Genomic DNA, 72,089 nt, shown 5'->3' on the forward strand with positions numbered 1-72,089 from the left:
CGATCAAATGAAAAGATACCAAAAAATACGGTGCGAGTAACTACTCGAAATAACTGTGAATCAGTTAATAGATGGTCACAAAAGGGTCTGAAATTTAACCACTAATTTTTTTTTTACCCAAAAAAAATACACGTAAAGAAGCAATCAGTATAATCAAGCATCTCGGCATGTGAAGCTAAGCAATTGCACCATGATGCAGTAGTGAAAAATCGAAGAATATAATTCTGTCTCATGCAGAACATGTTGGAATAAACTTGAATAAATCCCATGGAACCGTCATGCCGAATCATCAAGAATATTGTGGATAAATATAAATCGGAAGCGTACCTAACTCCGGTGGAATTGATATGAAACGATCATGGATCTTCCCGATCATCATGTACATTCGAACCCGAGAACCCTTTAGACTTCTCTTCGTTTTCTTTATGTCGATGGAATACATAGAGAATCGGAATTCGTACATGCGACCCGGGGACCATGACCAATATATATAGATAACCTAATGGGCTATCTTGTGTAATTTTATTTTAGCCCATCACTATAATAAAATTACCCTAATGTCTCTACACATTAAAGGCCCACACCCTATTAGACACATTAAGGCCCAATTCAGATAAACTTTAGTCGATCACTTTAACGGGCTTAACTTTACGTGACAGTCTTGCAACACATAATATTTCACATATAAGTCCAACGTTGGATTAATGTTCCAACAATCTCCCACTTGGACTATGTGTGTAACTTTATAATTATAGGTTGCATAAATAAATTTTGAGCTCAACTTTGCTGTCATTACTGAAGTGTGTCTATAACCAATCTCGTCCATCAATCATGCTAACACTGAATCAAAGGGGCCTTCGTTCACATTAGTCGTAACGGGACCCAACAATGGTCACAATATCAACACAATTGAATGACATAGATTATGATGTGGATGTGTAGCATGGAAATGTCATGCAATGTGACCTTAACATACCTATTTCCAATTGGTCCTCCTTAATGAGATCAAACCTTAACAAATCAGAGTGTGAATAAATCAAAAACTTTATTTCTGCAGAAACTATCCTAAGAGTATCCTTAATCCGAATTAACCCAAAAATTGTGTCTACGCCAAAAGAACACATTTATTATAAACTCCCACTAAAACCGAATATCCTTAATTAATATGACACCCATACGAGCAATATGCTCATGAGACCTTTTGGGTGACATCCTTAGTGTGCACACATAATGGAGTTTATATCGACGTATTCTATAGACACCTTTCCACTCTGTATATTACAAAATAAGATGCTTTTATAAACTGATTACCGTAGTTAAAAAAGAGTTTTAGGTGTTGGCTAAACACTCGTACTTAAATTCTCTTTTAATTAGGTATACATTAAATGGATCTATAATGTACAAGCATCATACAAACTCGAAATCAAAAAAAACAAATGATCTCCCAAATGAACTGATTTCGATAAATGAGCATAAATGACCTTATGTTCTCTATAATTACTGTATAATCCTTTTGTTTCTATTCAAAGATCCACTTCAAAGGATTATTTATATACCTGCCTAACTTTATGTACGATTTAGCCGAATGCGTACATACCGAAGTGTGCATATAATTTCCCAAAGCTGGCAGCAAGGGAACCTTTTGCATTCTTCTTTACCGTAAGATCTTTATTGGGCATTGAGTGAGATGAGTATGATTATCTCCCACGTATCACATGGTATATACAAACATTAACTTTATTTACCTCACAAATATGAGATAATCATTATGAGTTGTAACACCGTTTAGGGAATCCTAAAACTCTAGAACAGAGTGTATTGAGTGAAACTCTAGGTGATTAGACTTTAGTTATAACTTTTTCAACATTGCCTATTGAAATTCAAACGGTCTCAAATATACATTTGTGACCAAATGATTTCACACTTTTGACAATTGATAAGATCCCAAATGTCATTATCATCTTAAGTTTAACTCAATTTAATATTGTATTCTCTTAAGGTTGTTGAGTTTACCTTTAAGGAGCAATTCCCTCTATGTGGGAGAAGAAAATATTTTTTATTATTGTCTATAGCAACAAAATGAGAAAAATAAATTCTCTCTTTCATACAACAATGAGTATAACCCTTTCTCCCCCCTTAAACTCAATATCCTTAAGAGATTTTATACATCCCGTCTTAAAAACCATATGTTGCAGTCTTTAGTGCTTCTCTTAAGATTAGAAGCAAAACCTTACTTGTCATTTGACATACTTTGGAGACTCATATCTTTAAATAACAGATAAAGCGGACATGATTCTGTTACTTTTGGAAAATCTATTATGATGTCTCTACTGCAACAATGTGTCATTCTATGAGATAATAGCCAACTGAGTACTTTTAGTCTTTTCTCACTTATGTCATTTTATTTCTACACAGTCAAATAAGAGCTGACAAAGAATTCATTTATCCTTTAGGTTTTGAAACAAACCTTATGTTGACTATAGATGTAGAAAGAAAAATCAAACCATATGCACTTTAAAGTTAATAAATCGTAACTTTAGTGCTTAAGCCGAAAGTGAGATTAAACTAATACTGAATGTACTCCTTTATATTTCTTTTCTTTTATTAATAATGAAACAAGATTAGTCACAAATATATATGATTCAAACTTGTCATTTTAATAATAAAAAGTGCCTTAAGAAACATTCCAGTACTTGCCCTATCAATCTTGATGCCCCTAAAGATTTTTTAAATAGTGCTCCAATTGATCTTAATACTTATAATTAGAACGATCATATTCTTTAAGTCCCTTTTACCTTAACCTTAAGGAAACTTTTAATTCCGAAAAAACTAGTTGGTCGTTCTATTTAAAAGGAAAAATCAAGATCTATGCACCCTAAATAATAAGTAAATTATGCTATAAAGCACAAGAACCAAAATTAACATTGACAGATAACGCAGAAGCGGAAGCATGAACTAAATAGAGAACATAAACAAGAAGACATGCTCACAACTACTATTATGTCATAAAAATATCAAATAGAATCTATGTATGTATGACATAATTAAACGGAATTGGGTTCATTTATCATAAAATACCTAGCCCAATGTTAACTTGACGTTATGGACGACTCGTTAACTTTTAAGCGGGAACTTTTTATAAATAAATATTAACGGTAAACTATCGTGTCAAACAATAAATCTACCTTAGGGCCAATTTACAGTTCACATGAAATTCTAATAACCGTCACATATTTATTATATATCAACCACAAATTCAAATAAAGGTATATTCCATCTCAAGATATCGGGCACTCCATTAATAACTTATCTTTGGACAATGATATTAACTTGTAAGTGATATCTTGGTGTAGTAATCAAACACTGACAATAAGAGCACATCAAATAATAATTCTACCTTAGGGCCAAACTATTATTCACATGCAAAACACAAAATAATCGCCACGCGTTTACCACCACAATGTACACATGCAATTCTGCAAAGTATTGGCCTTCCTTAGGGCCGACACAATACCCACATTATTACATGCACAAAACCTTTTGTATTTTAAAATAAATTAAGTTTCACAGGAGAGCTCACTTAGGCGAGATGCTGCTTCTCTTAATTCATATCAAAATACATAAACCAAACCAATATTTGAATTTTAACTGAATGTAAGCCAATAGACTTTCTCTAAAATTTCTTTAGCCAAAGGCCTAATTAAATTACCTTATGAACCCAAATCCCACGTTATTTAGATTTAAAGTCAAAATAAAGTCGACTAGAAATCTTCACTTTATAACCCAAAGATGAGCCTAAACCATAAATCATAAAATTCATATTTATTTGAATTTGAGCTTAAAGTACAAAAAAGAGCTCACAAATTCAACCTTATTAGATTTAAAGCCAACAATAAATTTCGGACAAATAAATCCAAATTCTTATGAATTTTCACAAAACAATGAAGACTCAAATTTATAATAAAGTCACGAGTCTACGTGCCAAATATCGATTGAGTTATACATGATAACTCATACATATATGGACCAACAAACGATTAAACTTTAATGAGTCAAAACCTTTTGAATTATAACAATTCATATCCATAATTTGACTAATTAATCCAAATTTCAATCCAAAAAGACCCGAACTTTAGAAATTTAAAATTCCCCAAAATAAAATCCCTCCGAAAACTAAATTGAAATTCAAAATTGAATCTCACTTTATTGACCAAACAAGTTCTTAAAGAGAATTAAAAAAATAATTCACTTATTCGTTTGATTCTTCATAAAAACATAAATTTCAAGTGGCCCTAAAACCTTTTGTAAAAACTTAAAATCAATTTCTTTTTTTTTTTTTTTTTTATTCCTTAAAAAATTGCCTTCGCCCCAAAACCAGAAGATCTTTCAACTTAAAGGACTGAATTGAAATTTCAAAAGAAAAGTCTTTTGAGTGAAAAAGGACCTTAGATTCAGAAATACTTAATTTGGGGGTTAAAATATATTTTCTGAATGTAAATCACAGTTTTGAGAGAAACTTTAAAGCTGGGGACTGAAATGCACTTTTCGGAAGCTTTAGGCCCAAAATCAGATTTTCATTTATTACATATCACCCCGGCCCAAAATCAGGAATAACTTAAATTTGGAGACCAAATTAAAATTTCAGAGAATTTCAATTATAACCTCAGGGGGCCAAATTTTAATTTCATAAACCATAAATTCCTTGACCTAATCCAAATCCACAAAGCGGCCGTGCAAATTAGCAGAACATAAATGGGGGACTTAATAGCAATTTTAATGAACCTTAACCTGGTAAATTGCAATTTCCCAAAAACTTAATCAACCTAATTTTGCTTCTTCAGCAAACAAACCGCCGTCACACACCTTCTGCCATCAAAACCGCCGCTAGACCACCATATCACCCCGTCTCGCCTGAACTATTGCCGGAAGAGCAAAATTACTGTTGTGACCTCGCATCATCGCGTATCTAGAACCCGTCGCGAAGAGGAGCGCGGTTACTATCCCCTCCGTCGGCGTCATAGCAGGGCTGCAGTATGTGGGTTTGATGGTGGTGGGCAGCGTGGCCATATAACATATACCAGTTGGCTGCCGCCCCTTATTGCGAGGTGTTGAGTTTTGACAGAAAAAAAAAACTGATCGACCGCCGCACCAGTCCTTGATCCTTAATTTTCAGATTTGATTCCTTTAACCTTAATTCTTATTCTTAATGAATGAATCCTTAAAACTTTAATCCGAATTTTCAAATTCAGGCAACAATTGTGCAATTCACTTAATATGAATAAAATATCATATATATTCATGAAACCCTAATTCAGAAAAGCTAATACCTAATACAAGGCAACAGGTTTCATAATATTAATATAAACATATCTGATTCGAGATTAAAACCTAATTGCAGAACGTACTGAATATCATATAAATATCTGGCCGAAACTTTGAAAATTAAATTCATGAAAAACATAGATTTCTCGTAATAACAACTTGACGAGAATTGTTAAAATTCTCGATGATTCAAAACATGGTGGCTCTGATACCACTTGTTGGAATAAACTTGAATAAATCCCATGGAACCGTCATGCCGAATCATCAAGAATATTGTGGATAAATATAAATCGGAAGCGTACCTTACTCCGGTGGAATTGATATGAAACGATCATGGATCTTCCCGATCATCATGTACATCCGAACCCGAGAACCCTTTAGACTTCTCTTCGTTTTCTTTATGTCGATGGAATACATAGAGAATCGGAATTCGTACATGCGACCCGGGGACCATGACCAATATATATAGATAACCTAATGGGCTATCTTGTGTAATTTTATTTTAGCCCATCACTATAATAAAATTACCCTAATGTCTCTACACATTAAAGGCCCACACCCTATTAGACACATTAAGGCCCAATTCAGATAAACTTTAGTCGATCACTTTAACGGGCTTAACTTTACGTGACAGTCTTGCAACACATAATATTTCACATATAAGTCCAACGTTGGATTAATGTTCCAACAGAACATACATAGAAAATTAACGGAGCTACTCACTAATCCACACATGATACGAAAAAAAGAAAAACCAAAAAAGATGCCACTAAATTTTGTTACCTCTGTTCTCCCAGTCAAGATGGATTTTCTGGCAAATAGCTCAGCTAAAATGCATCCGGCGCTCCAGAAGTCAACACCTACACCATACTCAGTCGCACCAAAAAATGCATCCGGCGTTTTCGTCTTTTCGCTCTTCGCCGTTTTTACTACTTTCTCTCTCTCCTGATTGATGGCACAGATAAATCTCTCTCTCTCTCTCCTCCATTAGCTTTCTGCCTCCCTACTACGAGTTCACCAACACACCCCATTTCGCTGAAACAGAAAACCTCATTTCTCACAACATAATACTCTATTGCACCACATCCAAAACCCCACCAAAGTATCACAAATCCTATAAACAAATCGAGATTCTACAACGTACGAAAGAATCGAACTCCCACAGCAGATCAATCAACTATAACTTAGTCAATTTGCACCTGAATAGATTCAATAGCAAGGAACAAAAAATTCAAATTCAAGCAAATAACTCAAATGTACTGGGCGAGGTCAACAATTGTACGCGAAGGGAAGAGGTGAATTTCGGACCACAACGTTCTGGGACTCGGTGGTGAAAACTAAATCAAAATGAAAAGAAATTAATTTCTGGGAATTGGCAGATGGAAACGAAACCTTGTCATTTCAGGAATTAATGGCACAAAGAAAAATGGGAAAGAAATGTTGGAACTATTTCACTGGCTCACATGTGACGTAAATGTGTATGGGCTATCTAAAAGAAAATCCAAATTAATTGTGATCTGACAAAGATTATTTTATTGGACTTATGGTATTAAACCATAATATCACCATATTCTATTAACAAACTCACCATGTCCATAAAAAACAAACACCAGATTATCATACTTACAGTGTGGAACGATGCAACACTGTTACATTACTTATTTCATTCCCTACTCCTTTTATCTACACCAATGCACCATACATGTACATTACCTCGTTCCCAGTTATTCTACAAATTACATTCAAAATTTTATAGCATTTACTTATTTAAATTTCATAAAAAACAAATTCCGACACTACCCAATTTAATATTCACCAAATAAGAGGCTTCCCACGAGCATTTTTTTTTTGCCTTACGATATTAAACCTGTAACCTATACACAAGGACGAGTCAGCACAACCAATCTCGCTGATATAACTTTGTCTCCTTTATAACAGATGTTCTAGCTCTGGTGGTAATCCCAAAAACACCTCACTCTTTCGCATCATCATCGGCCACACAAATATTCTATAAAGAATACGGCATATTGAACAAGGAATACGCAATTTTACACTATACCTATCAACTTAATATATGGACCAAATATAACTACTGTATTAGTCTAACAAAATACAACCTCGACGTATCAACATTATAGGAAGCTATTGATTATCTTGAGACTTTGGAACAGTGTTGTAAAGTTAGAGGGCACAATTATTGATAACTGTAGAGAAGACTTTCCTGTTATAATGGCAACGGACTTGGTCACCTGATGATATATTTCTATCAACTCCTGGTTCATCATTGCACCTCTCTTATTTTTACACTTATTCAATACACTAATGTCAGCTAACTAAAGTTTGTCTTATACATTTATCACAGGCTAAATTCTTTCTATACTATTTTAATACCATTATTTTTTCACGCAGTTCCCTTAACTCAACGCGATCAACAATCATTACAATCAATCCACAGACTATTGAGGCGCAACTGCTGAAAATATGGTACTTATGTCACCATGTTTGCTCGATCAACAAATGTATTAATATTTTTATTTTAATGCAGGAGACAAAATAACCTATCTTTCATTAATGAAGCCATGCAAATGCAGATTAATAACATCCCTTCTATCCTAACCATGCAGCCTACCAACAAAGTCTTTATAAAACATAAGAATATCAATTAAATTAAATTTGTTATTCAAAAGCCAATTAATTTCTTGTAGCACTAAATATATGCAGCAGGACAAATATACTGTAGAGGTAACCGCTCGACTGATACCAGGTCTGCTTCTATATAGCGTGGAAGAGATGCCACTTTGAGATCGGGGTTACGCACAATCACAACAACGCATATACAAAGTGCAAAAAATGCAGATATAAGGAAGCAAGATATGTACTCTACACAATTTATTCTTACCGTACAGAATATTTTATTCCCTTATTAATGTCATATGTTTAATAGAGAAAAATTGGTTATCCAAATTTACGACCATACTGGATCTTTGGACGTTACAAACTACGGAGGCGAAGCCAGAAATATCATGAACATTGATTCAAACATGCGCATGACAGTAAAATCATCCATACGTAGAATCATTTATCAATATATGTTTATAAAGTTACATAACCCGACAATCCCAGGGTATGAGCTGCCTAACAAACATATAAATAAACATATAAATAAACTGCTCCAGAACAACTCTTTTGCATGCAAATAAAAAGAAACATATGCAACGTTGATAATACTATATACAACCAATATGCCGTAACAAATCTTCACCGCATGCCATTATGTACCTATCTAGAACCGCATTCTCCTCTTCCTAATCAGTATCATCCATCGCAACAATGAGTCCCGCAATGATCATGTACGAACATTCTATCCTTTACATATCATAGAATACTAGCTTGTATAACATTAGCTCAATATCATTAATAAATGTAATTTTTGGTGCTTTACCTTTTTACATATCAATATTATCTCTTATTTCATAACCCGTCTCACCATATACAATGCTCTGTTTTAATTCACGTGTCCTCTTCTCCTCGTCCCACCGCTGCTCTTTTTCCCACTCACAAAAACTAGCTCGCGCCGTCTACTTGCCCTGCAGCCCATTACTTTCCGGCCTCCCACTAAACCGCTCCACTTTGCTCGTTGACGTTCTCAACGGCTCCAATCAAGGCTCACCGTTTGTTTGTGCTTTGTGAGCTTCATTGGCTGGAAAATTAAGCTTATGTGCCAGTTGTTTGCATTCATCCTAATTAATTGGTGTGGCTCACTATGTTTTGCTTTTGCAGGCTCTATAATCCCTTTTTCATACTAAGCACTTTGCTTGTTTAATAATTATGATGTGCAACTATTTTTGCATATGGGAAACAGGCAGCGGGAACACATATGCGGTGACTGGAATTAGTGAATATGCAATATAAGATATATTTACACAAGGTAAGGTGAAATGCTATGTAAATTATACTACTTGTTTTTTTAATTATAATAACTAAATGAATTGAACTTTCTCGGCTCCAAAAATATATTTTCTCTTTAAATTTTCTGCTATATTTTATTTCAATGATGTTACCAGGAGATGGCTAAATGCTTCTTCACAACGCAACCGAGGTTAGTCTATGGGAAAGATGGACCGTTAATTCTTTTCATTTTCTAAATAACTATCGTGTCTTCTTCTATATATGTTTCCTTTGACGGTGAGGTATGAAGTTTTCTTACAAGAGTGTAAACACTCTTCTGAGAGTGGGATCTAGGCTGTCTCTGCACACATAAATTGACAAATTGAACCAACCTAGATCCCGTGTACTTGTGGATATTAATATTGGTAAGAAACTTGTATATCTAATTAAATAAGGAAAATGGTGATAATCGATCACCAACTGAAGAATAATTGGCAGTAGATGCTTTCTTTCATTGTGATGGCAATGTGAATTCCCGAGTTTATGGTTCAGTTCTTCCAGTCGAAAGATCACAGCTACACTAAACCCTAATTGGTAAAGGGAGTTAGTTGTTTTTACTAATTTCTCTTTGCATCTTAGGCGACATCTTGAACTTAATTCAAAATGCCTAAACCTTTGATTGAAGGAGTTTTTATATGGCATACGTGTGCATCTTTTATGTTGCAAACTCTGTTTTATATCATCAAATATGATCAAGAGATAGTCGTTGGAAGTTTTAGGCAACAACTACCAAGGTTAGTTGAGGACTCATATATAAATTTTAACAATCTTTTTGCATGCTCTATTGTTTCATCATGCGTACACTGGTTTTTGTTTTAATGAGTTTTGTCCAAAAAAAAAAAAAAGAAACGGGGTACAAATATTATGTAATAGATGGAAGAATAGTTCACTTATACTATCATAGCTTCAACTTAACAAGTTTCTATACAATTGTGTTTTTTGGTTTCTTTTCCAATTAATTGGAGGCTGTCCCAACCTTTTCATCCTTCTTTGTTTGGTCGGCTGATTTTCTTCTCCTTTTTTTCTTTTTGTATCCACAATTGTGCCTCTTTGTATCCCTTCTCTATACTATATATATATATATATATATATATATATATATATATATATATATATATATATATATATATATATATATATATATATATATATATATATATCTCAATTCATCTCAAAAACCCTCTCGGCTCGAATTTTCATCTTTCAACAAAATCCGAATTGTCCAATATTTATTAGTTTACTGTTATTTTGGGGTTTAAGAAACATAGAAAGTCTGAATGTGAATGCAGCAATGTGATCAAACAAACAAGAATTGTAATATAAGGTCTTAATATTCTATTGCATATAATATGTTTCCTACAACTTTAATGATTTTATTTTCTTTCAAAAAGTTATTTCTTGAATAATCTACATATATATAATATTATTATATGAAATTATTACAGAGGAATAATGCTTAGCTCGAAGCTAATACCAAAAGGAAAGTCAGAATGCCTAGCACAAGCTAATTGCATAAGGAGAGGAACAACGCTGAACTCAAAGCTAATGCCAAAACGAAAGTGATAGTGCTTAGCTCAAAGCTAATGCCAAAAGGAAAGTAAGAATGCTTGTCGAAAGCTAATTCCATAAGAAGAGGAAAAATGTTTCTTAGATCAATGCTAATGCCAATAGGAAAGTAATAATGCTTAGCTCGAGCTAATGCCAAACATAAAGTAAGAGTGCTTAGCACAAGCTAATTCCATAAGAAGAGTAATAATGCTTAGCGCGAAGATAATGCTAAATGGAAAGTAAGAACGTCATAAAAACCAAAACGTTGTTCACTAACCATGGCCGAGATGAAGATCTAAGTTTCAACACAAGCATACATCTTTTACGAAACAGATTGAAACGATGAAGTTGAAAATTTGTTTATCCACAACCTCGCAAAACAATGCAGAAACGGTAATTTTGTATTTCAAATGTTTAATTTGTGCATTTCTGATCGGAAGGGACGCAATTAATGGTTTCAAGTTTAGTTATCATATGTGTTTGCAAACAATGGACAAAATTGAGACTAATTTCAAAATATTTCAATGGCTACTCTCAATGCCCGGTGTACACGACTGTCGAGGTTTGATCTTTCTTGATAAAGATTGCCTTCATCCCCATTTATTATTAAGTATTGTTCTATATATATTGCAAATGAACACAAAACTAATATATTGTATTGTGTTTGCGGACTAATGTATTCATTTTAGCGTATTGTTGTCATATTTGGCGACCAAAGTGGGAAGAATTGCAAATGATATGTATATGAGTATATCCCAAAATTACAAATGGATGGGCAGTGAAGTTGTACTAAAAGGTCAATCTATAATATTTTATCAATATTTGTCAACACACTAGTTTAGCAATAGTGTTATTTGTAAGGAACATGGTAATTTTTGAAGTTGCAATTGGTTTCGAAAGGAATGTTACAATAGTAAATTAGGACTTAATGTTTAACCATCGCATGCTATGTGTAATGAAAATAGTAAGACCTCGTTTGGTTGGCAAGATAAGATTAACCAAGATAAGATAATTGTTCTTATAGAATAATAGGCATATTTTTTTTATAAGATGGTTGTTATCAAATATTGAATTTTTTAACTCCCCAGTATTTAATAGAGTTTGGTCTTTGATTACCTTAACATCAACCCAATTACATGCAAATGACTGATTTACCCTTTTTATTGTATATAGCTTTTTTTTTCTTCTTTTTAATTTTTATATTTTTATATTTTTATATTTTTATATTTTTACTTTTTTTTCAGAAAAATATTCGAATCTTTTGTCTTCTTTTTGTTTTTCCTATTTTTTTTCGAAATTTGTTTAGAAAAAATAACATTTCTTTAAGAAAATTAGATTCTATATTTTTTTTTTCAAATTATTTTTAGATTTTTCTATTTATTATTTTTAGATTTTTTTCAGATTTTTTTTTCGAAAAAAATTCAGAAAAAAAATATAATTTTTATTTATTTCGAAAAAAATATTGTATTTTGATTTTGTTTTCGATTTTTTTTTAATTTTTCTTTATATTTTTCCAAAAATAATTAATTTTCAAAAAAAAATTATTTTTATTTGTTTTATTTTTTTCGAAAAAAAAATACTTTTCGAATTTTTTTTTCGAATAACAAATTCGGAAAAAAAAATATTTTTTTTAATTTTTATTTTTTAAAATTTTTATTTTTTTTAATTTTTTTCGAGTTTATTTTTTTTTATATTATTTTTTTTAAATACTTGAATATGTCATTTTTGTAAAGAGATGAAAACTAGAAGGACAGTTTTGTCATTAACCAATTTAATCATAACACAATAATTTTATTGGATCTCTCAATGTCCAATTAGTTATCTCCCAATTAGTGATAGGCCATGACAAAACAATTTTGGCGGGTCGACCCGGAAAATAGTAAGACTAACCAAACATCAAACTAAACCTTTCTATTTAGTTAATCTTGGCTAATCTTGGCGACCCAACGGGGCCTAATATTATAAAGGTGCAATCGATTTTTGAAGGGAATATCACAGTAACAAAGAAGAACTTAATGTTTCAACGTCATATAAAATAAAATATAAAGTTCGATCACTAAATAAATAGGGTAAATAGCAAACAGACTCGTGAAAAGGGCACTTAATTAAAAAATGGACATTCAAATTTTTTGTCTTCCAAATAAATTCAACTCATTCAAACTTATTCGCAAATAAGGAAAACCATTTTATATATACCAAAATTACCCCCAATTTATTGAAACCCTAATTCAACTCCAATTTCATGATTTACGCCCCAATTTAGCCCAATTTCACCAACTAACCAATTTTGACCCTTATTCTAATTTTGACCCGCCACCGCCGGAGACCGCCGGTCAGCCGCCGTTGACTTTTTACCTTTTTTTTTTTATTTTTGAAAACTTTATTTTTATGAAAGTTTTTTTTTAATTTTTTTTTCTTATTAAAAGTTATTTTAATTGATATTAGTCTGTTTGCTACTAAATTACTATCTCCAACAATAGTTTAACTGTTAGAGATAATAATTTAACTGTCTCAATAATATTACTATCTCCGGCCTTGACTTTTTTTTTGTAATTTTGGTTTTTGTTAAAAAAATTATTTTAATTAAGGGTAAATTACACCCACACCCCTGAGGTATACTTAAATTATTTTAAGGTCCCTATGGTATTGATAATTACACTCACCCCCTGAAACGTAGTTATAAACTCTAACGGGATAATGCATTGGATATATTATTCCGATAGGGTTCTAGTGAACTATTACTTTAAGCTAGTGGTGAAGATAAGATAGAGTTATGGGGAATTATGTGGTGACATGACTCCCCAAATATGTCTTAAATCACCCATAACTCTTTGTTGTCTCTACCACTTCCTAAAACCAATAGAGCGTTAGAACTCTATCGTAATAACGTATCCAATGCATTATCCCATTAAAGTTTATAACTACGTTTCAAGGGGGTGAATGTAATTATCGATGCCATAGGGACTTTAAAGTTATTTAAACATACCTCAGGGGTGTGGGTGTAATTTACCCTTTAATTAATATTACTGTCTTGGTTGTTAAATTACTGTCTCTAACAGTAATTTAACTGTCGGAGACACTAATTTAATTGTTGAGACAGTAATATTACTCTCTAATACAGTAATTTTACTATATTAATTAATTTTACTGTTTAGGCCTGCAATTTTGTTGTCTTCGACCGTTATATTACTGTCTCCAACCGTAATATTACTGTCTCATGCAATAATATTACTGTTTCATAAAGTAATATTACTGTTTGGACATCAATATTAGTAATACTACTGTATTGGTATTCAATATTACTATTTTAGACAAAATTCTTTTTGTTAACACAGTAATTTAGAGAGAAAGAAAAAATCAGCGCCGGAGACCGGCTGGAAAAAAAATTCAGAAAAAAGAGTCTTCAGAAAAAGAAAAAAAAAAGTCAACGCCGGAATCTTGCCGGAAAAAAAAAAATTAAGGAAAAAAATTATTTTCTGAAGTTGTTTTATTTAATTTCAAAAAAATATGAAAATAGGGGTTAATGTGATATATTTGTTCAAATTCAGGGTCAATGTGTAATATTGAGAAAGTTAGAGTGTAATGGATGAAATTGATAAAAAAAATATATTATGGAGGGTATTTTAGACAAAAACATGGGTATGAGTTTATTTGCAAGACTGTTTTTTGTCCGGACCTATGTGCATTTAAGTTACTTGTCATGGGCCTCTTTGTCATTCACCCAAAAAAATAATGTCGATAGGTGACTGGCAGAAAATTTGGAGACAAGTTGGAAAATATTCTTATGTCTTTCACAGACGCACAATTAATAACGACCTTCGAGAATTATTTGAACCATAATATGTTTCTCTACATCACTCAAACCGAAAAAAAAAATCCTGCTATTGCAAACGTCTTTAGCAACATCTATTTTATCCTCGACGAACAAATTCAACATTGAGGAAAGTGCTTCCAACACCTTCTTGAGTGTGCTAGAGATGTCATGTTCAAATTCAATCCTTTGTGCTAACTACCTAAGACATGTCTTTGTTTCGGCAAAAGATTTTGTCATGTCGGCCGTCATGTCCACGATATGAGCATCAATATGATCATGGGTCCTTTGACATTTGTACATTTTCTTCTTTCCACCCCTCTTGTGATTGAAGGTATATGTGCATAGTCCTTGCATGGTTGACATGTATTCACATTTTTCGTCTTTTGTGGTTGCAATAACAAATGAAATGTGATCGGCACCCCAAGAAGCATCACTTAGACCAATTTCCCAGATTGGATAAACCATTGACTGCTTATCAGAGTGTTTCGATGTCCTCACCAGTTGCACGATCTTTTCCGAAAATGGAACTCCAATATTGGTATATCGGCCAAGATTTGTTACAATTACTCATGCACTAGGATTGGTTTGTTAAATTTATTGAGGTATTGATAAGTTATTCAATGAAATATAATATGAATATGAGTGTATTATATACAATAGGTTCATTTATTTATAGAATAAATTACGGTTACCCCCTAAGGTAATATCAAATTAAAAAAAAAAAAAACCACCCTTCAACTATGCATTTTCTTACACGTTTATCCACATAATCTAAAATACCTCACTAAATTTGCAACACCACAAGTGTGAGCATCTAAGAAGATTCATAGTTGAGGGGTGGTTGTAATTACTCAAACATGAGGGGGTTTTCGTAGTTTGACCTTACCTCAGGGGGTTGGCCGTAATTTACCCTTTATTTATATTTACCTTCACATACTCATCCCATAATTCGTCTTCAACATCAATTGTATTGGCTGAGTCATTGCACCCGAAACTGGAGCGGGTTAGAATTGTGGACGAAGACCTTTAGTGCTTCTTCCGATTCACACATGAACTTTCCGACACTATATCCCGAGTAGATCTAAGGTTGGTTCTAGGAAATTTTTGCCCCATATGTTGTTCTAGCAACCCACGTAACACACTTTAAATACATTTTTCACACTTCCACCCTCGAGAGACAATGTTTTTTAGGCGCAATCAAAGCATCTACCTCGATAACCGACCAACTACGTCGTGTTATAGCCGCATGCGTCTTCCCTTTTTCACATGATATTTGAAACATAGAAGTTGACATATTTTATACCTAATTTATTGCATAACATGTGTGCTTGTTCGTAAAATGAAATATAATATGAATATAGAATGTACGAAACACACAGATTAAGCATATCTGTAGGACACATTTGTTGTTGCAATATAAATTCAACCGTCCTTAACTAACAGATTGTACAAATGTTCGCAAAAGAAAAAGAGTAGAAGGGAGTTTTAAGAAACATGTTCAAAAGGAGTAACAAACAATCGCACGTAGAAAGACAAAGTGCATCTACATCATTCTTGACCACCTCCTAACCACACGTTGTGCATATTAATTGCAAGGGTGTCATGCCAAGAAGTCCATTTTTCAGAAGCTTCAACAGTTTTATGAAAGCATCGTTGGTGCGATAGATTGGCATCGTGGTGTTCATTGTCGCCAAGAAGTCCACTTATCTTCTTCGGGGTCGTGGTCATTCGTTGTACGTATGAAGTTATGTAACAAACAACATGCCATAATTATCCAATTTTTGATTTCTATCGGACAGTATGATGGACTTCTTAGTATCCCAACTAGATGTTAATATTCCTAATGCTTATTCTATTGTATTATGTCCTTGGCATGTTTGAGGTTAAAGTATTCATCGTAGTTTTGTATTGTGTTTCTACCTACACCAAACTCTGTGCTGGGAAATCGTTCCCGTTGGTATGTCCATTGTTGACCTAATATTAGTGCCCTGGAAAGGTGGATTTGAAGTATATTACTAATGGTGAATGTTATGTGGACAGGTTTAGTCGTAGTAAATTACGAAATAATTTTACGTACCATTTGGAACACGAAGATCATCAGGTCTACTAACTGTGTCCATTAGAATCCCGCTATCGGCAGCAGATCCCCCCTAATTAGTTAAAAAGTACATAAAATCTATATTCATATCACACACAGCAAGATAATTAATTGAGATTGTACCTTTTTGATTCATATACCTGTTGGGTTTCGGGCACGCGTATGCAGCGGAAAACAAAAAATTTTATGCGAATTAAACGAGTTTAAATCACACAAGCACATGCCCGATAATATAAATCAATTAATTGCGTACCTTTGCGCTTCCAGCGAAATTAAATAACAACATACATGCTAATTTATTTAACCGAATTTAAATCAATTAACATGCTCGCGTTTAAACCAAATAACATGCTCGTAACAATTAAAACGATTTCACGTAGCCACATAAAATCATACGAGAACGAACATGAATATATTGTTTAAACGTAAACGAATCAAGAACATTGAATTCGTGTGTTTACCTCTTGAAGCGTGAGGTAGGAGCGCTAAGCAAGTCGAGATTGCTACGGAAACCAATCCGTACAATCCGGGGCAGCAGCGGTGCAACAGCAGGAGCGGCGAGACGGCCACGGCGGCGCGTGATTCTCAGCGCGGTCTTCCGGGGCGGCGCGTGGGGTAGCGTGCTGCTTCGGCTCGTGCGCTGCTCCTCGATTCTTCGATCTTCGATCTTCCTCCTCTCGGATTTCACCTCGTATACTTCGATCTACTAAACACGTGGCACTAGACACGTAATAGTTAGAAAAATGGAAGAAAAAGAGAAGGAAAGAAACTACCGAAGCAATCGGCCGATGAGCGGCCGATTCCGGTGAAGTTCCGGCGACGGCGCCGGTGACGGCCGCGGGAGAGAGGGCGAGAGAGAGAGAGAGGTAACGGCTGCTAGGGTTAGGGTTTTCACTTATTTGTGCAAGACCTATAAATCTTGTATTTATAGTGTCTTGCATAAAACCCTAGCGGGCTTAAGTTGGACCGGGCCCAACAGCTTAAGTTCGCTAGTACTTTTACTTGCTCGTTTCTCTCAATCCAATGACCGAAAAATTGCAACGATTACATTTTCGGAATCATTATAAAGTCCTCGTCATTACGAGTGTCAATTCTCATTTTCCAACTTTCTAAAAGTGGAAACCCTAGTTCAGTGCACTTTCTAAATTTGGAAACTTCCCGATTTAGAAAGTCCACTACAACGCTCGCCTATTCTTTTCCTTTTCTTATTCTCATTCGTAATTCCAAATTACGAATGTCGGACTCACTCGTATTGACTTCCAATTATGCAAAGATAAACTATTTCATCTCTGACCGTTTATTCAAAGATCTCATGTGCACGAGCAGTGTGACCCTCGATGGTTCAGGTGTAAGCTAGCCGTGGGCCCACAACTCTTTGTGGTCAAAACTCGTCCCTTAGAGTTACGATTAAGATGAAGCTCGTTTCACCTTAATCACCCAACGAATCAAGATTGGCGTCTAGCAACTACGCGTCATGATTCCCTAGATACAAATGAAGTGCCTGCAAGAACCTTCAGATATAGTTAACGTACAGTACGGTCCCTTCGATGCATATGTCCCGATCGAACTAGAGGCATTGGTTCATCGAGACCTCTTTATATGTTCGATGACGGTGCGATCGTTCCAAGTGTTGTAATCGTCACGTGCATGACTTAGAGAATCGAATTCTCTAATCATCACTTAGTCAGCTCTGGCCAGAGACTTAGAATGATTACAAACTTTCAGAACACACAGGACATCCAAGACTATTCTAGCGATCGAATCCCCGACTACAATGCACAGACCTCCCACTAGATTTCGGACTACACGAACACTGGCCCTTGGGATGGTCCTCGGTGGAACTCAGGGACAGGTCACGATACAGCTGGTCCTCTTGTGAAGTCACGGTGATGTCTAGGTCATAAGGACTAATGGTGTACAACTATACCATAGATATCTCTACTCGATTATTGGGAACCACTTAGAGATTTCTAGGGTGAGGTAGTTCAGTGAACTCGTCAACTTACGAGCACCCACTTATGCATGCCGATATCACAATACCATTTACTGATGAGATGCAGTACACATACATTAAGTGCTAGTCTTAATGGGAAAGGCCGATATCCTCATTAGTGGTGTAACCCTTCGACCAGGAACACGTTTAACAGTTATAATACTTAAGTAAATATCTCACGATCCTAACGATCAATTACTAGTACTTGTAATAACTGTAAGGACTATATCTATGCTTGTGACAAAGGGACAAAGATATAGAATGCCAAGGTGTTTAATCATTAATACGAATAAAGGTTCGTTTATTACAATAATAAATACGAAAGACCACAGCCACAAGTTGGCTTGTTGGTCACCTACTCTAACAATACCTTCGTTAATTAACTACTGGTAAAAGTGTCGGAGTATACACCCATCTATATACTAAGGCATCTAAACAACCTTAATGAATTGTCGAAGAAATTGAAATATTTGTATTTAAAAATTGATTTCCATCGGGCATGATCGCACTTACCGGTGACATGTTCAGAAAATGTATAGTGATCATGATCATGTAACCGGTTCTCAAGTAATTTGTTTGTATTATGACATTTTCCTCGTGGCCTAAAAGAACGTACGTGTAGGAACAAAGAATTTTGTTCAGCAACAGAGACATTTTTAGTAGCAACCAAACTCCCAACATTTTCCAGTAGATAACACAAACGGGAAATTGTATTTGTGTTCAGTCCCACTCCGCCCAACAGTGTAAGACAAATGTTGTAATTGAGTGGATATCTTACTTTTCAAACTGTACGACCGAACACTACCCCTACAGTTCCCAAGTCTCTGACATCTAATCAATCGTACAAGTTGTGTAAACATAGCCATTAACGTTCTAATTTGTTAGGCCGGTACGCTACAACTACTACTACCTCATGTTCCATTTTGGCATTCATGTAATTAAACTATATTGTCTAAAAATTAAAACAAAACGTGTTCATTAAATAAAAATAAATAAAATAATCAGTTGGTAAAGAAATGCAGTGCATATAGAAAACAACAGCACAAAATTGGTTGTTTACCTAATTATGACACAGCCATCACCACCATTATTCCAAAGTTCCCTCATCGGATATGCAATAATGCTCAAACTGCATCCCCTTAACAAAAAAAGGCCTAATTAACAATAATTGAAATATCAAAATCAAACACAAATGACCCGAACAAATTTTAAATTGAAAATCGCTCAAAGTGAAGTGTAAAAAATGAAAAAAAATATCACCAAATTGTGACTACTTTGAAAATTAATATCTGGAGTTAGGAGACACCAAATTCAATCTCCTCCGTAAATAATATAACAATATATTCTCGGAATACTATGTCCAAATTTCGGTCACATCCAACGGTTCCATTGCACGAAAAACGTGTCCAATCTACCTGCCCCCAAATTATTCAGTAACAAAAACCAGCAGCAATTGTTTTAAGATTTGATATGTAGTTGTCTGATTTCAATCTCTACTGTTCAGAACTTATATTGATGTGTTACGAATTCTATATAAAAACATCAAACTGATCCGACGTTTTGCAATTAATATAAATATTGTGTATTAAATCTCCGCAGTTAGAAAATTATAAATATTACATTTAGCTCCTACGTTTTTTTAATCAAAATATTGTTCATAAAAGGGAAACTCATTAACCAATAAAAAGACACTGTTTTGACATGTAGGAGAGATAAAATTTGAAAACCAATAACATGAAATTATTTCATTAATAATATGGGTGATTCTTGTAAGTGAGTTTTTTTTTTTTTGCAATTAATATAAATATTGTGCATAGAATTTTCCCAATTGGAAATTATAAATATTGCATTTTTAGCTCCTACGCTTTTTTAATCAAAATAACTAATACACACGCATATGACCTTGCCGCTTTACAATTATGAAACCATTCAGTATAAAATTTAAATTAGTATACATACATAAACTGAAAATACATACATTAGTGATTTCTTTCACTAACCTCTTTCAATAACATGTCCAATAACATCTAAAAGAAAACAAATTAAATCCTCATAAAATATTTTTTTTAAGTTTGTATAAATTGAGGAAACAAACAATTTAACAAAAAATATTTGTAAGTCGTGTGTTCATGTAATCACGAAAATCCATAAATTTATAAGTGACAGTAGTAATATTTTCGGTATTGCAATTAGTTACTCGAGTAGTGGACATAAATATGATCTTGTGAGTATGGCGAGTTGCCCTCAACTTCGGATCGTTTGGAACAACGTAAACATTTTAGAAGATGCAAGTATTACCTTCCTTGACAATATCCTTAATTTTTTGGACTTGAGCCATTTTTATAGATGTTTGAATTTTATCTCTCTAAGAAACATATGTTGTAATATTAATAGGCACATGAATAAGTTTTATTAGCCATCAGAGAAATAAATGTGAAAAGCAGTAACGACCTGCTCGTCGATTAAGACCATATCAATACTACTAATTTCATTTATATTGGTCTTGCTAGGAACTCTCCAAAGACGCATGACCCGAACTACAAATTTCCAGTTTAGTCGCTACGGAGATATATGAATGAGACTTGTTACTCCTGGCCATTTACGTGTGATGTCTGGAAAACAAAAATCAGTGTAATATTTTATTATAAATATAACAAATAAAAATGTCATTACCTATGGTGAGTTTGACAAAACAAATATTAACGCCATTACCTAGGGCTGAACATGTTTAGGAATATATAAAACACAGATGAAGATGTAAAATTAAATTAGAAAAATTATAGACATTAACATTAAGAAAACGATTAGGAATCAGTAGGAGAAGAAACACATATGAAGATGTAAAATTAAATTAGAAAATTATAGAGATTTACATTAAGAACACGACTAGGCATCAGTAGGAGAAGAACCGAAGACAAAGGAGAGAAGAAGTTACATCAGTGGAAGATGAAGTTTAGAAAATAAATAAACCGTGGAAGAAGTTGAGGCAAGAAGATGCCAAGAGCAGTTATACGAACGTACAGATTGAAAACATTGCGTGAGTTGGTTTTTTATTAAAGTTATACGAACGTGCAGATTGAAAAGGTTTTGTGAGTTGTTTTTTTTAATCTAAAAATAGTCCTAAGGTTATTAAATAGTTACAAAAAATGCCCTTAATGTTTTGAAACCCTAAAAAGTGCCATGTGTCACAATATTATGACATGGATTGTCTTTTTTATATTTATGGATAGATTGTTTGATAATAAAAACGTACATACATAAATGCACATAATTTTTTTTATTGGTTAATGAGATTTTATACACAATATTTATATTAATTGCGAAAAAATCCCACTTACACGAATCACCCATATCATTGTATCATAAGTTGTCTAATGTCTATAAATCAGCTCTTATCTATTGTGTATTAACATCATTTTCCTCTGGAAAAAAAATGTAGAAATTGTTTCTGGAGGACTACGTCATAAAATCAAACCAGACAATTGGCATTTCAGTTGGTGCAAAATTCAAATCAGTTGCAGATGCACCACAATAAAAAAAGGGGTCAGTCGACTGTGGACTGTTTGCGATTTGTATCATTCACAAATATTTCCATCAACAACATGTCATCAAAAAGGATATGATAGACAACATACATGATTTTAGAATATCTGTCATTGAAAAAGTTCCTAAGCCATGAGAATTTTGTTGGTCATTCAGAAGTGCAATAGGATGCTTGTTTTAACAATCAGTATTTTTGTATGTAGAGTTTTATATTTTTTATACTTGTTTAAATTTTGTACTTTGGCATGTCTCTCTGTATCTAAACTAAGTGTAAGAAACATGCTAGATACTTTTATTCTTATCTTAAGCTCCTACTTGTTCTTTTACACGTCACATTATTCAGTTGTACTACTAAATCTATGAAATTAACTGTGCTTCATTGTGTATCAACAAAATCTAGTTAACTCAGCATTAAACTCTCCAACTAAGTTGTTCAACTAAGGTTTTCACATCAACTAAGTTGTTCAACTATGTGTTCAGATAAGATGCCCAAGGAGCTATAAATTATCACATCAACTAGTTTACAGTAACCTAAGTTGTTCGACTAAATAGTCATTAAAAGGATGATTAATAAAGTTGTTCAACTAAGCAGCTCAACTACGTTGCGCACAATAATTGAGGTCATTAAAGAACTGGACATTGCACATCATAAAAGATGTTGATTAAAGTTCCAACATAGTATCTGTAATTAAAAAAAAAAAAAAAAAACCCAAAAATACAAAACCCAGAATACTGTAAATTTGCAACTGAAAAATTGAATTGTCTAACATATACTAGAGGAAAAACTCTAAAAAAATAAGTTGTCTAATAAAATATAAATGCGAAATCACATGTTTTCTTGTTATGATTCCCCAACTGTCCACACCTTCCACACTTCATATTCCTCTTCAGAACTTGACCACGTGAAGGGATCATTTTCTTCTTCGGACACCCACGCCGAGATTGCTGAGTTGGAGGACCAATAGCAACATCTTCTTCAGACTCATACCTCACGAATGAAAATATGGCTTCACCATAGATATCTCTATAAAATGAAGTAAAGAAGATTATGTCAATAAATGAGTAGACATCAATCCTTGTGTTCACCAATACACAAACAACAAGCACACAAGGGAATTCACTTGTTTTCCAAAGACGGCACGAACAAGAATGCTGAGCCAGATCCATAATAGCAACCGGGATGCAATGAACTTCCATCACTATTCTTCTTAAAAATTTCCATGTACGACATCCCCTCACCATATTGTCCAATTTCTCATCCAATCTTGGGCATATAAATGAAGGCCACCTCGTTGCAAGGTCGCGCATTCCACTCATCTAGGTCGTCAATAGTCCCCTAATATAGTCGATAAGATTTGTCACCAGCAAGTCACGAAATTCCAAAATTTGAGAATTCAATGACTCCACAACATTTGAGTACATCTCCTCATATCTAGTACCTTAGAAATGTGCTCTAGCCTAGTTACCATATGGCAAATCAGACAAGAAATTTACATCCTTTCTCGATCCATCAACCATCAATTGTTCAATTCTCTGAGCGAAAACTTCTTTGTTAGCAGCATATGCACATACCACGAATTAGTTTATAATAGAATGCATAAAGCTAGAAGAAACCCCTTTCAACTTATCTTTCAAATTCATCTTCAAATGCAATAGGCAGAATGAATGAAAACAGTCGGGGAAAACAATTTTTACACCTTCTAAAATACCGTAATTCAGATCAGAAATAAAAGTCAAAGGACTGTCTGAATTCAGACCCTCCTTCAAATGTGTCAAGAACCAGTTCCAATTATTATCATTCTCTTCACGCACCACAACAAACGCCATAGGAAAAAGATCTATATAATAAAATTACAAAATCATCGGTTAATCAAAGTTGTAACTAAATTGCATACAGTGATAAATAAAAATAAATGAATAAATAAAATTGGTACAGCTGAACAACTCATATGCAACACATGTCTTCATGAAAAAATAACTCAACTTTGTAGCTAAAACTAGCTCTGCCAATAAATTGTCTATACAATGTACTCAAATTAGCTATACAAATAAGTTGCATGAAAATAAGTATACACAACTAAGTATCATTCATGCAACACATGTATGCATGAAAAAAGGGAAAATAAAGAACTAAACTCAACTTTGTTAAAATAATGAAAAACTTACCATCATTTCAATATTTTGAAATAGCATTGAGTAGGATTCCCTTATATCTTCCGTTTAAAAAAGGCCCATATACAGATAAACTTGGGGGGCAGAAACGAAATCCAGTAAGATAAGCCCCAAAAGAAAAAAAGTAAAAAAAAAAAACAACAACGTAACACCATTTGCTCATTGTTAAAATCCTGATGAAAAACACTTCCAGGATGGATGCGACCAGCTTCGACAAATTAAGAATTAAGCATAGAATATAATGATGATTGTGTGCCAAACACAAGAGACCTATCCTTTTGAAGTGTTGTCCGTGCAACAAAATAGGATATATCTATACCATATTTGTTCTTTGATTGGTGGATAACATCACAGGAATATATGGTTGGCATCGAACGAATGTCATCAACAACAAACTCAAGCAAAAACATCAGCGTTCATCCTAATTTTATTTGCAGAACTAAAAACATAACCACATGTATGATACTTTTCGAATGTTCGAAATAGAAAAGCTGATTGAAATCCTCAATTGAAGCATGAACTCTCCACTGACAATTCTTAGTATCATTGTACTTGCAAACAACAGTAATATACAGTCAATCATTTGTCAAATAATAAAACATAAACCCAGACTCATAAGCGTATTTTGCTAAACCTTTCCTCAACTATGGAGCTCCCCCTTCAAAAACTTGCTCCACTGAATCAATCAACTTGATCCAATTTGAAGTCAACTCTTTTTGCTTGCTTGAGTTGTCTGGCTCATTAACATTTCCTCCATTCCTCCACTGAACCATTTCATTTATTGGACCAGTCACAGAACTTGATTCAACAAAATCAACATATTCCTTCTGGTTCACCATAACTTCTAACCCTGTAAGTGAACACTGATCAACTAAATCAAGCATAATAGACACATCATTATCATCATCTAGTAAACAGTGGCCCAAGTCAAAAAAAGTGTAACTCAACACTACAGTGCTAGCTCTCAATGAAGACCAATTTTTAACAACAAAATCAACCAAGCTCTGATAGTTCATACCAGAACTAAACTTCTTCCCTGCATGACAGCCACCAAACTTGAAAAAAAAAACACTGAACTTGCCATTCTGAAAAAACAATAACACACATACTCTTTACAGACATAGAAATACACATAAAACCATTACATAAGTAAAATTTTACTAAGCTCTATAACTAAGCTTTATAACAAAGTTCTGTAACACATGAAGATACCGACGCTCTATAACTAAGCTCCATGCATACAACTACAAACATAAGACATACACAACCAAAAAACACAAACAAAACATAAGTAAGCTCTATAATCAACATATTGTTTGCGTAAATGTAAGACATATAACATCACATATTTACCTGAACTTAGCTAGGATATTTAATGTAACAAAGTTGTCGCTAAATACTTCTCGACAAAAATATGTATAACAACATCAACAACACAAAAAATATACACAAACGAATTGTGTTTGTGTATATTAGATCTCGCTAACATAACAGACATATCTCAGATTAATAGTATACTTATGTGAGAATCATATTGTGCTTCTATCATCGCAACAGAAAACGGCCAAAAAACAATAAAGGAAAGACTAAACAATGATAAATAACAAAACGGCCCAAAAAGACTAAGATCGGTTCATTCTCGACTAAGATAAACATCAAAATGAAACATCAAAATGAAACATCACATGCATGAACTTACACGAATTACATAAAATTCGAATTACTTACAGGAATCGCACCGTACATCCCTATCCTCGCAACAAAAAATGGCAAATTGAACGAAAGGCTCGCAAATCACCAACGGATTCAGCGATACCCAGTAGTGAAGCTCAGAGCAGAACAAATCCAAAGTGATTAAAACGAGACACTATTTTATAGGGAAACACATGTCGGCTGATTATTTTAATATCGACTTTAATACCAAAAGGCTATTTCTGCAACTTCCTCTCCTATTGACCTATGTTAAAACACACGAAGGAGTTTTAACAAATAGCTAAAAATCGAATGTCATGTTAGGTATAAAAAATAATTTTCAGGGACCAGCAAACCAATTTCTTATTTTCATAATTAAATAAACATAAAATGCATTATTATATTCATTTGAGAATTTCGATATTATTATCCATACATTTTCGTGTTATACAAGAGTTACTATATTTATTGAAGTTAAACATATAAATTTATTTTTAATAGAAAATTATTCTAGACGATATATGTTATTATTATAATTAATTATTAGTGAACCATTTAAGTATTTGTACTTATTTTTATTACAAATGAACCGTAAACGATGTTGTAGTCGGCTATGTGTTTATGTTTTGGCGGTGTAATTTTTTGTCAAAAAAATAAAATAAATAAGATCAAAAGATCAGGTCTATGTTAGTAGGCCATGCCTCTTCAAGAAAAAAAAAACATCATGAATCCTCTGTTCCCATCCTTCGATAATATTAGTTCAACATTCTCTCTCATCAAAACTACAATTTCATCATTTCGTTCTAGGTTTCTCATTCAACTTCTATTTCACATTCGTAAGTTTTCTAAAGATTTACCTATCTTCAAATTTTATTTATGGATTTTTCTTCTTTGCAGATCTTCAACTTCAATTTCCCGACTCTGTGGCATTAAGGTATGTCAATTTTTTTTTTTTGGTGTGAAACTACATTACTAAATGTTCATTTGCTTTTGAATTTCATATTTGGATTTTCTGTTTACGTGAAAAGAAAAGTCGACTTCTTCATTCTATATTTTATGGAGATTTTACAGTTGTATTAAAGTTCATCTCATTTAACCAAATGTAGACATTTTTACAAAAAAAAAAAAAAATTGTCGTATAATGTTATTTTTTTGTTACTTGATAGTTGGTTGAAACTCTTCTTATTTGAAGTTCATGAACCATTCTCACTACTTATATTGTTCCTCTAAAATAGGTACTATATATTTAGCTGGTTGATTTAAACAACATTTGTCCTCTAAAATTTTTAGAAGGTTTGTGCATAAAAATATTAGCAGAGACAGTTTTGACAATTGAAGAAAACAGTAGACATCATAATAAATTACCAATAATACAATTTAGTGTTTGAGTTAGGTTTAATATTTACTAATTATGATTGTTTAATGCTTTTATACAATACTACAATAAACATGAACTTAAAATTGTTAGTTATGTGCACTTAGCTTGTTCAAATAAATAATAAGTCTTGTATAGAAAAACATATGATATAGAAAGTTTTCGCTTTACAAAGCTAAAATGTGTTGTCACATTCACTCTTATTTATTTTATATTCAGGAAGATTCGATCATGAGAACTGAATTGAGTCATATACTGAGTTAGAGACATCTCGCATGGATTGAACAACTTCGAAAAGAATCCAAACAGAATCAATTGGAGGGATTGTTATTTCCTTGTGTATCGATGGAGAAAATGACCCTGCAAATGTTGGGAAAACCTAAAATAGTTTTGTTGCCTTCTTCATTTATAGATGGACAGAAAGATACCAGAAAATGTGATGTTAATGATTCTAGTTTGCTGCAAATAAATGGGATTGCAAGATTTGCTGCCAGTCGCGAAGAAGGACATGATATTCCTCCATCAACAATGAATATAAATTTGGAGTCAAAAGGCCACTTGAAGAGAAACTCTCGAAATGATGAATTAAAAGATTGTCATTTAATAATACAATCTAATAATTTAAATCCATATCCTTTTATTTTATTATTGTTCTTTCAACTTTGATTCAACTATTTTAGCTAATTTGTCTTACATCTCTTTTGTAGTCATTGCTTATGAGTTCATCCATGTTGAAGATGACTGTGGTTGTGATACATCCACCAGCCAAGTTCTTTAACTTGCTTTGTTAATTACAATCGTTGAAGAAACCAACATTATAAAATATATTTTTACTATGCATTATTGTGGAATTTATATCAGACGGTTCGCACATCGATGTATTATCTCCAACATTTTAAAATACAGATCTCTTTATAAAACATAGGGTTAACTGCAAAAAATCCCCTAAACTTTGGACGTTTTTGCGCTTTACACCCTGAACGGAAAAAAAGTTGCACGAGCATACCTGAACTCTATTATTTTTAGCACCGATGTCCAAAATGTACATTTTTGGCCAAAATTGACCGGAATTCAAATCACGTGCCTAGCACGTGAATATAGTTGGGGTAAATTAGTATTTTCCTTTTACACCCATTTTCTTCATTTTTTTTAATAAATAATTAAAAAAGGAAAAAAAGAAAGAAAAAACAAAAGAAAAAAAGGGGAATATTGAATACCCATCATCTTCGTCACAGACACACCACCACACACAAATCAGACAACCACCCACCACCACCACCACCACCGAACCACTTTCAATCCATCCCCCATTTCTGCTAGTTCGATCTCGAAAATCTGCTATTCAATCCACCCCTTAACCATCACTAGGCAAAGAAATTGGGGTTTTTCCCAATATATATACACGCGAATATATATCTGATTATGTGCAATCAACGGACCTCTAATTTTCCCAATTGTTAGAAACAAAATCAGGCCGACTTTTATCCATCGATGCTATGGCGGCGAGCTGCATATGTACGGGGACGTCGACACTTTTCTCCGATTCCCAGAGGATCGTACGTTTCGGCGACTTGCCTTCTAAACGTCGTCGTTGCGTCTCCGCTGTTAGCAACCGTAGCTCAGCCCGTCGAATCGCAGTATGTAGCAGCTCAGACGGCGGCGGTAAATCCACTAATCAAACAGAAACTACAGGAATCCAGCTTTACAGGGACATCGAGAGGTTAGACCCAATTTATATTCGATTCTTTCTTGCGGTCTCTCATCAACTTTTGGGCTTTCGTTTTGGTGGTGCGATCGTCTGATTATTTGACCTAGATTGATTTTTACGAATTAAATTATTGTTTAGAAAATTGGAGTCGTGGAGAATTTGAGCAGATGAAATGCAGAACGGAGATATGATAATTGATACATGAACAGAAATTGTTAACATTCTTATTCTTCAATTACTAAGTTAGGGTATGCAATTCAGTTACACCAAAATATTGGAGTAACTATCATCTTACTTGAACATCTTTTGTAGTTGAACATATGCTTCATTAGTGGTGGTCAAACTCTTCTTCTCTCTGTCTCTCTCTCTCTACTTTTTTTTTCCGATGTTTTCAGGGCAAAGAAGAAGAAATATTCTTTATGTTTTGAGAAATTCTCTTACAGAAATAAATTATGAGTTGTGTCATTTAAGTACTTGTATATTCATAAGGTCTTTGCAAAGTGCGTTTTTTGAATATATAGGGTTGGGTCAATCCTAATCCGTGATCTCTTGACATATTTAATCCTAAATCTCAGACTCGCACATGAGAAATGGAACCCTATGATCAGAGTTACATATCACCGATTTCATATGTAGTAGGAGCATAGGGTTATACACCAGTTAAGGATATGCAGCAGTGGATACATATAAGAGCATACTTGTCCGAACTATATTAATAATAATGTTCCAACGCTCAAGTAAGTTGACTAGTGAATACATAAGAGTTGTCACTAAAGTAATAGCCACTGCAAGTTTTAACATACACTATATGAAACTCGGGCCACTGTGCAGTTCTTCCTGTTTCGTACAAAATTTTCAACACACACTATATTCTTTTCTTGCAAAATTACACATAGTACATATCTTAGTTCAAGCGTGCCCAAACACATGACTTGAGTTTTCTCCTTATTTATTCTCCGTGTGTATAAATCTTAAGAAAATCTCATCGAGCTATTAGGTAAATACAGATGACTGTGAGTAATCTATCTCAGTTACAAAGTTAATGGTGTAATCTCATCTTGGTAGTTCTTTAATAAGGCAATGTGTGCATGATCTATTCCTAATAAAATTGATAATGTCTCATCTCTTCACGTTTTTCGATGTCAGAAGTGATTTGGTCTGAGAGGGCTAATTTCGACTAATCAGACATGCATTTAAGTGTAAGACATCATATAAAAATTATGTTTGCAAATTGTACATAATTCTTTTCTACAGACCGACGGTTTGAACTGTAAAACCTTACTCTTTGTTTTTTATTTAAGAAATAAACAAACCCTAGGAATGGAAAATAAATAAATAAAACCCTAAGAAATAATTCGTATCCAGCATTTTATTGTGCTTGAGAATCCTCCCACAATCACTCCATTTTGTCAATTGTGTGCTCTTCCTTTTAAAATCAACAAATTTATAGGAATGGAAAAGTTCTCTTTTTTGGGCTCATAAACCATTACACCACGCTTCCAAATACATTACTATGTGCACGACAACTTATAGAATACAGTTCTTCCTCTATCAAGATCGATATGATATTGTATAATCCACTTAAAGTTTGCTTTGTTTGATGGTATCTACTTGTTTCATCTGCAGAATACTTACAGAGACTGCGAAGCAATCTCAAGTTGGTTGGGGTGGTTCAGGAGATTGGAGTGAAATTGAGGTATGCTTTATTTATTAGCTGACAGCTATCCTCGAAATGGATTATCTTTTTGTTTTGTTTTTTTTCAGTTTGTTGTGTATGCTTCATGTTTTCTCGTTTTATTTAATTTACTCCTCCAAAGTATTTGAAGTCATTAGTTTACTCTTGGTGCATGTATTTTTTAATACTGGAAAGGCAGTGCAATATATGGTCTTTACTTTTAAGGCCTCATTGAAGAAAGAAATTGACTATGTACAGTTTTTGAATGTCAAAGATATGGGTTAGTTCTCAAGCGTAAGTGGCATCTAAAAATATGCTCTGCATTGAGGGATAAATTGTTCGATTAACAAATGCATATTTTACAGGGAGCATGGGTATTGAGGCCAAAAAACTCCAAGTCAACAGCAATCGTGCATTTTATTGGTGGCATATTTGTGGGGGCTGCCCCACAGCTTACTTACCGATTATTCCTAGAACGCCTTGCTGATAAGTGAGCTGTTTTACTGACAAAATAGTTTGAACCTTAAATCCAATCATCACTTACATGTGCAAACACCATCACACTATCACGACATGCCTTTCTGAAATAATTAAATTTACGGGTGTAACCTAGTTATTTTATGTCCCATTGTTTTTAATTTGATACTGTGTGTAACTTGCTTGGTCTGCACTTTGTGGCGCAGGGGTATATTAGTTATTGCCACACCTTATGCGAGTGGTTTTGATCACTTCCTCATTGCAGATGAAGTGCAGTTTAAATTTGAGAGGTGTCTTAGGTATCTCCAAGAAACAGTAAGTTTCATTTAAAGCATGTAGAATTAGCTGTATACGGTTTATGTATTCTTGAGCTGCTTTGTTGCACAGGTTGAAGACATTCCTACTTTTGGCATTGGTCATTCACTGGGATCCGTCGTTCATCTTCTGATAGGTTGATGTATCATTTGTATTATATTTTTCTCACAAAATTTGTGTACAAAACTAACATCAATTGACAACTTATTGTCTAATTACCAGGCTCGAGATATGCTGTGCAAAGAAATGGAAATATATTAATGGCATTTAATAACAAGGTACTGCATGATTGATGTCCGTATCTTTCATTTCTGAAGGTTGAGAAATATACTAGATAACAAGTATTTATATTGCTGTAAAATTCTAAAATCACAAGTTCTTCATTTTAACCAGTTCAAAAGTCGGGTTCGTGCCATATAAAGCAAACTACATGAGTATTAGTCTTCAACTGTTCACATAATGCAAATTTAATTTAAAGTACTTGTCCAAAATGACACCTTATTGTTAATTTTACTTTCAGGAAGCAAGCCTAGCTATTCCTTTGTTTTCACCTGTCCTTGTGCCGATGGCCCAAAGTATTGGACCATTTTTATCGCAAATCGCATCATCACCAACTATTCGCCTTGGGGTGAGATTTCAACTTACATCATCTTTTCTTTGAATTTTAATGTTGTCATTATATGTTGCTACTGATTCTTAGTTTCCATTTGTCACAAGTTGAATGAACTCCTTTTGAAGCTCTCATAATTGTGTCTAACTAATTCATGGATGCCATCAAATTGCATCTGCGCTCAATATGTCTATCCTGCTATCACCAAAACCCTTATATCATTTTTATAACTTTTAGTTTAAAAAACAACAATAGGATATATTTAAAATCATCCAGATAATTGTGTGTAATAAGTAATGGGGGCAACTATTTTGAATCCCAACTTTTGCTTACTTGAATACTACCAAGTTTAAAACCAAAATTGAGTACATATTTATCAGTTTTTTCTTACTTTAATACCAAAATAAAAAGAAAAGTACAAAAATACCCTTTCATACAAAATATCAATTATATCAATTTTTTTTAGAAATTACCTATTCAAAAACCAAATAAAAAAAAAAAGAAAAAAACCCTTTGTTGTAAAAAAAAAAACCTCCACCATTTCTTCTCCTCTCCAACCCTCACCGCCGCCGCCGCCGCCGCCGCCGCCGCCGCCGAACGCCGTCGAACGCCGCCGAACGCCACCGTAACTGCCGCGACAACCCAATTAAACCCTATCTTTTTCATCTTCTTAAATCCTCCAAAACATCTCCAAATTCAAAAAATCATAACCTCACAAAACTTATAATATGGAGTTATAAGACAATAATATGGTAGTATATGTGGAAAGAGAAGCCATTAAGGTAAGTATCGATGTCTTTTTTGAGCTTCGAAGTCGATTTTGAAGTTTTTTTTTTTTGAAACCCGTCGGCAATTTTCGACACATACAGGTCGATTTTTTGGTCAATTTTCGACACCAACGTGTCGAAAAAAAAAAAAAAAAAAAAAAAAAAAATCAAATTTCGACACTTACCTGTCGAAAATTCTCCAAATTTCGACAGGTATGTGTCGAAAAAATACTGTTGGTAAAAAAAAAAAAAAAAAAAAAAAAAAAAAAAAATTTTTTTTTTTTTTTTTTTTTTTTTCGACACATACCTGTCGAAATTTGGAGAATTTTCGACAGGTAAGTGTCGAAATTTGATTTTTTTTATTTTTTTTTTTTATTTTATTTTTTTCGACACATTGGTGTCGAAAATTGACCAAAAAATCGACCTGTATGTGTCGAAAATTGCCGACGGGTTTCAAAAAAAAAAACTTCAAAATCGACTTCGAAGCTCAAAAAAGACATCGATACTTACCTTAATGTGTTATCCTTTCATATATACTACCATATTATTGTCTTATAACTCAATTTTATAAGTTTTGTGAGGTTTTAATTTCTTTAGTTTTGAGATTTTTTAGAAGGGTTTGTTGTGAGATTTTGTAGAAGGGTTTGTTGTGAGGAAGATTTTTTAGAAGGGTTTTTGGGGAGGGAGAAGAAGGAGGTGGAGGAGGTGAGGGATTTGTGAGTAAGGAGGGAAATGGTTTTTTTGAATTTTTGATTATTTGGTATTTAAGAAAGAAAAATAGTATTTGTAATATTTTTTTGGTTTTAATTCATTAAGGGTATTAAAGTAATTTACAATTAATTATTTATTTTTTATTTTTTTGGTATTCAAGTAAGCAAAAGTTGGGATTTGAAATAGTGATCCCCATAAGTAATATGTTAACAGGTAATGTAAGGAAACATGAAGAGTAGCAAATAATAATTCGCAACGGCTATTGTTGTTGAGAAAAACCATCTGTATGCATCGTATTAAGGTCCAAAGGCCAAACAATGGCCTCTTAGGAAATCCTTCTTATATCCAAATGAATTTAGTTAAAGGAAAAACATGGTACTTTAGTTACTCATTGAACGAATGAATGCATTTTGAGCTATTTTGATGTTAAATCATGAAATCAGAAGGGATAAAAAATGAAATATTTAAATGGAAGCAGAACGAAACTAACATGAAACTTGAGAAAAGTTTTTCTTTTGTATGTGAGTAGTTAACAGATGAAACAAGCCTTGTGCCCCTTCTTCAACCCCGAATTTGATTAATAGTATAACATGGCGACTTTCAGACTTTAGAGGATGAATACCTAGTTATTGCAATGTGTTGTTTATTATAAATTTTGGTTTACCCCAAGTTTAAGTTTCATCAATTTTAATGTTTAATGTAGTTCGAACACGAGTTGAGTATAGCATATCTTACCCTTCATGTTGCATTTTGTTTTACTCAAAGTTTGTGTTAGTTTTGCGTGCTATTGCTTCATATAGATCAGGACTATTGAGCGATAATATTTTTTTACGAGTTAATAATTGCAGGCTGAGATGACTAGGAAGCAGTTTGAGAACCTTAGCCCTTCCATTTTGAAACAAGTTCTTCCTCTGGTTGAGCAGCTTTCTCCCTTGTACATGGACTTGGCTAAAGGCAGGGACGAATTTTCTCCTAGGCCCGAAGAAACCCAACGATTGGTAATATAGTTTATTATGCTTGAGCATTTTTTTTTTCTTTTGCACATCTAGAAACAAATTTAATGATGAATAGAAATCGATGATATTTATTTCGACATGATTTTGTTTGGCAGATCAGGTCTTATTACGGCATATCAAGGAATTTGTTAATAAAATTCAAAGATGATACGATTGATGAAACTTCCCGACTAGCTCAGGTTCTTAGCTCAGAATCTGCTATTAGTTCAATGCTGGATATGTCCATTCGTTCGTTACCAGGGGATCACGGTCTGCCTCTACAACAGGTATTTTAAGTTGATTTAAGTTTCATTCAAACATTTGAGGATGTATTTTACTTACAGTGTGTGCATGTAATTTGTTGTTTTACGCAACAATAAAATTTCATCCTAGTCAATGTGTTGAAAGAAGAACGACATGTTTTAAAAACAAAATAAAAAAAATCAGGTAATGCCAGATGTACCCCCAGGAATGGCAGATGCAGTAAATCGTGGAGGAGAATTATTGGCAACATTGTCTGCAGGTACACCATGGGAGTCGGTTGCCAAAGAAGTGGGCAGTACATTCACTACAGATTCACGAATTTTCCGCTCTGAAAATACAAAGGACATTGATCTTCTTGTCGACACTATTGCAAGTTGGATAGCATCCAACGCAGGTGCAAGGCTTTTAAGGTCGTAATACTAGAATAGAAGCAGCAATGTAAATGCATACAGAAAAATGTATACGTCTGATTCTTATCTATGGTGCCTGTATATGGTGTACATATGTAATATATATGATGACTCTTTGGTATGTAACAAACTCAGTCCAGGTTCACAAAGAAGCACAAAATATATAAAGAAGAAAAACAACTTTATAATCAAAACGGTAAATTCTTCCAAGTCTCCGATAGGGTGAATACTATGGTTCAGATGATCTTGCGTATTGATAAAGCGACTGGAAATCAGGTAATGGCTGGTGGATTCTTCACTGATAAGCAAACTTAAATTGGGCTCATTTTTGGTCCTATGAAGTTGGTTTATGGTCTCGATCAAGTGCTCTTCTGTTCAAAGTAAGTGAATGGGCACAACGCTGAAGTTGGTTTATGGTTATGATCGACGAACAAGGATATCCTCTATCCCTATTTCCCAAGGGAGGTTTACTGCCTTACTCCAACTCATAGATACTCAAAACACAAGAAGTTGTTGAAGAGAATCATTGGCTTGCTAATAATGTACTCTGGGGTGTAACAACGGCTAATTTTGCATTTACATCGGCTAAGACCTCCTCCTGAACCACCACCATGAAAAAATGGTACCCTAATTGTAGCTAATAACAAGTGTTAAGCTCTATATTTGAAAAAAGAAAACACAATTCAGAATAGTTATTGTAGTTCTTAGGTTAATTTTCTCTTGTTTTTAAGCTCATTTTTCCCCTTTTTCCTTTTAATACGTTTCAATCGGTTAACGGTTTCTAAGAAATGGAATACCAATATTGTGAATCCTCTCCGATTTCATAACAAGCTGTAATTCATGACATTTTTTTGACAAGTTATGTATTGTGAAAATGCTCATAAAGCTCTAAACTCATAATAACTCACGACAAATTAACATATAAAAAAAGGCCAAAGAACTGAAGCACCATCGGAGCATCAAGCCGTTCATCACGTCAAAGCTGGTATAACCTGTGTCTGTCATATATCAAATTAGAGACATAATTCATTTTTTTAATTAATTTAATACTGTACCAAAACTTGTTCTAACCATATCTAGCTTTCCACGGAAAATGAGCTCAACTTCTCTGCGTAGATTTTCTACGTCAATAGCGTAGTCGTTAAATTTGTCTTCAAGAATCAATTGCTGCAACTGTTGCCTCATTCTCGATAATGCCAAATCCAATTCACAGACGTCCTTAAAGACAAGAGCATCACTCGATCTCAGCATCAATAAGTTCTTCACTGCATAGAGGGCCTGCACAAAAAACATGATTATTAAATGGTTCATTTAATAATCGGTTCAAAGTTACCGCAAAATAAAATATAATACAATAAAAGACCTTTTCCTGTAGATCAAGGTCTGGCGACAAAAGTAGACCAATCACAGATTTTAACAAGTGCTGATTTCTTAAGAAAGGCAGTTCCCTGTTACTTGTGCCATCCAACTGAAACTCGACCAGATCTGACAAGAGAAACACACATTTCCGGTGTAATCTGATATCAATGCTTGAGTTACTCAGAATTTTCTGCATTAAAAAAACCAAGAAAAAAAAAGAGGAATAATCAATGGAACTTTTAGAGCTTGCTAATACGATGCGTCTCATTATTCCAAAGTGGTAATTGCATTAATCAATCCGTTCAACCTGAAGCATCAAGTCTCCAGCTTCCATATAGAATAAATCTTGTCCCTCAGGATAATTTCTAATCAAGGCTGAAATTGCGTATAATGATTTTGTCGCTTCTTCAACAAAATCAGAGTGTGCCATCTCCATTAATTTTGCTAGTACCCCAAGCTCCAAAATCTGATACAGTAGTAGAACCTCGATAAATTAATACTCGATAAATTCCGGTTCCAACTCGGTAAAAACGTACTAAATTATTAGCTCGATAATTTAATGTGTCACTAAATTAATAGAATTTTGCTAGACCTGACTGTATTAATTGATAGAGATATAACTGCATTTTCAAATTTTAATATGCAGTTTTTAGTGGGCAAAGATTACGGGTGTCTCAGACACAAGAAACAACATTGAATGATTGAATGGAAAAAGGGTAATGAATGGATACCTGGTTTTGAACAAAAGGATTGTTTTGGCTGGCTTTGCCAAGAATCCAAGCAGATATAATTCTTATTTCGGGGTTTGGATTGTTAAGTTCCTTTATCACTGCAGTTAGCCCTCCAAGTTTGTGTAAATCTGGACAATACAACAACAATCATATATACTGCTGAAAAAATATCATAACAAAACAAGTGAAAACATTTGCTATTATTCACTCTGTAGCATGTGAACACCGACAAAAGATAAACTTATAACATACATGTTTTTCTTTATTACAAACCAGCTTTTTAACACTCCCTCTGGCACAAACTCTTTTGCTGCTATTTTCTTATAAACATAAAAGATATAGAATCTAATTCCTCAATAAAACCTTATTCCTCCAAATTTTCCATCCACATTCAAGTATTAATGCAATACCACTAATTTTCCGACCACTATTTTTAGTGTAACGAGACTAACTCTCAACCACTAGTTTTAAGAACAACATTGTAAGATTAGTTATATTTTTCACTTAACTCTCACCTAAAGCTACCTGCCATAGCAAATAGGATAGATAACTTTAGGATGGAACGAGTACATTCTTCCGATAAACAAACTTTCAGCAATAAGTTTATTGATTTTCATCAAGCAAGCACATCTTTGACAGGTTCAAATAATGTTCCAAAGACTAACAACAAATAGGTTCTCAAAGTAAAAAATAAATTCTCATAATTACTCAAAATAATTTTCATAAATTTAAAAGGAAAAATGTAAAAGCAAGTGATCTGATTAAAGCAGAATCTGAAAAACAATATAAGCATGATAGATAGTACCCATAATAACAGTCTTCCTTTCTTATTCTCCACTGTGAAATCTCATTTCTTGTTTTTTTCTTTGCCTTTGTGTTTAAAACCCCAAGCTTTGCAGAATTACCTAGTTGAATCTGACTACTTCAACTTCTATTCTAATTTCCCGTTGCCATACACTGATTCTAGTTAGGGTTTTCACACCTTTGCACTTTAACTTACTGAACGTAATACTACTCTATCTAGTCCCAATAGTTGGAATGCATTCAATTGGTTCTTAATTTGTTAGACCTCCAAATATTTAGATAACCATATAAATCTCCCCAAAAGTTTTATCAAACTAACAAACTGACCAAAATTTCAATTTGTTTGATGATATTTGTAGTGGAAAGGATTCAAATAATAAATAATTGCTGCATACCATTTGCATTTTCTATCGGCTCAACAAGTACAAGGAGCTCCTGTAATGCGCGACGGCGGTCCTCTAAAGATAGAGATAAATTATTCAAATCATTTATTGCAACTGTCATCAATTTGGCATCTGATGGCATCTGTAATTTCTCCAGTTCCTACGTCAGCATACAAAATGCAAAAATATCAGATCTGCAGAGTAAAGAAACAGAACAACAGGAGTCTTTTTTATATAATGAAACTAACACAAGAGAAACTCAATAGCGCCCTACTTGAAGAAATGACAAAGAAACAGTTTATTTATTTAAGTTGCGGATTATCATTTGATAAACCATCACTTTAATACTTTTAGGTGATAAGTGTGATATGTTAAAGCAGTTACATGACTATATTAATTTGCAGGGAACAATGTTACTGAAAAGAAACTATAAGTATATAAAACATAAGTTTGAATTCAATAACAAGAAATAAAACCTTGATTTCCATCTGACGTTGCTTCAGCTCTTCGGGGGAAAGGCGCTGAACGTTTAATGTAGTTTCTTTTAACTTTGCTGGATCTGAATGACCTACCGAAATCAAACATAATAAAAACAAAACTGAATTATAGTATAGACTAAAAGAATGTTTATTTCACATCTCCGATTATGTTACATACATTAAATAATCTAACTTAGTTATTTGGCGACTTTTCGCATTTAACTGGAACCACAGTAATTAATTATTCACTCATGATTTAGTCCAACGAGATAATTATTCTTGGATAAATTCAAAATAGGCATTCATTCTTATATAGGTTTTAGATAACGAATTACTGAATCTCAAGAAATAGAAAAAAAGAAAGCCAATAACCAGAAACATATTGATCATGAGTTCAATGGAGAACCTCAACCTAGAACTATCAATTTTAAATAAAAATATTATTTCCAGAACGAATTTCACAAATAAATAATGTATGAAAGCAGCCAGCCCAGCAGTAATTGAATGAATTGACTCATTGAGAGAGAGAGAGAGAGAGAGAGAGAGAGAGAGAGAGAGAGAGAGGTGTAAAAGAAGAAACAAAAAAGGAAGTACCAATTGCCCACTGTAACATTCCGTCAAGGGAAGAGAAGCCGCCGTCCAAATGGGTATCCTCCTCCACAAGCAAATAATCATCCGCCGCCGACTTATTTAATCGGTCTGCGCAGGAAAACCCCATCGCCGTTAAAACAAGCAAAGCTGAGACTGCAATACAACGCCGCCCCCCCATCTTTGATTATCTCTTTTTTTCTTGAAATTACTTTTTATTTATTTAACAGCTGCTCTAAATCCTATCAACCATTATTATATTTTGTAATTAGCTTAAACCAGCAGCCAACCCCATTTTTCCAACTCAAATGCCCTTAATTCCACTTTGCACCCTTTAAATATAGTGTTTTCCATTTGCACCCCCCACAAAACATTAATACCACTTTGCACCCTTTAAAGGAAATAAATCATTCACATTCCACGCCAACTGTAATATTAATATTGATGAGTATAATAATTTCATAGTATTTCCAAGATAAAAAAAATGGCCAAATCCCATTGTTAGTCCCTCATCTTTAGATTTCATCTCACTATAGTCCCTCATCTCTCAAATCCATCTCATTCTCGTCCTTACTTTCACATTCCTATTAACTACTGTCAACTACTAACAGAAAGTCAGTCAAATCAATTAAGAATAAGGATATTATGGACATTTTACTTTTCTAATTTCTTCAAAAAAAAACGTACTTAATTCATTGCAACTCTAAAAGTAAAAGAAAATGAGGTTTGTATTGTAAACAATTCATAGAAATACAATACATAAATAAAAAAAAAGAACAATGAATTTTTTTTTCCAAAATATATTATAATATATTTTCCTAGTAACAAACCATGCTAATGAAATCATGACTATCAGACATTCTATTTTACAAACAAAATTCCAAACCATGCTGATGAAATCATACCTATCAGACATCCTATTTTACAAACAAAATTCCAGCATCAAAACATAGCTAGTGAAATCAAAAATACTGTTTTCAAAAAAAAAAAAAAATCAAAAATACTCCATAGTCCATATTTATCCTCAAAACAAAAAAATAATTAAAAGTACAACTTATTTCGTAAGTGTACTCATTCTCCTCGCCTCAGATTTTCCACTTTTTTCTTTGCAAGCTTTGATTTCGCCACACCCTGCAATGATTTCGAGGTGACACATCTTTTGCCATGCTTAATAAAATTTGTCTTGATTGAAACTTCCCCAATATTGGTAGTAGTTTGGCTTGAATTTGCCCCTGTAACTGTAATAGTACTTTGTACATTCTGAACCACCTATATCCAGAACAATAAAAAGTGAATGAATAAGTACTTAAAGTAAACTATTACTTTACTCAAAAAATAAAAAGTAAACTATTACTAAATACATGTACTGACTGACACAAAGAAAAATAATTTACTCACATTTTCTTGTGCTAATAATACATGTAACTCTGATTCTTCTTGTGGCATGTACTGGTGGTTAGGAGCATAAAAATCAAGATTTCTCCAAATTTTTGCTGCTGGAGCATCACATTTATTTCTTCTATGGCCCTCTTTGAAACATACACTGCACTTGATCTTCCTCTTCTTATGTGGTTCTTTTACTTGACCAAGAATTGCATCAACACTCATTGAAACCATACTATTACTAGTACAATTTATTGCTGACACATGAGTAGTTGATGAAGTACTTTTATTTTCCCTTCTTTGCTTCTTTTTAGAAGAACATGTTAGTGTGTTGTGCCCATCTTTACCACATACCTTGCAAGATAGAGTTTTTTGACCTGTTTTTTTCAGCTTTTGTGGTCCTTTGGTAGAATGACCATGTTCGTCAGCTTCTCTTTTTCTTGCCTTTTTAGGCCTACCAGGTAATCTAATTGTTCCAGTTTCACTGACAGTTGCTTTCTCGGTTTGTGGCCAATATTGCGGACCTTTGACTGGATATATGATGTGCTTATATGATCTTACATGCATTTCTTTCTGAGTAATACTCATGAACATATTCCTCTGGAATTTTCCCAGACCATGCAATAGCACATACTCCATGTGTACAAGGAATACCTGTCAAGTCCCATTTTCTGTAAGAGCATGTCTTGTTATCAATATCTACAGCATATCTGGAACCATAAATATCCCTCACTTCAAATTTTCCAATCCCCTGCATGCGTAGCAATACATACTCTGCATTCATCCTTCACCTTTTCTAACTTTTTCTGCACTTTTGGACAAAGCAGGCCTGCATACTTTGTGATCTAGTCCAATGTTTTGAAAACCGGACCGGACCGGCCGGTCCGACCGATTCAACCGCGAACCGCCGCCATGTCCGGTCCGGTTATAGGTGAAAACCCAAAAACGTCAAAAAACCGGGTTAACTACCGAAAACCCGGTTCGACCGGTAAAAACCGGTAAAACCGGGAACCAGTCCAAGAACCGGGTTTTAACTCAAAAGAAGGTGTCATGGCCGGATCCGCTTCGAAAATGGTCGGAGAAGATTGTGGGTGGACAGATCTAGTCGGATCCGGGTCGTATTGTCACCCAATCGTAGTGGTGGATGCCATATCTATCAATCGAGGAAAAGAAAAGGAAGAAGGTCAAGAAAAAAAAAATGAAAAAAGAAATGGAGAAATGAAGAAATGGAGAAAATAAAATATATGTGTGGAAATGGAAAGAAGATGTAATAAACATAAGGAGAACAATAAAGAAAAAGAAAAAGAAAAATAAAAAAGAAAAGAAGGGAAGAAGATGCGGGGGTGGTTTCTGCGTGAAACTTACGAGGAAGAAGAAAGGAGAGAGAGGGGAGATGAGAGAGAAGAAAGAAAAAAATGATTATAAATTCATTTTTTATAAAAGTAGTGGAGTTAGTTGGATAATAAAGAGAAGAAAGAGGGAATAAAATATAAAAAAAATATAAAATATATTACATTTAAGTTATTAAATTAATAAAAAAATTATATATAAAAAAAGTGAAAAACCCGGTCGAACCCCGGTTGAACCGGTCGAACCGTGACCCAGTGGTGTGTCCGGTTCGATGTCCGGTCCAGTTTTCAAAACATTGATCTAGTCCCTCCTAGATTGCAATCTCTTCATCAAATATATTCTGATTGTCTCCACCATTCCAAGCAATGGCTTAGCCCTAGCATCCAGTATAACCCAATTGAAGGTTTCCGACAGATTGTTAAGAAGAATATCACATTTAGGTGATGTTCTAAAGTATGATTTATTCCAATGTGTTGGATTAACTTCGGCTAGCCATTTAAATGCTGACTCGTCAAATTCTTTCAATGAATTCATCTCACCCTTGAATTGATTCGGATGTGTAGCCCGTGCAACTTTCCACATCCTATCTTTGAGTGCAAAACTATTGTGATCCTTCTTGAAATTATTATACATATGTCTAACACAATATCTATGCTCAACTCGCGGCAAGAGATCATAAATAGCAGGTTTATTTTTTCACATGGATTCATCTTCTCCACTCATTTCATAGTCACTGTCACATAAGCTTTCTTGATCACTTGACTCGAATTCATCTTCAACATGAACCTTCTCGTTCACAATATTATCAAAATCTTTTTCGACAACAAAATTATTCTGGCAAAAGGTTAGAGTATGATTGGCATATAAAAACTTCTATTTCACTGTAATATTTTCCATACTCTGCCAATTGAAATGCATCCTCATCCGTTAGCATAAAAAATAATTCTTTATCATCTTCGTGGCCTGGTATTCTGTAATACAAGCCTATAAGATTTTGAAACCCTAACAATTTTCCAACTTCATCCATTGTTGACAGAGACATTTTTACTAAATTCCATGTAATCTATATAGTCAACTTCTCCTCCGAAATAAATTTTATTTGGAATCACCAAAAATTCTCCACTATGGTAAACTTTGATTGTAAAATATACACTATCTGGCCCTGCATATGATACAAAATTTACTGAGTTATCTATTCATCGTTATCGTATAGCATATTCAATAGACAATAATTCTACCAAAGAAAGTCACTTGAGAAATCAAACAAACAAGAAAGTAAAAAGAAAGTTGTGGAATAACTTACTGTAACCAGGCGAACAAGAATCCCCTCTTTTACGAAGCAACATTAAGCTTTCAAATTGCTTTCAAATCTTTGAAAACCCCCAATTCTCTCTCAATTCTCGTTCTTCTACTGAAAATATGCCATTCTCTCTTTCCCTCTTAATTCTCAATTGTTTTCTCTTTCCCTCCAAATTTCTCAATTATTCTCCCTTTCCCTCTCAATTTCTCAATCGTTCTCTACTTCCCTCTCAATGACTGAAAATGAGCTGAGTAACGGTTATACAAGTATTTTACCAGTTTTGCCCTTATGTAGTGGAATGTGTCTTAATTTTTTGATTGATTTGCCGCCAATTTTGACGGACCCGTGAAAGAAAGGATGAGAATGAGATGGATTTGAGATATGAGGGACTATAATCGTGCATTTAAGAGATGAGGGGCTATAGTGGGATGAAATTTAAAGATGAGGAACTAACAGTGGGATTTGGCCTAAAAAAATTCTTTTGTGTGGTAAAATATAATTCCAATAATAGAATTTTCATAAAACAATTACAAAATCATTGGATAGCTATGTCTTTAAATTTATTGGAATTGGTAAAAAAAATTGTTTTTTTCTTTTGGTATTAAAGTATATTTTTATGCAATATTGTGAAAACATAGCTGATGATATGAAAAAATAATATTGTAATACTATGTACCAACAAGAGAAAAACTTTCGTATGAAGTATTTATTGAGCCTATTTCATCTTTATAATAGTATTTATTTTTGTTCTCGAAATGTTAAGTTAAGTTGTTTATTTTCATGCACCGTTAAATTATTTTCTTATTATATGACTCAAAAATTATATTTTGTTACACGAAAATAACATCCAAACTTTTTGTTTATCAAAGACCTACTACAAATCAAATAATTTATAGAGGAAATTTTAATAAAATATTAATTGGGGTGCAATGTGAATAATTTATAATTTTTTAAGAGTGCAATTTGTTATTAATTTTCTTTTTCAGGAGCGCAAAGTGCCAAAATATTACGTTTAGAGGGTGCATAGTGAAATTAAGGCTCTGGTTGGTTCATGGATTTCAAAATAAAGAAAATAAAAATGCAAAGAAAAATGAAATCAAGGACTTTTGAAATTCTTATTGTGATTTGGTTCCTGAGAAAAATAGTGATGAAAATGAATACGTAGAAAATTACTTCTCTTTGTTTTGTTTGTTTCCAGGAAGAGAATGAGTAAGCTTAAAATAACATTAAATTATTACTCAAAACTAAATTAAATAATAAAAAATGAAAATAATCTCCAATATGCATATCACCTCACACCACCATACCACCTAACCAAATTATCTTTTCTATCAAATTGGAGAGAGAAGAGAGGGTAGAGAGAGAAGATTTGACAGGAGGAGAGAGAGAGGGGGGAGAGAGAAGACTTGAGAGAGAGAGAGAGAGAGGAGAGAGAAGGAAGGAGAAGAGAGGGAGGAGAGAGGGGAGAAAAGGGGGAGAAGAGAGCTCAATAAACATGGCCGACCGGAAATGCTCAAGCGATGAAAAGAGGTTGGTTGGCGGTGGTGGAGAGGTCGCCGGCGGCAGTGACTGCAGGTGTTGTGTCGGCGGAGGTCGGCGTTGAGTCGGGTGTAGTGATTGCAGGTGTTGTGGCGGCGAAGGTCGGAGTTGAGTCGGCGGTGGAGGTCGGTGCTGTTGACTGTTGAGTCGGCGGTGAAGGTCAGCGTGGAGAGGCGGCGGCGGCGGAAGATTGATGGTGGTGGAGGCGGCAGCAAACATGGTCTTCTGGTAGATATTTGGGTGTTGGAGATGGTCGCCGGATCTCCGGCGAGGAGGTGGTGGAAGGCTGAGCTGTTGACGATGTTGGAAAATCGACGGTGGTGGTGATGGTGGTAGAAGTGGCGGCGAAGAGTTGAACAAAAAGTAATGTAGAAAATAAGATGAAAGGTCCGATTGTTTCTTTTCCCCAGCTTTCCTCATTTTTTTGGGGGAAAATGGTTTTTAGCTAAAAAAGTTTTCCTCTTTTTCTCCCAAAGTATTTTACCTTTAATAAACCAAACAGGAAAATTAAATTACTCAGAGATTTCACCTTTTTACGGCGACTGAAATGATAATATTTGCAACTCAAAGAATCCTACACTTTGAGGAACATGAAACTTTTTACGGCCAGACCAATCTCCAATCTCGAGATCGATCGACGAAGAAATGGTAAGTTTTGCTCTAATTACTTTTTGATAAACCATCTCTAACCGAATTAGCCGAATATTTTATGTGTTGATGCTTAATTAATTATTATTTTTCTTCCATGATGATTTCTTTAAATGGTCATTTGGTTTACTCAATCTCCAAAACATAGCCAAGGTCGTTATAAACTAGATAGTTCAATCGTAGGATATGGGGATCCATGCTAGCATACACTAGAATGTGGATGAATTGTTGTTTTGGTATATAATATATCCTATAATTTATCCTTAACTAAGTTTGCAATTTGTATTTGGTGTGTCATTATATAGTTGTTGATTAATTGGTATTGTTCGCTAGTTTATTTAATTTTTGCAGACAAATACAGTTAGGTGCACTTTTATGGGAAGCATTTGCTGAATAAATGGATGCATATCTCTCGCCAACGATGATCAAACTGGACCTATGGCGGCCATTCTTCAATTTTGCAGGATTAATACTTAGGTATGTGATATTTAACGCTAATTCATATTTTATTTTCTAGTTTTTGTAGATTTTCATTATTTCACCCTGAAATCAAAATTAGAAACCACGAGTATACCAAATGATCTATATGGAGCCTTAACTACAAAGAGAAGTACAAAAAATATTCGTTAAAATTTTCATTGAAAAAACTTAACTATAAAAACTAATCTTATCTTTTAATCTATGAACTCGCGGGCTTGCTGTGAGTGAAAATTCCACATCAGTTAATCAACTATTGGTCGTTTGTTGACTTGGTCGAATGATCCACTTCTTATCCATATTTTTCATTGGTCAAGGTTTTTGTTACTTATGTTACTAGGTGATGGGGCTTAAGAAACGCATTGAAGATGTACAAGGGTGGTTAGCAATTGTTGATTCATAATGATATAAAGTATTAAATATGAAACTCTTTATCTGAAAACAAGTTCTCCAAATGGGTGAAATTTTTGAAGTGGTGATTGATTATCTTTGGTGTACGAGAAAAATAATAGGTACTCATGTTGAATCTCTTGAATTTTATATTACCGATGAGTAGGGAATATGTGCTTGCTCAAATAAAAAAAAATTAGTTTGCTTTTATTTCAGTTTATGTGACGTTAGAAGGATCACCGTGGATCACATTGCCTGCTCCGTTTTTTTTTATTTGCTTTGAGCTATTAATTAGGTTGCGAAAGGGCTGCTCCAACACTTTAAGAAATAATTCTGTTTTTTTTACAATAAATTTTCGAACCTTTTTTTTTTTTTTTTTTCTTCTTTTGACCCTCTTGTGTTGCAATTTGTTCACTTCGTTAGTCTTTTCTTAAGGCAGTTGGCCAGGAAATAATATTAATTTAGATGTCAGCCTGCTACCTACTTCTATACTACAAAAGTTGAGACAACTTTATTTATCGTTTTTATCTCACTTGATTGGTCCTCTAAAAGGATTATGTGTATTTTGGAAATCGACTTCACTTACTTAACTTTCTCTGCAGATACCGGCACCCGATTACCATATTTGTTTTGCAATATCCTTTTGAATTTCACTTTCCCTAAAATTTCACAAGTCCCTTAGCCCTTGATACGATTCGATTGACCATTATTCACATTAGTAGAGCTTTGATACTATTGCTCTAGGATAAATAATATCGATTCCTTAAAGTTGACTCTACATGATTTGTGTAGCCATTTATATTAGTAGAGCTAATAATTTCATGTTAGAATCCAATTCCTATAATTTAATGATGTGAGTTTACAACATTTACCTCCAACAACTTTCAATCCGGCATTTTCTCATCCTTTTGAACAGACAACTCTCAATGCATACACATAAGTGTCAACCACTCGCATGAATATTCCAAACTAATATATAATTTCTAAGTATGATTGGTTACATACAACTAGGGATGGCAAAAAAAAACGATCTGCTAGCTAACCGTGAGCGATGCGTGGTGCCGGTGCCATGTTTACATATAGATACATTCCGGAACACCGCGCAATGCGTGGTGCCGGTGCCATGTTTACATATTTGCAAAGTGTGTTTTATTTATGATGGCGTGAATTTGAAGGGGTTGATGATACGCTACATGTGACGCGTCAAAGTTGCCCCCATATCCTGATCCATATTAGATGAATGAATATAAGGGTCACATTTATTAAAACAAAGCATTGTATACGGTGAGACGGGTTATGAAATAAGAGATAATATTGATATGTAAAAAGGTAAAGGATCAAAAATTATATTTATTAATGATACAAAACTGATGTATACAAGCTAGTATTCTATGATATGTAAAGGATAGAATGTTCGTACATGATTATTGTTGGACTCATTGTTGCGATGGACGATACTGATTAGGAAACGGAGAATGCGGTTCCAGATTGGTACACAATGGCATGCGGTGAAGATTTGTTACGGCATATTGCTTGTATATAGTATTCGGGGAAAAAAAAAGTCAACGCCGGAGACCGGCGGTCAACGGTGGTGACGGACGAATTTATCCATAAAAATGTGTTTTGGGTCAAAATTGAATAATTTATGAAATTTGGGGTCACATCGAGGTTAAATTAAATTAATGATGAAATTGGAGCATATTAAAGGATGATGGTTTATTTTAGTCTTTTACAAAAATCTGAACCATGTGTGAACTTATTTGTTAAGAAGTTTTTTGTATGAATCTCTTTATGAATAAGTACCCATTGATGGACTTATAACAATTGATCCAAATTAGGGGTGCAAGTTGGAACGGAAATTCCAATTTCCGCCGGTTCCGATCCGAAAAGTTCCGATTTTGGAACAACTTTTTTCATTCCGACTTTCGAAATTCTGATTTCCGAATTTTTCCGATTTTTTTGGATTGGAATTGGAATTATATAAAATAAATTTGGAATTTTCGATTTCCGATCCGATTTGATTCTTAAATTAATTCCGAAAAATTCCGATGTTTTTCCGAAAAATACACCTATAAATAATAAATATTATATAACACTTATTTTTCCGAAAAATACACCTTTAAGTTTTGTTTTAGGATTTTGACATAATGAATTGTTGTCAGAAGTTTAATTAGATATTATGTTGTGTTTATGTTTATTTATTTTGGGCAAATGGCAAAAAGGCCCATCACATGGGACTTAAATGCATTTTGGTCCAAAAAAAAACAGTCTCTCAATTAAGCCCATCCCCATGTCTTTAGTCTAAAATACCCTCAATAATATAATTCTTATCAATTCCACCCATTATGATCTAACTTCCTTAATATTACACATTGACCCCGAATTTAAACAAATATATCACATTAACCCCCAAAACTTTTTTTTCTCCAGAAAATAATTTTTTTTCTGAAATGTATTTTCTGAAATTTTTTTTTCCTGAAACTTTTTCCGGTCGGTCAACCACCGTTGATCGCCGGTCTCCGGCGTTGACTTTTTTTTTTTTTTTGATTTTTTTTTCTTAGAAGAAAAAAATATTTTAATTAATATTACTGTTTTAGCTACTAAATTACTGTCTCATACAGTAATATTACTGTTTGGGACAGTAATATTATGAATATTATTTTTTCCGAACAGTAATATTATGAATATTATTTTTCCGAACAGTAATATTATTAATATTATTGTCTAAGACGGCTAAATTACTGTTGAAGACAGTAATTTAGCATCTCTAAGGCATTACTACTAATTAAAATATTTTTTTTAAGAAAAAAAATGAAAAAAAGCCAATTAACAGTTAAATTACTGTCCCCGACAGTTAAATAACTGCTGGAGACAGTAATTTAGCAAACGAATACAGTAATATTAATTAAAATTATTTTTTTTAAGAATAAAAAAGTCAATTAACAGTTAAATCACTGTCTCCAACAGTTAAATAACTGCTGGAGACAGTAATTTAGCAACGAATACAGTAATATTAATTAAAATATTTTTAAAGAAAAAAAAAGTCAATTAACAGCTCAATTACTGTCTCCGGCAGTTATTTAACTGCCGGAGACAGTAATTTAGCAGCCAAGACAGTAATATTAATTAAAAAAGAATTAAGAAAAGACAAAATTCAAAAAAAAAAAAAAAGTCAACGCCGGAGACCGGCGGTCTCCGGCGGTCAACGCCGGAATCTGGCCGGAAAAAAAACATTTCAGAAAAAAAATATTTTCTGAAAAAAAAAATTGGGGGGTTAATGTGATATATTTGTTTAAATCCGGGGTCAATGTGTAATATTAAGGAAGTTAGAGCATAATTGGTGGAATTGATAAGAATTAGGGTTTAAATTGGGGTCAAAATTGAAATTAGGGTTAAAATTGGTTAATTGATGAAATTGGGGTGTAAATCATGAAATTGGAGTTGAATTGGGGGTAATTTTGGTATATATAAAAGGATTTTCCTTATTTGCAAATAAGTTTGAATAGGGTGGATTTATTGAAAGACAAAAAAGTTGAATGTCCCTCTTTTAATTAAGTGCCCTTGTCATGGGCCTATTTGCCATTACCCCATTTATTTTTTGAACTGAAATTTAGTAGTTATTAGTTTTACTTTTATCGATGTGGATGTTCTTATTTTTGGAAAATTATGAACATTTTAAAAAAAATCCGCTAAGTTTTGAAATTTTTAAGCTCGTGCGATTTCTGATTTTTTTCCGAAATTCCGAAAATTCCGGGACTTTTGGAATTGGAATGAAATTTTAGATTCCGAAAATTTTGGAATTGGAATGAAATTTTAGATTCTGAAAATTTTGGAATTGGAATTGGAATTGATTTTGTACTTCTGAAATTTTTTGGAAATTTTCCGAAAAGGCTAATTTCGATTCGATCCATCCGACTTTTACCCCTAATCCAAATAAAAGGTGGTGTAGAAAATTGGATTGGAATTTGTAATAAAAAATAAAATGAAAATCCAAATTGAAATAGGATTAATGGGATACGTTCCTTAAGGGGTTACACTTCTTCCTTCATAGGAATACATACAACACAAGGAGAGTCCATGTTATAAATAACCGATTTCTTTTTCTTTTTCGAATTTATTTATGTAAGAAGCGATTGACATACAAGAGGAATAAGAGGAGTTTTTTTCTTCCTCAAAATTTTACTTCACCATAAACTTACTCGAAGAAATAAAATTATTTTTATCAAGACAAAGAGCAAACGAGGAAGGAAGGTGCAACCGAGTCCAGATATATAATAAGAGAAGAAGAAAAACACGTACGTACAGGTATATATTTATTTATTCAGATTTCAGTGCAGTATTATTTAAATTGTGGTTAGTGGGAATCCTCATCTTGCTTTTCTTATCGTTTACCCCCGAATTCATTGCTTTCTTGAAATCTTTATGTGGATTTTTGGCGTTTGTGTGTGAAGGTACATAAAAATGGCATACATTTAGGTATTAATATTAATAATATTTATGATAATATTAATCATATAATCAGGGCCGGCCCTGAGGCCATGCTGCACAAGTAATGGCTTTGGGCCCCCACTTTCTAGGGGGCCCCCAAATAAAAAAAAAAAAAAGTATATATACATATTTAAATAATATTGTGTTTTAGTAATTTAAAATGGGTTATTTATAAATTACAATATTTAATTGGGTTTTAGAGTCTATTTTCAATCAATGCTCAAATTAATTGTATAATTTTCTGTTAAGAATTGGGATGAAAACAAAATTCCTACTACATCAAATTTAATATTTTACCATCCATCATTATCGAAAAAAAAGAGATAATTCGTCTTTATTTTCATAACTTACGGTGCAACTAAAACAAAATTATAAAAAATAATAATAACAATTCCAATGATATCTAGTGTAGGTTTATGCATTTTTATCCTCATTAACTAATGTCATAATATATTATTTTTGTTTGTTTTATCAAGTTAAATAAGCATTAATCATAAAAGGGTCATTTTTCAAAAGTTCGCTTAGGGCCCCGAACATGTCAGGACCGGCCCTGCATATAATAATAATAATAATAATAATAATAATAATAATAATAATAATAATAATAATAATAATAATAATAATAATAATAATAATAATAATAATAATGAAATATTGTTATTGTTGTTATTCAAAGTGGACTTTTTTATTTTTGCCGTACAATGTAGAGTCATAACTCATAAGAATAAAATAGTGATATAATAGGCATGGAGGAAACGCATATCATGTGTTTTTGGGCATTTATTTAGGTCTTTTTAGAGAATAAAGGTGTTGCTTCAAATCACGTCAATATATATTGTTTCGTATTTGTAACTGAATTTAAATCTTTATAAAAGTTATAAGGGGCAATTTGCTATATGTATGTCCGGGGCATATATTATTAATTTAAAAAATATTAAAACCTTTCCAAAGTTCTCTATCATTTAAAATAGTGAGTAAGGAAAATAAAATCATAATTAATAAAAGAATAATAATGTTGATGGGAGGCGGGAAAGTAGGGCATTATTTGAACAATATTTTTTTTAATTGAAGATAATATATATAATTACAGGGTACGTGGCAGAATAAGGATAAAACTTAGAAAACAAACACCGGGCTTGTTATAGTTTGTTTCATTTATATAGCAATTTCAGAGATATCCGCAAACTAGATCAAAAGATATCTGGTAACGTATCCCTTTATTTGCAAAATAAATTGCAGAGAGAGAGAGAGAGAGAGAGAGAGAGAGAGGAGAGAGAAAGGATTTGGGGTGGGGTTGGGTGGCGTCTGTCGAATGGCCATTGAAAAAGCCACCCCCACCCTTTACGTTTCTCGGTTCTCTCTCCATCTCCATCTCTGTGTGTTCTGTGTGTGTATCTTTTGGGTAACTCATTAAATATAATATATAAATACCCACACCATTAAATTCGGTGGGATTAGTTAGATCTTGTGCACCTCCTCCCTCCAAATGCAAGATTATTGGTATCACAATCAATACCAGAAATCACAATCAATACCAGAAAATATTATTATATTATTATTATTATTATTGGTATATGACAATGCCCACCGTCGCATGTTGTTTTTCTTGATTTTTTATTTTCTGGTTCTACAATTGTAAACAGGGGGTCGATTCAGAGAAAGGAGAGTTGGGTTATTTAAGGATTTGAATTGAGTAAATTAAATTAAATAAAAATAAAATGGCGTCATACCAACTAATCAAAGAAGGAGGAGGGGGGTTGGATATGAAGGGAAACAACAACTGTACAGTGAGGATTGACGATGATGTGGAGTCTGCTTTCCAAAGGATTAATCAATCTTCATCTTCATCTCCTTCACATAGATTGAGGCCTAAAGCTTCTTCTACTCAGCCATCTTCTCGCCTCGTCTCCCTTGATGTTTTTCGTGGCCTTACTGTTGTGGTAACTTTTCTTCTTCATTTTTTATTTTTATTATTATTATTATCTCTTCTTGTTGCAATTTCCACAATCTCATCAAATTGCTACTCTTAATTTTTTGTGTTTGAGTAAATTAAAATCTAAAGAAATTGGGATGCATAGGTCAATGTAATTACCAAAAAAATTATCTTTTCCCATGTGCCACTCTTTTTGTTTCCCGATGAATATTGAGGTTTCGATTTTTATTTCATTTTTTTTTAAAGAGAACCTTGATGATGTTATATTGATAATCGGTGGAAGTTTGCATTTTGTTAAAAAAAAAAAAAAAAAAAAAAAATATCCACGTGCAGTAAAAAAAATATAGATTTGGGCCTACTAAGAAAATTTGACTAGAACAGGATTATTATGTAAAGGAAACTGATATTTGAATATGTATATTAATAATAATTTGATTTGTGTAATTGCAGTTAATGATAATTGTTGATGATGCTGGTGGGATAATACCAAGTATAAATCACTCACCATGGAATGGTTTGACGCTGGCTGATTTTGTCATGCCTTTTTTCCTTTTCATGGTCGGTGTTTCACTTGGACTTGTTTACAAGGTACTTGTTCTTCTCTCACTACACTTTGTATATATATATGGACCACTTTACAATATATTCATTCTAGTATAACTCTGTTTTTTTCTTTCTTTTTTCGTTTTCTTTTCTTTTCTTTTGTAGAATATGCCCTGTAGAGCCACTGCATCCAGAAAAGCCATATTCCGGACAGTAAAGTTTCTAATACTAGGGGTTTTTCTCCAAGGTGCTCTTCTACATCTTATCCATTATTACTTTTGGGAAATATTATTTGCATCGTTTATGTATTTGTTCACCGACTCATTGCAATATAATTTTTGTTATATCATCAGGTGGCTATTTTCATGGTATTAATAATTTAACGTATGGTGTGGACATGGGACAAATTAGGTGGATGGGCATATTGCAGGTGTGTTGTTGTTGAAGAGTAATCTGTTTGCATCATTGTGTGAATAATTTGTTTATGATTTCACAAAATATTTTTGCTTACTATTTTTGGTGTCTCGTTTAGAGGATTGCAATAGCATATTTGGTGGGAGCAATGTGTGAGATTTGGCTCCGGAACGACGAAAAAGTTGGTTCTGGTTTATCATTGCTCAAGAAGTATCAATGGCACTGGTAAAATTCCTATATATACTCTCAAACAGTGCAGTTTCTAGAATTTAATGGTTTCAATTAAAGATTCTTGTTTCTAAATTTATGCAGGGTGATGGTGTTCATGCTTACTACAGTATATCTTGTGTTGTTATACGGTTTATATGTTCCAGATTGGTCGTATCAAGTTCCACTCAGTGCATCATCTGAGGTTCGAGAAGTAAGTTGCTATACTTCATTATATATATATATATATATATATATATATATATTTTTTTTAAACATTCGGGACTAGACTTGTGACATTTTTTGACATAGCTGGTGAAGGTGAAATGTGGTGTGCGAGGTAACACAGGGCCTGCATGTAATGCTGCTGGAATGATTGATCGTGTGATTCTGGGCATTCAACACTTATATAGGAAGCCAATATACGCTCGAACACAAGTAATTCTTTTACTAAGTGGAAAGTTATATCGTCTTCACTTGTTATATGGCTTTCTTTAAAAAAAAAAAAAAAAAAAAAAAAAAAAAAGAAAAAATCTGAGACGCAACTTTTCTATGACAGCAATGCAGTATAAACTCACCAGATTACGGCCCACTTCCTCCGAATGCTCCATCTTGGTGTCAAGCCCCCTTTGACCCGGAAGGACTTTTAAGGTTTCTTTGCCTCTTTTGTATTTTTTATTTCACTACACTACCATTTTGAACCTTCATTTCTTTCCTTCAGTTTTTAACCGTTAACCTCGTTTTGCAATTTTTCTAGTACAGTGATGGCACTTGCCACCTGCTTGATAGGTGTACAATATGGCCATGTTATTGTTCACTTTAAGGTACAAACAAGTTTTTCCTTTCCCTTTTTTTTTTTTTTCTTTTGCGGTGTAGCAGAGTTACTTTCTCTCTCTCATGATCTGATATTTCTACCTTAATCTCATCAGGATCATAAGTATAGACTCTTGCAATGGCTAGTACCATCATCGGGCTTTATAATCCTGGGCGTGCTATGCAATATTTTTGGTAAGGCTTTTTTTCATTTAATTGTTTTTAAATTTATGCACGTGGAAATATTAATATACGTATGGGATTGACTGACGGGATAATATGTTATTGATGTAGGGATGCATATAAACAAGGCTTTATACTCTTTCAGCTATATGTGTGTTACTACTGGTGTTGCAGGGATTCTGCTTGCTTCAATTTATCTAGTGGTAATTAATTAAGCCTCAATAAATTCTCCAGCTGTGAATATACTCGGAGAAGTAACTTTATTTTGATGTTGTTGGATACGCAGGTGGATGTGTATGGATACAGACGGTTTACAATGGTTTTAGAATGGATGGGAATGAACGCACTGGTGATATATGTTCTTGTAGCCTGCAATATCTTACCTCTCATTCTACAAGGATTTTATTGGAACCATCCTGGTAACAACATTGTAAGTTTTTCTTTTTCATCTCTTGGATTTTTTTTATTTTTTTATCACGTTAATAATAATATCCCCCCATGTCTTTTTTTTTTTCTTGACAAATATGACATGTTTTTTTGCAGCTAAGTTTGATTGGAGTTGGAAAACAGAAACACTAATGAGGCTGTTGGGGGTGATATACTAATAATAATATTCCATTTATTGGTTGAGGGCTGCAATACTTTTTGACACAATTCTTGAATAAATCTGTTTTTGGCATGAATTAGACTTTTAGTATGACTGATTGAGAAACAGTTACACATCATTTAATCAAGAAAAAAATGCTGTTAAAATCTCTTCCACTTTTACCTCGAAGAAGACATTTCAAGCTTACAGAGTTGGAAACTGGAAAAATAAATATTGATTTTAGATTTTTTTATTTGGTTTACTTAGAATTATTCTTAGCATGAATGAATGTTTTAAATTCTCCTAACAGTGAGAATAAATTTACATGGGTCGGAAACTCCTGAAATACTTGACCGATGGTAACTATATTTTTCTTTTCTTAATCGAGCAATTGTATATATCATATCTAGTATGTAAGAGCATTCACAATGGTGCTCTCCAAATTCACTCTCCAAAAGATGGGTCCACATGTCACCTAATCACATTTATCCTTCTTAACTTCTCTCTAAAAAGGGTACATCATTATCTTATATATAAAAGAAAAGATATTTTGAACTATAACCCTAGACCTAAACCTATGGACAATATTATTAATAAATAAATCTCTAATTTCAAATTTATATTTGCTCTATTTTTGATCTCATAGAGTTTAAAACTCTATAATTTACTATCCAACATTTATATTATCACTATTTTTTTTTCGATTTCTTGATGAACGGGTTTTTTTTTTTCCATTCCTTTTCTATTTTTTTTTTCTTTTCTTTCGGAATTTAGTTTTCTTCATAACCCTAATCGTCCACTACCTACTACGTGACCCCTCATGGTAGAACCCCATTACAAACTGTATACTATTGAATCTGATGGAGAACTCCACTCAAAACCATAGAATTTTTTATTCGTCCTCTTCTTGCTTACATAAAAAAGTTTCAATTAAATTTCTTTTCATCCTCTTCTTCCTCACCTAGAATTTTCAACACGCAATTACTTTCCAAAGAAAACAACAAAAATATTTATTTAAATTATTTTTGCATCACATGTTGTTAAATTTCACAACACATAATAGTTGCTAACCATGTTCCTTTTTTTGGTATAAACCAGCCATAATTGAAGTCTGAAGACAATGACTCCCCATATGTTAGTTATATGCTTTCACACAATGTTCGTCTCTTGAATTATTGGGTTGGCCATGGTATTTTTCATTTTCATAAACCTATTATGCCATTTATTTTTTATTTTGTAGACTCATTACGTTTTATGTCTTCAAGAGTCACCATCTGTTAACGTTGGGGGCACAACAATTATTATGACGTTAGTTATATTGTTTGAAAAATTGGTGTTTCAATGTCTTTGTGGGAAATCCCGCGTTACATCTGATTTCACTACAGCACATCCAAAAATTTATTTGTGAAAGAAGAATTTGAATCAAATCCATAACGTAGTTAAACCTATTGTAAGAAAATCTCACCGAAAAAGTTCTTTTTAAGCTGCATATATTGTGACCAGTGTCTGAAGCGTATGAGAACGCCCGACTTGGTGTGTTGCACTGCACGTATTGTAATCTCACGACAATGGTGGCGGATAAATATAAACTTGATTTTTCGCCCCGCCATACAAAACGGCGTCGTTCTGTTTATATTATGTAGTATAATAAATCAAGAACCCGCGGGTGTATGACCCGTGGGAAGAAATCTAATGTTTCTTGTCCACATTGATTTTCTACAAGAAAACCACATTAACTCTACCTGTAAATATGTGTTATAATTCACATAACAAGGGACGCATTATTTAGGCAATTAATTAATATTAGTTATTTATATTGTGATAGTTTTTTGACTTGAGCTTCGGAGGACAATCGCCGGGTCACCCCTACGTGTCACCTAATGTTTCAACTGTTGTAGGTTAACGAATGAAGCCGATCCTTTGACTACCTCGAACGCGTGGCAGTGACTCTCGAAATTTCTACCCTTGTGAGCTAAAAAACTCTTAGGTTGCAATTGGACATTTCAGCAGCATCAGTATTAATTACAGATCATTAAATATTTATCATTAAACTTGAACATATTTGAATTGCATATAAACACTAGGGGTGTGCGCGGGTCATACACCCTCGGATTCTAGCAAAACTCACCCTCGTCCCGTCGACCAATGGTTCTTGATTTTAAGAAACCCACAAATTTGGTTCCTAAAATGAAGAACCGTCGATAAGACGAGGGTGCCGAAGATGGTGATAATTTGTAGGAGTGAAGCGGGTGATTAAGAGTTGGGTTTAAGATTTAGGCTGTAAATCTTAAGTTTGTAGAATAACTTTATAAATTACAAGTTGGTCATAAGAAATCAAATTATTTAAAATTAAACCCAATTCAATTTTAACCATCTATAACACGTTCTTTAACCCCTCCCACAACTACATCCATTACATAGACCCACTACCTTCTCCTCTACCCGACCCCACTACAAGATTGGTTTTTTATTTGTTTCTTTGTTACATGAATACACAATTATTTACTTAGTTTTTTTTACGGAATCAATTTCCTATCCACTTTCCCACTACTTAGGTGGTTACCATGTGTAAAATCCAACTGAAACACTCGGGGTATATACGTGTGTGTGTGTATATATATATATATATATATATATATATATATATATATATATATATATATATATATATATATATATATATATATATATATTTCATTCTCACACCCTGATTTCACTTTTCAATTTGTTATCTCGATAATATTTTTCTTGGTAAACTTTTGTGAATTTCTATAATGGCTCCCAATATCACGAATATGGTTAACCTTTGTGACACCCCCTAGTATATGTGTAGCAAACCGAGAGGGTTTGCCGTGCACGGAAGCTTTAAACGTGTTATACGAGTATTTAAATATATGGGTAGACTACGAGGTTTGGTGAATTGATTTGTTGTTCATAACCTAGGACTTAAGACGGAATTGGCTTCGAAAGATTTCTCGGTGGAATGATTTAGTGGGATGGAGGAATGCATGTCTAACTACCCGATTTCTCGATAATATAGGCTATAAGTGGTGTCACCTTGATAAAACATAAGAATAAAAGGTTAAAGTCCATAATTAAACAATAGGCTAATTCTACATAGATGGACCATAGTTTAACAAAAAGGGGCCCACATTCCGAGGAGTTAGTCTCCTCTACCACGGGTAATAATACACATGAGCTACTACAGAAATAGTAATCGTCCTAAGGACAAGGTACACAAAAGATAGTACTACAAGCATTATTAGTAAATCCTCCATTCGAACCAAAAATCCGGAATCGGCCTCTCGAACCGTCGACTAGTCCAATCCGGTGGAGTGAATAGTGCTAGTACCTGCAAACGGAGAATATCTATATGAGCTAACAAAGCTCAGTAAGGTTATCGAAAGATACCGAGAATTTTAAAATATAGTCATACTACATATACTATATAATAATAGCACAAGCACAACAACATTTAACACAATTTACATTTCTATGACATATAACTTATTAACTATAGAAACATAAAGAATCTTCGTTTTTTTTTTATCGGATCCGATGAGAAATTAACTTTTGTACTTAGAAAACAAGAAGATTATTCTGAGCCCGTTTTAGTGGAATCAAACCACTCATCTGTAGTATCTATGGTTGGAATACCGGCCCCCCGTATCCATTCTCATCCTTTCTAAGTATTTCATTAATTCCCCAAATTATTTGTTTAATATCAAAATGGCCTAGACGAATTATTGGAAATCCCCTTTGAGTACCTAAAGAATGACAATAATTCACAATCACCCATAATAATTTAAAACATCACAAATATCAATCAAGTGACAAATAAACACATATTTCGCATGAGCTTGGCCTTTATCGAAAAGCACATTAAAGCATACTTATTCAAAATAACACACAAACCATTCAAGACCAATTCATCTACTATGTTTCTCTAAGCTCCTAAATTCCAAATCTTATTGCTAATAGATTCTAAGATTTAAGGGAAAACATGCTAGTTTAGTAGGTTTCGGGTATTCAGCACAACACCCCTGAACTTCTGAAAATTACAGTTCTGCCCCCAAAGTTTTAAGACTCACACATGCAATATGATTAAAAGTTCAAAAATCATACTTTCATGAAAATCAACCCTTAATTTAGTGGAAATTCGAATTAATGCAGGAAGCTCAGTTAGAAATGATTTGATGCAGAATTTCCAAAAATTACATAATTCACCCTAACTTCTCTAGATCTATACATGCAAGACCTCTAAAATGCACAAATTCCATTTTCTAGTAAAACCTTTTAAAAACTGAATATTACTATTTACTAAATGCTGAAAACAATTTTGGAACTCCAATTGAAACTTATTTCCTTAAAATTACAGATTTACCCCAAAAATTCTTTTCATTTGCACATGCATCAACACTAACATTTCAAAATCCAATTTTTCATGAACAACCCTTAAAATCCGAAATATTTACCCAAAATATGCAGAAAAATGAAATCAAGGTTTTAATCTATGCAACAACTTCGAAAATTCCATTTTCCACCACAAAACTTTTAGATCCATACATGCAAGACCACTAAGAGTTCAAAAATTACCCTTTTTCTTAGAAATTTCCTCAATCTGAAATTTCCGTTTAATAAATGCTAAAAACCAGTTTTGAAAACTCAAATGAATCTGACTTCTCACAATTTACAGATCTGGCCCGAAAATATGCAGATTTACACATGCAACCCCAAAACTTTTTCCCAATTTAATTTCCTCACAATTTTCGAAAAAACTAATATTTTCTTTGAAAGAAATCAACTCAAATCTACCATTTAAGACCTCTGATCATACATGCAATAACATAAATCCTACGGATTAACAACAAGAAACAATTTAAAAGCAAGAGCAACACAAATAAGAATTAGGGGTGTCTTTTAATTAATTTCGAAGTTTTTCCTCTTAATACTTGATACCTCCATTTGCAGCAAGGATTTCGATTCCTTACCTCAAAAATAGAAGAAATGAAAGCTAGCTGAAAAGGGGAAGGTTCTAGGGAACCTTCAAAGAAAACCGAAGTTAGAAGAAGAAAAGAACGAAGAAGAAAGAAGGGGGTTTGGAGAACATGGAATGGCAGCTTCTTACCTCTTCAAGTTTGGAGATTCAACCAAGCCACTTTGACATGAAAAGACACGGTATAGATTTCAAGATGAGAGGTGTTTTCACTAGTGAAAGGGCACCATGTATTTATAGTGTTTTTTTGAGTATTCAAGGGCAAGGGTGAGATAGGGAATTCTCATTGTTGGTTTGAGAAATATCTTGCTGATTTGGAGAGGGGTTCAAGCTTGGTGGTGCCGGTGGAAATGGTGGTTTCGGGGGATGAAGAAAGAAAGGAAACAATGGAGAGAGAGAGGGGATATGTTGCAGCCGAAATGGGGAGGGAGAAGGGACTCTTGGCCTTCTAAGTAGGCATGTTTGAGGTTGAGTGTGAGAATGGCACTAGTAGGGATTAGGCTAGGCTTAGAGTAATCATGTGTTTATTTTATAAATATTAATTAATCCACCCCTAATTACACACACATATACACGGCACACACACACATATATATATATATATATATATATATATATATATATATATATATATATATATATATATATATATATATATATATATATATATATATATATATATATATATATATTCATATATATTATATATTATGGTAGTTTTCTAATATGCATGCATTATTACCGAAACACATAGGCACACAAGATCACGTAATAAATTTGATATCCAATAATTTGGATATCGATAATTCACGTATAGCCCTATTATCGGTAAAATTTAGCATTTACGTGACTAGAGGTTTTATTATCGTGTTTGGAACACGTGGGGTGTTACAACCTTAGTTCGAGTACAATGGATTGAAGAGTTATTGTAAGAGTAATGTTGTTGTGGTTTGTTCCACATTACGAAAATAAATGAAATTGTTAGTCTTGATATCCTGCTAATGGATTCCAAAGTGATATGCAAAAAAGTCTTTTTTCATTATTTTTCTTTTCTTTTTTTTCATTATTACTTCTATACATACATCAATATATATATATATATATATATATATATATATATATATATATATATATATACTTCTATACATACATCAATATATATATATATATATATATATATATATATATATATATATATATATATATATATATATATATATATATATATATATATATATATATGACGGGGCGACAAGGTACACGCTAGCATAAAAAAACAACAGATGAATAAGTTTTAAGCTATATTTGAAGGAAGGAAAAACTTACATGTTATGTAACTTCATGGTTGGTCCAAACAGTTGGAACACTCAAATCACTACCTATCAATACATAATTATGAGCATTGGAACAACCACCATCACAACATTCGGTGTTGAAGAAATTCATATAGTCAACTTTGACTTTATGGAGTTTAAAGATATTCAGAACAACAACAATGAAGATTGGTTAATACATATGTAAAATAATTACTTTTAGTCTCTTATCTATTTATTTATTTTCACTAAGTTACAGTAATATCACTCAATTGACTCTTTCTTAGATGTAATTGGACATGTGATTGAGACAAATCCAACAAAAGAGATAACCATGAAAGGAAGGACCAATAAACTATTGGATGTAGTTTTTCAAGACTTGGAGTAAGAATGATTGTGGTTTCCAATTCATTTTAAGTACCACAGTTTTACCTAAAAGAAAATTTTCTAATCAACTTTCATCATTGATCTGCTAATTTTATGTTGAATGTTTATTTTGTTCTTTGTTTTTACCTGGGCAGTGGCAACAAAATCAATTATGCTCTGTGAAACTCATATGCTGATAAATTTGATAAGTTCTTGGTCAATCACGACCCACAATGTCCGGTTATCATTATTTTGCGGCCTAAATACATTTTGCACATTTAAAGTATAGGGTTGTAACACTTACCCCTTAAAGTTACAAATGTAACACTTACCCCCTTATTAATGAATTTAATGGTAAGACTTTGACTTTGAATGATGTGGCATTCTTTCTTCACAAAATGTTCTTCCAACCATTATATAAATAATGAATATGTAATAATAAAAAAAAACGACAACCTTTCAAAAATTTAATGTTATTATTTTAGTATTGTAAATTTACGAATGAATAAAATTGAATTTTTGTTTCATTTTTTTGTTTTACTTTATGTTCATTTATAGTTAATAAAAAGTGTAATAATTATTAGAATTTTAGTTATGATTTTATAGTTTATCTAGTTATTTTAATTAGTATATAAATCTAATGTAATTATCCCACTTTTTACTTCTAAGAATCACAAAATGTATTCAAAAGTTAATAAGAAATTACAATTTGAACGTCTAAATATTTAAATATTTTTTTATTGTGAAAGTGTAATTTAAGTAACGGAAATAAATTTCAAATCGATAATTATTACACAAAAAGTTGGACGTTTAAGTCTTGAAATTTTTCTTCTTGCAAATGTGTAACATATTTTATATTTTTTATGAAAAATAATGTAGATTTTTATTTATATTAGGGTCATACAGTAATTAAAATATGGAGTTAAACATAAATCAAAATAATATTTTTAGTAATTATTGTATTTTATAGAATTTGTTTTTTGAAAGATTTTTGAAAAGGTATTATTATATATATGCATCGTTATATAATAGGTAGACGGGTACTTTGGGGGAAAAAACAATGCCACATCATTCAAAGTCAAATTCTTACCATGAAATTCATTAATGAGGGGGTTAAGTGTTCATTTGTAACTTTAAGGGGATAAGTGTTACCAACCTTATAGTTTAAAGGTGCAAACTTTATTTAACCCTTATTATTTTGCAAATTTGCAAAATAAAAAGTTGTAAAGGTAGATATCTTTTTTGTGGTCTAACGTACATTTCTTGTTTACGTCTTACTTATTTTCATATTCAACATGTCAATATAATATATATTAAATTATAGGGGTCTTAAGATATAAGTCCCTAGTGACAAAACTTATTAGAACTAAATGACAAGTCTAACTAAATTTTTGCTTCACATCCTTTATAAATTTTATTCCAAAAATGCCCTTGACAAATAAAAATTAAAATCTACATCAAATAATATTTTAACTGCATTTATCATTTTCATTTTTGCATCCAACATTTTTTTATTATTTTTTTTACGTAGAACATATTTCTCTTTATCTTTTTTTTTTTTCATGTCGTATTGTTTTCATTATTATAAAAATATAATTATATCATTTTTACATTATTATAAAAAACATAAAAAAATCTTTTTTTCCTACATAATATTTGAAATTATAAAAAAAATTGTTTTTTCGTTTTTTTATTCAATTTATATTTTTTTTATTTTTTTTTATCTGTTGTCAATATTGTAGTAGGCTATGAAAAACTATGATGTACTATGATATACTATGATGTACTATGGTTATGGTGTACTACAGTGTACTATGGTCTACTACGGTTTACTGTTCCAAACCCTAAAAACAAAATAACTCTCAGCCGTCGCCAAACCCTAATTAGCAGCCGCCGCTCTCGCAACCACCTAACCCTAGCCACCATGGCCGCCTTTATTCACTATGAAACCCTAGATATACCACCACATAGCCGCATTTATTCATAATGAAACCCTAGATCTGGCACCATCACCGCCAACGCCATAGCCACCGCCTCCGATAACCATCCCCACATAACCGGCCACCACCATGTTCATTCAACTCACATACCTGGATTCATCTCTTCCCAAAAACAATTCTGCCTCCGCTACCCACATCGTTGCCGCCTTCAGATCCACCGCCACAATAGGTTCATCGCCACACTGCTACCTGCTCCGTCGTCTCTCTCAGATCCACCGCCGCCACCTTCAAATTCGCAGCCACCACCGTCGCGTCTCTGAGCATAGGGGCACAATATTCGTGCCTTAACAAAAAAAAAAGGATAACTATGTAGAGATCGGTCGAGAAAGATAGAAAGAAAGCGAGAGAAAAAGAGGGAGAGAAAAAGAGAGAGAGAAATAAAGATAGAGACGGAGGGGAGGGGGCAGAGGAAAAGAAAGAGAGAATAACAAAAATAAATAAATCAGGTAGAAGAAACGTTTAATATGTAGGTTAAAATATTTAAAGTATAAGGGCAATATAGGGATAAAAAAATAATTAGGGATATATGTCATATATTGTTTCAAACTAATGATTTAATTAAAATATTGCATTTTGACTTGTCATTTAGTTCAAATTGGGTTTGATTTGAGGGACTCATAGCATATTAACCCTAAATTATATCACATGTAAAAAAAATATTTCTTCTCACTATCACGGATCAAATTTCATAAAACCAAACTTGAAGGGGGCTCTTAACTATAGGGATATGTAGTTCGTGTGTCTTAGGTTCCGGAAGATGAAATAGTCTATCTTAGTTTCGATAGACCATGTACGGCAAATGAAAGTGTCGACTCACATCATGACATTCATACTCCATTGTTTTTGAATACTATTACTTCTTCAGGTCTGTCAAACCATGAATTAAAGCGGGAGAGAGGTGTTCCTGTTATGTTGTTGAGGAATATAAACCAGTTCAACGGGTTGTGTAATGGTAAAAGATTGACCATTACTCGGTTGGGAAATCGCATTCTGGAAGCAAAAACAATATCAGGCTCTAATGTCGGACATAAGGTCTTTATTCCAAGATTGTCGTTAACACCGTCAGACAGTAGAATTCCGTTTCACTTTCAGATGAAGCAATTTTCCGTTCTTTCGTTCGTTATGACAATAAACAAAAACCAAGGTCAATCTCTCCAAAATATTGGTATATATCTTGAAAAGCCTGGTTTTTCTCACGGACAATTGTACGTAGCTATTTTGAGGGTTACCAGTCGAAAGGTTTGAAGATACTTATAGTCGATAAAAAAGGAAATACTTCAAAAAATACAACAAACGTTGTTGATAAATAAGTATTCAGAAATTTAAGGGAATTTTTTACTAACAATTTTCCACATTACTTCTTATGTGAACCTTATATTGAACTATGCATAATGTGCTCTTATTTTTGCAGAATGTAAAAATAAAATACCATTAAAACAAATGTATTGCCTTTCAGTTTGAATTTCCTACACAATATCAAAGGTTATTGTTTTCCACGAATTTGTTCGTATTTTTCCTTTCAATAACATTTTTTGTGTTATTTTAACTCATATCTAATGCTATTTGGAATTGTTAACCTGCAGTATATCTTGGGAAAGTGCATGGATTTTCTGAGTGGATTCTTTTAAGTGTTAGAAACAACAAATGTGCATTCGAAGCGTGACAATCTGTAGTTTATTCCTCCGATCTAATGGCTGTGTTTATTTTTGTATGATTTAATTGGAATATATAACCACGTGCAACGCACGGTAAAGTTACTAGTTTATTTAACTAGACCCACTTTGTTATTTTAATATATCGTTCTATTTTCCACCTATTTTTTTCTTTTCTAATAAATTTATTTTTTAATAAATTCATTTTTTTAATAAATTCGTCATTTTTTTCTTAGCAAATTTACCACATCGTAAACAACTACAAAATACAATAATCAACTACATTTTTTTTATTTTTTTTCTTTATTTACTAAAATCATGATCAACAATAAATTACAGTAATGAACTATAAAATTTTATTAGATAATCAACTATATTTTATTAGATAATCAGCTATAAATTTAACGTCCATACAATTGAAAACAACTGTTTATTATAACAAAAGTGACTATACAAAAATCATAATCAAACAACTATTTATTATAAAAAAAACGACTATCTTGTACCGCGCATGAATAAACCCTAGGAGAAGGATCTCCGCTGATTATCTTGAAAGAGCCGCCACCACTCCCCAATTCGACAACCTCCTCCTCCTCGAATCACTAATTCCATGCCTCGAACTCCATCCCTGAAATGTCCTCCCCATGCCGCCGCTCTCTACTCTCGAGTTCTTCGACGACGTTTGCCTCTCCATGTTTCTCAACGACTCTGAGTCTGTGTGGATACGAACTCGTGATGACGAAGTGGATTGATGGAGAAGAGAGGGGGAAAGAGTTTTCCGTATCGTCGGAAGAAGAACGCCCGATTTTCACCGCTGGAAAAGCACCTTGTGGAAGAAGGTCGCGACGGGCACAACTATCGTTGAACAGAGCGTGTAACCGGATAGAGAAGGAAGAGAGGGGATGAGTGAATGACGATGTGTTTCAAGAAATAGGGTTAATGAAGTAATATTGTACTTTGGGTATATTAGGTAACAAAAGATTTATGATTAATTTAATATCGAATTAGGGGATTTTGATTAAAGGCAAGTATCAAATATGTTGGTATTATTTGCAAATGTGATTTGAGGAGGTCTTTCTAATTAACCCTTCTAAAAAATGGGTCCCACTTATAAACTTGCTCCAATGGATACATTTTCATCCTTTCTAAAATAGCTCTCCAAATACTAAATTATAATAAAATATTCATTATTAACATAAAAATTGAAAAAATAAATTTTCAAAATCATATATTTAATTAACAAATCAGATATAATTCTTGATTAAATTTTTTTTGAAATTACGCCATCTTATCTAATATTTTATATTAATTAATTATTTTATGAGTTTCATTAGTTTATTTTGTCTATTTTCATATACCATGTATTAATTATTAAAATTTATGAATTAATTAAAAATAACATAGATATTAAAAACATAAAATATGACAAATAATTAGCATAAAAATGTTGGAATATCCCTCCAACTATATGCATAAATAAAATAAAACAAAAAATATGAAAATGCTTGGAAACTAATTATTAGTATCCTTAAATATTGTCTTATTTTTTGTACACGACTTACAATTTTTCTCTGTTGTTCAAGGATCCAAGTTTGTTGACCAATAATCCATTTTTTGCCCTCAATTGTAGTATATCAATGACAAAAAGTCTGAATCCATACCAAATATTGTAATTAATGTAATTAATAAATGATAAAATCATCAATATTATATTATAATATTATAGACATCCTCAAATGTAACTATTGCAATATGATAAAAAAAAAAAAATTAACTATCACAATAATATAGCTCTAGTAGAAGATTTATTTACTATGATAAAATCATTCACTATGAGAAAAACTAGTTTTATCGACCAATTTTATAGCGACGGTAGTAAAATGGTCATTGAATATACACAGTTAGCCATCAATAGTATTTTGGTTGACAAAGTTCAATTGCTTAAACGTTTTTACGATCAACTGATATTTGGTATCTATAAATGGTCGCTGTAATTTAGCAATCCCCGGGCAATATTGTAGCAACCAAATTTAAAGTATTTAGCGAGACTTTTATATGGTCAAGTAAATAAGTATTAATAGTGACCAATTTAATAGTATAATATCGAGTACTTGCTATAAGTTTTTAATATATCATTAAGAACCAATAATTTGGTCGTTGTTGTAAACTCATATCAACCACCTTGTACATGATTGATAAAAAAATATTTATAGCATCTATTTTTTACATGGTTGGAAAAAATATTTAATAGCAACAACATTTTACATGGTAACTAGAGAGGTTATTTATAGCAACCACCTCTTACACGGTTGCAAAACGATTATTTATAGCTACCATCTTCTACATGGTCGCTAAAAGAATTATTTATAGCAACCACCTTTTACATGGTTGCTACGAAATTACTTATAGCAACCGAGTGACTTTGTCGCTATTTGTTTCAAGACAAAATATGAGACATGCTATATTGATATTTTTCAGTATAATAGTTGAAAAAATTTACAAAAAATTAGAATAATGACCTTTTGAATATGTTGCACTCTTTGAAAGATATTAGCAATAATAAACTTTTATTACAGTCATGGGTCATGAAGCTCTTTTTTTTTTTCTTATCTAACTCACTCTGTAGCAAAGTGGATCACTGCTCACGTGCTAGATGACCCTGAGATACCTGCGAACAAAGAACACGTGAACTAGGTCGGGGGTTGATCCGGCGGAAACCCCTCCGACGCTCAAGTCAGACGTGCAGATTGTGGAAATAGTTGAGAGAATACAAATTATAGTATTACTCAAATAATAGGGCGTACCTTTGATAAATGAATTATCTCGTTATTTATACATTGTCGATTAGGTTGTGGTTAATTTATTGGGCCAAACCTTATTTGAAGGTAATTGGGCTTTCGTAATAGTATGCTTCTAGAACGGGCTCGTGGCCTAGTACATAGAGAAATAATAGGCTAATTCGGCTGGCCCAATTATGCATATCATTAGCCCCCCACTCTCGAGTCAATGTGGGAGCCAAGATGAAAGGGGTACCGGATCGTATCGAGAGTAGATCGGTGTTGCGTTAAATGTTGGCGTGGTGTTGAAAAATAACAATTTGTATTTATCTAGTGGAGAGAGCGCACGATTTGGTGAAGCGCGTTGAAATTCGCGCGTGATTTGGTGAAGCCGGTTAAAATTCTCGCGCGATATGGTGGAGCGCGTAAAATTCTGGGCGCGATTGGTGAAGCCGCGCGAATTACCATGTGAGAGTAGAGCCGCGCGAATTTGGAGCCGCGCGGCTTAAGCCGCGCAAATGTTGTGTCTGGAGAAGCCGTGCACGGAGCACGAGGCAGCAGAGAGAAAAGGCAGGCGCTGACTCGCGCGGGGTAAGGAGGGAGGGACGGGGGGGGGGGGGGGGGGCACGACTGGACAACAACTAGAGGGGGGGGGGGGGGGCGGGGGGGGGGGGGGGGGGGGGGGTCCGCGCGATTTGACATCTCTTGGGAGACGCGCGGGCATGTGCAGCGGAAGGAGAGAGGTGGGGCGCGCGCTCTGCACGCGCGGAGAGAGGCAATGCGGGGCGCGTGCATTGCACGCGCGGAGAGAGAAAGTGTGCGCGCGTGCAGTGCACGCGCGGGTGGGTCTGGGGGCGTAGTAACGTCTGGCGCGTGGGACACACGCGCGAGTGGGCGCGTGGCGCCACGCGCGGCTGGGCTTCTTTTTCTTTCTTTCTTTTTTTTTTTTTTTTTTTTTTTTTACTTTTTGCTGCGCTTGGGGACCGAGGCGTGCGATTGGGAATCGCGCGGGTGTCAGTTGCGCGGGCTGTACGCACGTTCGGGCCCTTTTTTTTTTCTTTATTTCTTCTTTCTTTTTCTTCTTCTTTTTTCTTAATAGCATGAGGCCTAAGGTGCGTAAAATTGTAGGTTCTTCATTTTTTCTTCATACTTAGAGTAGATGGGTTTGCCCACTACCATTTGATTTGACGTTTAGATTTTATAACATTGTCATTGATTTGACGCGTTGCTTGTATGTGTTTACATTTAGCATTGTGCGTGATGTACTTGATTAGGGGATCAGTCTATCAAGATTTTTTTATGGGGATCGTGCCCCTTATTAGACCTCATGGGTCGTAAGTATGTTAGGACCGTGGCCACGTTTTAAATGGAGAACCCAATAAAGACAGATAGAGAAGTTTATAAAATCAAGCTGGCCAGGCTATATAGATTATCATAAAATCTCTGAGTGTTCTAAGGGTTAATATTGACTTGAGATAATGCTTATGTAGTTGTTGAGCAATAACACCGAGTGTAAGGGAAATAACTTGTTTTATTCATTGCTTGAAAATGTGAAGGTTACAAACCTACTTGAGGCGAATGTAACTAAACAAGTAGGGAGCGAATCGCTCAAAATAATTAAACTTGTACTAAGTAGATGTTGTAGATGTTTCGTCCAATTGATGTCGAGAGGTGAGGGGATGCATCATCCTTAAGGTAGGATAGCCCCCCAGTTTAGGATGACGCGATCACTAATAATGTTATGGACTCGAGATATTCCAAGTGTTATTGACCTCATTGGAAGTCTATGGATGTAGAAGGAGATTCTCAATGAGATATCGACGATTGTCCTCGGCCATCTCGTTGCCTGGTGTTGAAGTGATCTTCATCTCTTTTCCTCTTGGGATGAAGGAGGGCTGAAGCCTCTTCGATGCGCACGTGTTTCTCAGCGCGACTTAGTAGCTCTTCTAGAGTGGTTGGAGGTCTTCCTGCAATAGATTCCTTGAATCTACCTTCCTTCAAGTTTTGTTGAATGATCCCAGCGAGCATGCTTCCTCCCACGTTAGGAACTTTGTGAGCTTCCTCTACAAATCGTTGGATGTAGCTGCGGAGGGTCTCGCACTCTCTCTGAGTGATAGTGAAGAGGTACGCGGGAGTCTTAGCGTACTCTTTGTTGATAGCAAAATGGTGGGTGAAGCGATCCGTTAGCTGGGAGAGAGCTTCAATTGACCTAGTGGGCAAGGAGTTGAACCAGCTCAATGCTCGTTCGGAGAGCGTTGTGCGAAACATCTTGCACATCGCCGCATCAGTGAGGCCATATAGATCTGTAATGGCATAGTACTTTTCAAGGCGCTCATGTGGGTCACTAGCTCCATTGAACTGTGGTAGACTCGAGACCTTTACCCGTTGGAGTAGTATCTCATTGATTATTGCGACAGCAAAAGGGACTACGCCTTATTGGATGTATTGCCCTGCCACCAATAGGATTACCTATGTGGGGGAGGTGATTTGAGTGAGATACCCGACTGTTAATTTCATCATCTCCAGCATTGTGTGGAGATACTCGTTGGCGAGAGGCGTTGCCTCTTCAAGGTGAACGTGAGACTTGTCGCCCAGTTCGTGCAGTATGGCGATGAGTAGATTGTTGCATTCGAGATCTAGGATCTGAGGTGGATGTGTTATCCGGTGGCGGTGGAGGTCGTTGTGCCACGGGTGGAGATGCAATGGGAGCGTTGACTCCCGTTGTGGCGATGTATTGTGCCACTGCTTCAGTGGCAGCTCGAGCTGAAACTTCCGCAATCATGTGTTGGAGGGCCTCGTCGGTTATTTCAACCGTTAGAGGAGCGGGGAGTGGTGGATCATGCGGAGGATTTATCTGGACCTCATGAGGTGGATCTTGATTACGAGGAGGAAGTGGAAAGCCAGAGCCTCCACAAGGTGGAGGGTTGTTAGCATTGGCACGTTCTCTCCG

The 72,089-nt window shown here is 33.7% G+C and overlaps 3 protein-coding genes, 1 long non-coding RNA gene and 1 pseudogene across 11 annotated transcripts; 3 read left to right on the plus strand and 2 right to left on the minus strand.

Moving 5' to 3' along the window:
• Positions 1-28,670: 28,670 nt before the first annotated feature.
• Positions 28,671-35,631, plus strand: LOC105970721 (Gut esterase (DUF1350)). The gene is made up of 10 exons (XM_012995546.2): positions 28,671-29,225; positions 30,840-30,909; positions 31,254-31,378; positions 31,572-31,680; positions 31,753-31,816; positions 31,903-31,958; positions 32,201-32,308; positions 34,617-34,766; positions 34,880-35,050; positions 35,211-35,631. The coding sequence occupies exons 1-10, from the start codon at positions 29,002-29,004 to the stop codon at positions 35,442-35,444; spliced, it is 1,311 nt and encodes a 436-aa protein (XP_012851000.1). The 5' UTR covers positions 28,671-29,001; the 3' UTR covers positions 35,445-35,631.
• A 608-nt stretch (positions 35,632-36,239) lies between these two features.
• On the minus strand, positions 36,240-40,087 carry LOC105970722 (ARM repeat superfamily protein). Of its 2 annotated transcripts, none has more exons than XM_012995547.2 (8): positions 39,788-40,087; positions 39,191-39,282; positions 38,727-38,874; positions 37,528-37,655; positions 37,104-37,262; positions 36,801-36,986; positions 36,509-36,715; positions 36,240-36,435 (listed from the first exon to the last, which is right to left on the minus strand). In XM_012995547.2, exons 1-8 carry the CDS (start codon positions 39,960-39,962, stop codon positions 36,409-36,411), a joined length of 1,122 nt encoding a protein of 373 aa, XP_012851001.1. In that variant the 5' UTR covers positions 39,963-40,087; the 3' UTR covers positions 36,240-36,408. The 2 variants fall into 2 exon arrangements, with proteins under 2 accessions (XP_012851001.1, XP_012851002.1); XM_012995548.2 differs by having other exon boundaries at positions 36,240-36,429; positions 39,788-40,061.
• A 765-nt stretch (positions 40,088-40,852) lies between these two features.
• LOC148766933 (uncharacterized) lies at positions 40,853-43,147 on the minus strand (annotated as a pseudogene).
• Positions 43,148-45,017: 1,870 nt separating this feature from the next.
• On the plus strand, positions 45,018-47,377 carry LOC148766934 (uncharacterized). Of its 4 annotated transcripts, none has more exons than XR_016034372.1 (3): positions 45,018-45,740; positions 45,856-46,001; positions 46,335-47,377. It is a non-coding gene; the product is annotated as an uncharacterized LOC148766934 (long non-coding RNA). The 4 variants fall into 4 exon arrangements; XR_016034373.1 differs by having other exon boundaries at positions 46,363-47,377; XR_016034370.1 differs by having other exon boundaries at positions 45,018-46,001.
• Positions 47,378-52,497: 5,120 nt separating this feature from the next.
• Positions 52,498-56,282, plus strand: LOC105970731 (uncharacterized). 4 transcript variants are annotated; one of them, XM_088825596.1, is made up of 14 exons: positions 52,498-52,856; positions 53,000-53,296; positions 53,740-53,877; positions 53,998-54,079; positions 54,186-54,262; positions 54,365-54,471; positions 54,559-54,667; positions 54,766-54,891; positions 55,013-55,104; positions 55,211-55,277; positions 55,383-55,461; positions 55,561-55,652; positions 55,736-55,879; positions 55,993-56,282. In XM_088825596.1, exons 2-14 carry the CDS (start codon positions 53,075-53,077, stop codon positions 56,026-56,028), a joined length of 1,371 nt encoding a protein of 456 aa, XP_088681722.1. In that variant the 5' UTR covers positions 52,498-52,856; positions 53,000-53,074; the 3' UTR covers positions 56,029-56,282. The 4 variants fall into 4 exon arrangements, with proteins under 4 accessions (XP_088681722.1, XP_088681724.1, XP_012851011.1 ...); XM_088825598.1 differs by having other exon boundaries at positions 54,775-54,891; XM_012995557.2 differs by having other exon boundaries at positions 52,498-53,296.
• The last annotated feature ends 15,807 nt before the right edge of the window (positions 56,283-72,089 follow it).

Source organism: Erythranthe guttata, chromosome 11 (genome assembly GCF_056151865.1).
Source record: "Erythranthe guttata isolate IM_541 chromosome 11, IM_541, whole genome shotgun sequence".
Taxonomy (NCBI): Eukaryota; Viridiplantae; Streptophyta; class Magnoliopsida; order Lamiales; family Phrymaceae; genus Erythranthe; species Erythranthe guttata.

Coding starts and splice junctions, on each gene's coding strand:
- LOC105970721 (XM_012995546.2), top strand. CDS start 29,002: ATGGCGGCGAGCTGCATATGTACGGGGACGTCGACACTTTTCTCCGAT. Junction 32,309..34,616: donor CACCAACTATTCGCCTTGGG/GTGAGATTTCAA, acceptor TAATAATTGCAG/GCTGAGATGACTAGGAAGCA. Junction 35,051..35,210: donor ACGGTCTGCCTCTACAACAG/GTATTTTAAGTT, acceptor AAAAAAAATCAG/GTAATGCCAGATGTACCCCC.
- LOC105970722 (XM_012995547.2), bottom strand. CDS start 39,962: ATGGGGGGGCGGCGTTGTATTGCAGTCTCAGCTTTGCTTGTTTTAACG. Junction 38,875..39,190: donor AACGTCAGATGGAAATCAAG/GTTTTATTTCTT, acceptor ATGCTGACGTAG/GAACTGGAGAAATTACAGAT. Junction 36,987..37,103: donor CTGGAGACTTGATGCTTCAG/GTTGAACGGATT, acceptor TTTTTAATGCAG/AAAATTCTGAGTAACTCAAG.
- LOC105970731 (XM_012995557.2), top strand. CDS start 53,075: ATGGCGTCATACCAACTAATCAAAGAAGGAGGAGGGGGGTTGGATATG. Junction 54,668..54,765: donor CATCATCTGAGGTTCGAGAA/GTAAGTTGCTAT, acceptor TTTTTGACATAG/CTGGTGAAGGTGAAATGTGG. Junction 55,278..55,382: donor ATGTTATTGTTCACTTTAAG/GTACAAACAAGT, acceptor TAATCTCATCAG/GATCATAAGTATAGACTCTT.